The sequence below is a fragment of the Neomonachus schauinslandi genome, chromosome 16 (genome assembly GCF_002201575.2).
Source record: "Neomonachus schauinslandi chromosome 16, ASM220157v2, whole genome shotgun sequence".
Lineage (NCBI taxonomy): Eukaryota > Metazoa > Chordata > Mammalia > Carnivora > Phocidae > Neomonachus > Neomonachus schauinslandi.
The window spans coordinates 1,735,878-1,791,803 of NC_058418.1; the positions used below are offsets into that span (position 1 = coordinate 1,735,878).

At 44.8% G+C, this 55,926-nt stretch overlaps 2 protein-coding genes across 2 annotated transcripts in view; both read left to right on the forward strand.

Moving 5' to 3' along the window:
* Positions 1–15,851: 15,851 nt before the first annotated feature.
* On the forward strand, positions 15,852–31,717 carry PEG3 (paternally expressed 3). Its single transcript, XM_021682335.1, has 8 exons — positions 15,852–16,160; positions 16,775–16,861; positions 17,897–18,046; positions 18,130–18,239; positions 22,796–22,898; positions 23,696–23,791; positions 23,985–26,108; positions 26,415–31,717. The coding sequence occupies exons 1-8, from the start codon at positions 16,145–16,147 to the stop codon at positions 28,112–28,114; spliced, it is 4,386 nt and encodes a 1,461-aa protein (XP_021538010.1). The 5' UTR covers positions 15,852–16,144; the 3' UTR covers positions 28,115–31,717.
* A 19,954-nt stretch (positions 31,718–51,671) lies between these two features.
* Positions 51,672–55,926, forward strand: part of LOC110573661 (zinc finger protein 479-like) — an 11,406-nt gene continuing 7,151 nt past the window's right edge. The window contains exons 1-2 of the mRNA XM_021682280.1: positions 51,672–51,705; positions 53,992–54,083. Of these exons, the coding sequence (XP_021537955.1) occupies positions 51,672–51,705; positions 53,992–54,083 (126 nt within the window). The remainder of the gene's footprint in view (positions 51,706–53,991; positions 54,084–55,926) is intronic.

A 55,926-nucleotide genomic window follows, 5' to 3' on the forward strand; every position in this document is an offset into this window, starting at 1 on the left:
GAGACTTACTGCGCAGGCGCCATCTTGAGTGACAGTGGGGCTGGCCGTGGAGGGGTGGGGCGGGCCCAAGGGGAGGGGCTGCAGAGCGCGGCTCACTCTAGCACTGTTGGCCGACAGGTGGCACCCGAGACTGCGCAGGCCCCATCTTGAGTGATAGTGGGGCTGGCCACGGGAGGCGGATCCAAGGGGAGGGACTACAGAGCTCGGCTTGCTTCAGCACTGTTGGCCGACAGGTGGCAGCCGAGACTCACTGCGCAGGCGCCATCTTGAGTGACGGTGGGGCTGGCTGCGGGGGCGGGCCCAAGGGGAGGGCCTGTGGAGCCCCACCCACTCGAGTGCTATCTTGATCAACAGGTGATAGCTAAAGCTTACTGCGCAGATGTCGTCATCAGTGATTTTATTGCTGGGAGCACACCTAAGGGAGGGCTTTCATGTTTTGAGTGACTGACGGGAGACTAGACTCCTGTCCATTGGGTGGCTAGGTATGTTGGCCTGGGGTGGCCCCCTGAGGCTTACTGCACAGGCACCATCTTGAATGATGCCAGAGCTGCGGGGGAGGGTGACCTGAGGGAGAGGCTGTCTTGTCCTGAAGGACAGACAGGGTCCGCAGACCCATACCCACCCTAGCGGTAGGTTTGTTGGGCGGCCGGTGGCTGCCGAGGCTTCCTGCGCAGGCACCATGATGATTGCCCATGGAGTTGCAGGGCGGGCCTGAGGGTGGCGTTGCCATGTCTTGAGTGGCTAAGGGCACCTGTGGAGCCCTGCCTACCTTTGCTGGCCAAGAGGAGCCTGAGGGTTGCTGGGCAGGCGCCAGTTTGGCGGGCCCAGAGTGTTTGCCGCAGCGGCCATGCAGCATGGCAGCAGGCTGAGCGTTTCCTTGGAAGGATACCAAAGCCAGCTCTCGGGGGAGTGTGGGGGCAGGGCTCACCTGTACAGCTCTGAGGGTCGGTCTGAAAACCTGGGCTTCAGATTTAGATACTTTCATAGGTTTGGGGAAGGGCAGGGTCTCAAGAAAACGGAGGAGGCGGGCTGTGGACGTACGGCTTGGGTTTGGAGGCTCTGAGGGCACTATGGAGTTTATGCAGAGAAAAAGGTCTAAGAGCCTGTGACCTAGACAGATCAGAGCTACAGACCCTTAGAAGAGGGGCGTGGTATGGGAACTTATGGGGAGGAGGCTCTCTAGGCGAGTCCGGCCTGGTTTGGGGGCGGGGGGCGTTGCAGAGCTGGAAGGGCGGGGCCTACTGCTTGGAGCGGTGAGGTGGCGCTGCGCGTGCGCAGAACTCCTTGTGGCACTGCCACAGCGTCCTCTGGAGGACAGAGATGCTTCCAACACTGAATTAGCTCTCACCATGTTCTTTAAGTATACGCTGGACTGCAGGGAGGCTGCTTCTAGTCCTAGCTCCAACAAAGGAGCTTATAAGTCCCTACCTTTTTTTTTTTTTTTTTTTGAGGTAGTAGGGAAGGTAACACGTTGGATCCTTCCTTCCCAACCAGGTGGTGAGAGAAAATTAAGAATGTACATCCACTGGTGAACAATGTTTTAATATATAGTAGAGCTGTAATCGTGAAGATACTTCCCTCGGGTGCTTCTAATTGACTGAATGCATGCTCTGAGGCACAGTGGGACTTGAAATAGGAAGTATTAATCCACTGGGAGCATGTTGATAATTTCTAAAATGTTATATAAGGTTAAGGAATGATGTTACTACTTAATAATAGTAGTACTAAAGTCCAAATATAAGTTAGTCTTTTCATATTACTTAAATTTACAGTGGAGTTAAATTTCTGGCCCTGCATCACTGGCTACTAAATGGAAAAACTGGAGTTTTGGTTTTGTTTTTTTTTAAGATTTTATTTATTTATTTGACAGAGAGACACAGCGAGAGAGGGAACACAAGCAGGGGGAGTGGGAGAGGGAGAAGCAGGCTTTCCGCCGAGCAGGGAGCCCGACGTGGGGCTCGATCCCAGGACCCTGGGATCATGACCTGAGCCGAAGGCAGACGCTTAACGACTGAGCCACCCAGGCGCCCCGGAAAAACTGGAGTTTTAATTCACTTTTCTAAGGGGTACATATTGTTGCTACTCCATGTGTTCTTCATGGAAAATGTCAGTAATGTTCTGTTTTTCAAAATGACATTACAATGATCTATAATAGTCTGCCATGAGGTCTGAGATTGAGTTCTCTGAACATCTGCTTTTCTGTAAAGTGGGAACTAGAAAATTAATAGTGTTGTGAGGAGTGACAGAGACAATAAAAGTAAGATGTTAAGCACTATATGGGGCATGTAATTAGTAAATAATGGTACTACTTTATAGCTATTTTTTCCTCCCAGTTTTTGCCTACAACATGCATCCTTTGCTCTTAGAAGGACAGCCAATGTCCCATAGCTAATAAGTGGGAAGTTGGATTCTTGAATTGATTTCTTAATCCAAAGCCCCGTGTCTTTACTATTTTGCTCTGCTTGTTAGAAAGGGTTCTGAGATAGTCAGAAATTGACTTACACACCCACTGACGTAACCTCATTGGGAAAAGGCTGTGATTACAGTCCAGGGTACAACAGGTGCCTCAGGGAGCAATGCCCATGGGCCCCTCCATCCTGGCGGGGAGAGCTCTTCTTCCTGGGCTGGTTTGACCTCTGTCACTGGGGGAAGTGGAGATGCACCTGTTATGTAGTCGTTTTCAGCCTGAGGAATGTATATACAAAGTAAGTTTGGTGTCTCATGTTTTCTTTTCCTTCTCCAGCTTTGCCTTCTCGAGCTTCTACCCTTCTCAGAGGGAGCTGGCAAGACGAAGAGGGACTAGGTCCAAACACTAGGTGGCCAGGTCCAGGTGAGCTGAATTCCCTTCTCACAGTGCCACACTTATCCTTGGAGTGAACACATTCTTCCTCATCCTGACACTTTTCTATTGCATATGTGTTCCATATAGCCATGCAAGTGCCGTTTGTGCTCTGAAAACTCACTCTTCTGGTGAATTGTGTGTTCGCCAGAAATTCTCCTTGGCCTCATGCTATCCTTTTCAGTTTCCTAATTCTTTTTCCAACACTCAGCTGCACCTTCAGGCCTGCTCTTTCTCTCTTGTTGGGTGATTAAAGAAACATGAGAGATTCATCGGTTCATCTATCAGACATGGCCCTGAGTGGGAAAGGAAGTGTTTTCCTGGAGCTCATAGTCTATTGGGTAATGAAAACGTTGAAAAAAATAATTGTATCATTCATGTTTTTGACAGAGAATATTCACTATGAACAACAGTTAACCTGAAAAAGGCCACATAGGGCCTTCCTGAGAAGGTCATTGAGGTTAAGGCTGAGTTCTGAAGAAAGGAGGATGGTAGTGTGTTTTGGGAAGAGTAGTCTTAAGCAGAGGGGACAGGGGCATTCCTGAGGGATCCAGAGATAAGAGCCAAAAGCCTAGGATACCTGGAGCAAAGGAAAGAATTGAGTGGCATTTGAGCAAGGTGGGGATTTTAAAGGTCAATTGGAGCTGTGTTGTGAAAGGCCTTGCAGTTAGTGGTAAGTATATGGGCTTGATATGAAGCATAGTGGGGGAAACCATTGAGATGTTTTAGTCATGAAAGTAACATGGGAGTCAGATTTGTGTTTTAAACATACCATCTGGTTGTGGGGCTCAGAAGGGGAGGGTGGAAACTGGTTGCAGGGAGACCACCTCAGGTCTGGGTGAGAGATGATGGCTTGGATTCGGGTCAGAGCAGGGGCATACGTGAAGTGGATGGATTTGAGAGAGGTACTAAGAGACTCAGTAAGACCTGTACTCTTCTTTCATGGCTTGCTGACTGTTTCAGATAAGGTGCAGCGAGTCACATTATGTGAGGAAGTGAGAAAAATAGCAAAAGTTATTCATTCCATCAGCAAACATGGACAGTATGCCCAATCTGGGACAGGACCATGCTAGACTTTGTGTCTCTGGAAATGGGTAGCATAATCACTGGCTTCAGTATCTGCTAAATGAGAACTCAAGATAGGTGGCTATGCTGACGGTGTATTATCATCCGGAGAAGGGCTCACATGCTGTCCCAGGTGGGCCCCTGGGAATGCACTGGTTTATTCGTGGCCTCAGTGAATGCTCCAAGTATCCAGTGTCTGGTGCTGAAGCCTGTGGAGACTCAGAAACCTTATTTCAGCTAAGGACTCATGTTAGTAGGTACGCATGACTGAAGCTCAGGAGACTTAGAGAAACCCTACTGACGTATTAGTTTATGTTGAAAAATAGTGTGACTAAAGTACAGTATTCCTGTTTTCTCAATTTTGGTTTATCAGTTTTTGGTGGGAGATAACTACAGCAGGGGCCCAAATACTCAAAAGTTTGTATGATCAGCAGATTCTCTCCCTGTAGGCAGACCTACATGGGAAACGAAACCGTAATGGGAAGGTTGCTTGGTGAGTATGGAATCAAAATGAGAGGATACAGAAAAGGTTTAATAGCACTAGCCTCTACGGTAGCTTTTGGTTGCAGTGAAGCTCTTAGTAGGATTACTAGGGCACCAGAAGCCCCCGTCTACACTCCCCGTCCTCCCCAATTTCCATTCAAATTAGGTCTGACTAGAGTAGCCCCTTCCTGTACATGGTTAGATGAACCATGCTTTGTGGCCTGCCTTTCCATGTCCTTCCTCTTTTGGGGGAAAAAAATCTGATCAGCTAATTATTGACATTAAAATATGGTCAGATAAGTCATACTGGCTCAGAAGACATTCTCTTTAAAGTAGCTTTATTCATCTTCAACTATTTGGGATCTGATCATTAAACTAAACTCTTAGATACTGCTTCCTCTCCTGAAATTTTTGGGGAAACCCCACAAGAATGGACAACAGCAAGGAAATTTGGCGGCAGTGTGGTAAGTGCTGAGCTTATGTGAGAGAGTAATCCCAGGGTGATGTGGAGATTACCTGAGAGGAGCCATGGAAAAGACCAGAGGGTGGAGATCGCAGCCAGTGTGGTAGGGAGAGTAGTCATTTACTCTTTGCTGGTATTCCCATGTAAAATTGGTCCCCCAGCAGCCCCTGTTGTCCGTATGCTCCTGTTCATGGTCAATTGGACAAGACCGGACACCTAAGCCTAGAGCAGTGGTTCTCAAGGTATAGCTCCTGGAGTGCTTATTTGAATGCCTCTTTCCTGGAGAACCACAGACCTCCTAAATCATCACACCTGGAAAAGCAGGTACATATTTCAAAAGTACCTCAGATGGTTTTTGGCACCCCCAAGTTTGAGAACCACCATCCTAGAAGAACTTGAGCCGTGGTGTGCACTTGCAGATTCGGAGAGCTTGGGTTGCTTAGTCTTTCGGCACTGGGCACTTCACTGGGAGGTGAGGTAGGACGGGGACGGGGGCAGCATTTACCCATGTGCATGCTGAAGTAGAGAATGTCGGTCTGCAGAAAGAGGCAGGAGAATGGAGCAAACGAGAAGAGAGAGGAGATCGCACACCATGCTGTCCCTGAGAAATGAAGAAAGTAACTTCCTCGCGTCCTGACTTTAAAGTTCTCAATTCCAGCCCCCTTGGATGAGGTAGGTAGAATGAGTGAGGGGGCTGAATCTAGGTGCACCGTGATGAGGGACCAAAGTAAGTAAGTAGAGATGGGGTTGAAGAAGCTCTCATGGAGCTTCTGTCTCAACTGATGGGATGTGGGGAGCCTGAGGTCGAACAGTGGGGTCACAGGATTTCTTTATCTCTCCTTACACGTCCCACTCACGTTTCCAAGCCTCTGATATATGTTCTTTAATTGAGTTCTTCCCAGTTCAGTTGAACACTTGACCCATTCATCCTTTGATTGAGGCCAAAGACACCACACTTACAGCAGGGATTCCTGATGAATTCCATCTTTGTTTCAGTTACATTAACTGTGAGACCCATATTTTTGTTTTCTGTTCATGAAATGGAGAAGTAAAGTGCTTTAAAACATTTAAAGAATAGCACTAAAACTTCTGTATAAACCACAAGGGCAACACTGTTGTCCCGGCAGCACCGCTGTCCTGTGGTTTTAGGTGGTCAAACTCATGTCTGAAATTTACTCCACGTGAAATCCTTACAATGCATGTAACATTTCATGGTTAGATGTCCGGTGTGTGTAAGAACAGATATTTGGAGGTTAAAGAACAGCTAGAAATCCATAAACCCTTCCGCCCAGGGTGGAGAGTGAGACTGGTTTCCATCATTTGTCTCCTCTCTTTGCCTCCTCTTGGAATTAGTGGTCTCCCTTGGCCCCTAGGACCAGAGTCAGGCCTGGTCCCTTTGTGTCTCCACCTTTGCCCCTGTCTGCCAAATGTGGTCAGACCTTTTAAGACCCTGCCCTTGGCTACTGCTTAACCCACGTACTACTTCAGAGAGCAGAGGGAATTGCAGAAGCTTCAGTAACTAGGGCTGTGCGAGGGTCCTCCTCCAGGTCAGAAAATGAAGGTGACGGGTGTGCCATGTGGCCAGAATTTAGTTTGAACTGTAGGACAGAGGGGAGGGCATGCATGTGGAGTGCCATCAAGTGGTGCACAGGCTTGAGGGTGATATACAGGTAGTGAGTAGAGGACTCCATGGGAGCAATGTGAGGTGGCCTGAGGGGGAAATGAAGTGTCAGAGTAAGCAGGGGCCATGTCCTGAGGACAACCACAGCAAAGGGAGTGCTGATAAACGGTAACAAGCAGAAACGAAAAGGCAAGACAAACAGCAATTGAATTTACTTCCAAATTTTATATTCAAAAATTTTTTTTCAATTGTGAACTTAGGATAACATTTAAACTAAAATACAAAAAGAAATGGAAGTATCTTTTACTACTATTTTTATTTTCCCCAGTTAATGAAATCTTTATATAAGTTTTATATGGAAGTTTTCTTCTGGTTTAATTTATACATACTTCCATATGTTTAAATATCCATGTAGATGTTTGTTTTAGTGTGTGCTTTTATTTTAACACAAGTGAGATCATTCCCAGTTGATTAAGGTTTCAAACTCAAGCTACAAGAGTGCAGTCCGTAGGATGTGAGACGGTGGTTGGGGGGAGAGCTCATAGGATGTGTCCGCCACTTTGAGTCTCCACTTACATGGGTGTGTTTCTTTGTGTGTATGCGGGTACTACTCTGTGGCTGTTTAACAGTGTCTACGGGACTTTCCATATCAATACATTTCCACCTGTAGCTTTGCTGTCTAAAAACTGCATTATATTCCTTTGTGTGGACATTTTCATCGTTTGTTTTACGTACATATAAATGCCACGTGTGCTGTACAGTTTTATACCTTATTATTTTAATTTAATGCTTCAAAAGTTTTTTTACGTTAGTGGTTTCCATCAAGTGTAAATAAACCACTGTGTCTGTAGAATGGAATACTATGTGGCCTTTAGAAAGAATGATGTAGATCTGTATGTACTAGTATAGAAAGATAACCATCATGATCTAGTAGGTTTTACCGTGCACACATAAGGGGCACCTGGCTGGCTCAGTGGGTAGAGCATGCGACTTTTGATCTCGGGGTTGTGAATTCGAGCCCCACATTGGGCAGAAAGTTTACTTAAAAAAATAAAAATAAAAAATAAAAAGCATACGCAGAACTCCTAATGTGATCTCATTTGGGTAAAAATGAGATGCTACTCTATATATGGATGTTAGAAGGTTTAGTATAGCAACAAATTTGATCAATAGGTATGGCTTGTAGTTTCTACATTAAATACTCTGTAATTGAACATTGTACTGTCTTCTGTTTGTAATCAGAAAATAAAATGATAGAACTTTTTGAAAACATGACTTAATGGCTACATAACATTCTGTTAAAGATTTTATCTGTTTTCATTCCTTCCTGTTTGAAAATTTTGGAGGAATGTTGTGTTTTGAGTGCACTGATTTATTTTGGTGTGAACAAAGTATGTTTGTTATTGGCCTTAGTGGCCTTAGCCTTCCAGCGATGTGTTGAAATACAGAATTTGTCAGGAGGCCAGACAACAACACTGGTTTTATTATTCTTTCTTAATGTCAAAGGTTGTCTCCAACCTTCTTGGAAAGCATACTTGAATAACTGGTCAGAAATTAAAGTGTTGGCCATCTCCTCTTACCACTTTTGTTAAAATTATTTTACTACTTAGTCCTCAGAAAGTTCGTAGTTTGTATTTAAACAGTTTATGCTTTTCTTGACTGAAAGACCTTTATTTATTATAAACTAAATCTCACATGTGTATATACTTCGATGCAAGTCAGTTTTTGGTCTGCATTAGCTCTGTTAGTCTATTTGTCCTAACACTCGCATCATTGTGTTGGAAAGAATACTTTGTTTTCATATGTTTGGGTCATTTTACAGACAACCCCCTGCTCCCACCACACACATACGTTATTCAAAATTCTCCTGATATTTTTGTACATTTATTCACCTAGAAAAATTGGATTCTCATTTCATCAAAGCTCCCCACCCTGTTATTGGATTTTAATTTATGTTCAAGGAAGGATTGACAACAATTTCCACATTCCCATCTGAAAGCATATGTTTTCATTTATTTGGGACTTGTTTTATGTTCTCCTGTACATTTAAAAATTTTTATTTGGACTTGCATATACTTTGTTGAATTTATTTATGGGAATTAATTTTGTTATTAATGGGATTCTTTTCTTGTATTTATTGACAAGGTTTTTCAGCTCAAAATAATGCTTTTTCCACATGATGCCTTTCATTTCTTTTTTTTCAGTTGTGTTTGCTAGGTTTTTTGCAGAATAGTGTTGAATGGTAGTTGTGATGGAGGACTTCCCTTCCTTGTCCCCATCTTTAGTTGGAATAGTTTTAGTGTTTAATGTGCTTCCTTGCATTTATTTGAGATAAATCTTTATTCTTAAATGGTCTCCTAGTTTTACTTTTGCTAAGAATGTATAAGGAGAGGCTGTTGAAACTTGCAAATGCTTTCCAACATACAACAATGCTCACGGGGCCCCCTCCCTTCCCCCTTTAATCGATCATATAGAACAGTCCACTGGAATAGGGGTACCTTCCTTGTATTCCTGGAATAGGCTTTCATGGTCATGGGCTGTTTAGACTTTTCTAGATTGGATTTATTAAACATTTTTGCGTATAAGTGCAAACAAATGTTTATTGAACACCTTCTTGGTGCCAGTCCTGTGAAGATAAAATACGATGATGGAAAAGGCAACAGAGGCCTTGCCCTCAGGGACTTTGGGTATAAGTGCGGGCACTCTCATTTCTACTGGGTTCATGCATCTTCAAGCACATCTCTCATTATATGGGTAAATTGTTATTGTTGGCCTTTCTGGGCTGTCCTTGGAGGGGTTCCCCCCCGGCCTCAACATTTCATGTGATCGTATCAGGCAAACCTTTAGCCGACACCTTTTTGATGCTTTCATCTCAGCCACCTCCAAACCTGTATCTTCTGTTTTCTTCAACGGTAGGCGTGGCTGTTGCCATGGAGGCAGAAGCTGGACTGGGGAAGTGGGGGTGAAGTGGGTAGAGCAGTTATGCTTTTGATTGGCCAGAGGCGCTGTCACAGGACGAGTTCACCTGGGATCGGGGTCTTCCTGAGGGTAAGGTGAGTATGGGGCCCTGGCAGGTACTAACTCAGCATATCTGGCCCCACTCTTAGTTGCCCTTTGGACTGCAAATGGAGGATAGAGTGAGTCAGGGGTAAGGGTTGGGTTACCGGGCCAGCAGGGCACCTAACCTCATCTCACAGGGCTCACCTGCCATCAGGTACCCCTGTAGGAGGACGTTGACCCGTGTTTCCTTTTCCTGAGTTTGATTCTTGGTGACTCTGGTAGGACTGCAGTTCTACAGTAACACCTTGACAACGTAATACTTCTCTGATATGTGCTAGTCCCTTCCCGTGGCTCCATGTGTAAAATGGTGTCACCTGCCGTCATTTACTCCAGCAGCTTTTTAGCGCTGCAGGTGTTGGCTTTTATAAACTGGAAATTAGATATACATATAAGGACTTAATTGTAGTGGGCAGCCAACTTTTTAGCTCTTATTTTTTTCTTACTAATATTTTATTTACTTGACTGTCCTTAGATGGAGACTTGCTGGTTCAAAAGGAATGGGCATTTTTAATGTTTTTAAACCGTATGCTAATACGGCATCCAGAAACATGGTTCATGTCTGCACCAGTCAGCTTCTCACCAACATCAGTTTTTCTTTTTCATTTTTATTTTTGAAATATTTGCCCATTTGATAGGCCAAAAAAATGTTCACTGTAATATTTCACATTTCTTTGATTTCTGATGTAACTGTTGGATCTTATCACTGACTTTATGAACTGTGTATTTTTATTTTCGTGTTGAGACATTTATCTTTTTTTTACTGCTTTCTAAGAGCTTTTCATGTTTCAAATATTAACTATCATCTATGTTGCAAAATATTTTTTCCCCTCCTCTTCTTGTTTGTCTTTATTTTGGTTGCTTTTTCTAGTGCTGCAGAAAATTTGTTACCCATTTTTATTTTCACGTCTGCTGAGTAGTGGTCTTTCAGTGGTCTCTGCCGTTGGAATTCTGCTTGAGCATTCTCCTCCCTGTACCCGTTCTTTGCTGTTGTAAACAGTGCCTCTGTGAACACACTTGAGAACTGTATCTTTGTGCACATGGACAGATAGGTCTATCAGTTGGGTTTCAGAGGCAGAATCCCTAGGATAGGGGATGGCATTGCATTTATGTACAAATAATTGCTGGAGACCTGAGGAGTATATTTAGCTTATAGCTGCAATTTCCATATGTCATTCTTGGGTATCAGAAGTTCCAAAGTTGATTCCTTGGGGTTTTTCTAAATTGACTGCCATCTGATTTAGGGTGTGACCTTGGACTCCAGCAGGGTGGGATGGACAGGGGAAGGGAGAAGACCCCCTCAGTGTTAAGGTGTCAGTGTTGTGTGCACTCACTCAGTGGGCAACACAGTCTCTAAGGCCTCTACTAGTGCTTTTGTTTATTGTTTTAACTTTGAATTTATTTTTTTGACTAGGTAATACATGCTCATGGTAAAAATAAATAAATAAAAACAAAAAACAAAAGGAGAATATACAGTGAAAAAGTAAGTTTCCATTCTCTCCCTGGCCCCCAGTTCCCTTCCCCAGAGGCAATCACTATTAATCACTATTAATAGTCTCATATATATCCATACAGAAAATGTCTGTTTAAGCAAATGCATCTGTTTTTATAGTTTTTCAGAATGCTATGCACATTGTTGTGTCCCATTTTGCACTTAACTACCTTAGAGATCATCTCATATCTCTTTATTTACAAATGCCTCATTATTTTAAAAGGTTTCATAATCATTACATGAATATGCACCACATTTTGTGCATTGTCAGCAATGCTTCAATGAATATATTTTGCACATATGTCATTACATATCTCTGGGATAAATTCATGGAAATAGAATTTATAGGACTAAGGGTATGTACATTTAAAATTTTGATAAGTTATCCAAATTGCCCTCCATAGAATCTACACTGCCACAGCACTATGTGAGTATGCCAGCTTCTTCGTACAGACCTATTTATAGTCCATCTTTATGATTACTCTGTTCTCAGGGCCTTTTTTACTCTCAGATCTCAAATGAATTTCCTCTGCCATTGTGGGAAGGAGTTGTTAGTGTCTGATTCTTTCCTTAAGGTTTTCCTGTTAAAAATTTAAAAAATTTTTTTAATGCTCTCGCCGACCAAGGGCTGTTTTGTTGCCCTGGTTAGAAAAATCTGTGAGCACGTTTAATGAAGATCGTATTTGTTTACTCTAGTCCTGAATTTCTTGAGAAAAGAAATGAGTGAATTTTTGGTGTAGAACTTGGCATCTACTTTGTGATAGGATTCTTAAGGGCATTTAAATGGTCATATTATTAATGAATAGAAAGTCCTCCATCTCTTTTCTGTGTTCTGGAAAGGTTTTTATAACATGGTAAATTCATTGCTCATGGAAATTTTATGGGAGGTTGCTCCTTAAATCAGTTTATCTTTTTAAATTTCTTCCCTAGATTTTCCTCTGCTTTCTGATCAGGTTTGCCTATTTATATGTTCTCAGGAAAATTGTTGATTCCCTATCAAACTTTTTAACCCTACAGTTCTTATATATACAGTTTTTACGTATTGGTGCTTTATGTTTCAAATACGTGCCTACTGGGAAGAAAAGTTAACATAGTAAAAAAGTACATATATGAAGTCAAAGTTATCCTTTATATCTCCTGATTTTATTGTCAGGTTCAAAGAGCCCTTCCCTGTTCCATGATTCTAAAAAGTAATCTTTTATTTATTTTATTTTGATTGTAGTTTTAGCATTTTTATATATAGTATGACCTTTTCCCCTAAGTGAATGATGGGTAGTTTTCCTGTATACCATTCACCAAAGTAATTCCTACATTCCTTACTAGTTTGTAAATGCCACTTTTCATGCCACTACTGGATACTCGACTATATATGGTCAATTGAGACTAAGATTCCTAAATGAATCCATTTTTTTTTTTTGTCATAAGTTACAAGTGTATCTTTTTTGTTGTTCTATTTCTTTGGCTTTGATGGTATAAACGAAACCATCATTTGTTATTTTTATGTAGTCTTTCTGTCTTCAGGCATATTATAAAAGAACTTTCTTACCTGAGATTATGTTAAAATATTTTTAAATGTTGTGTATGGTTTGTTGGCCTTCTGATATATGAATTTTTAAAATATTGATCCAGGTCAACTTTAGAATCATCACCAAGTTCCCCAACGTTAATATTCTTTGAAGTTCCATATAGTATAGATTAATTTGGGGGAGGTTTTAGAACTTTGATACACCAGATCCATACAGCTCCCACGATTATATTGTGTCTCTCCAGTTATTGTCTTTTATTATTATAATATAATTTGTAATTCTATTCACATGGTTGCTATTGTCTTTTATTAAGTCTTTTTTATCTTTGTAATGGGAGTTCTCTTCCCATTTTTTAAAATTTATAATTGCTGATACATTTTTAGGGAGTCTGTTATAAGTGATTTCCTTATTAAATTATTGTAAGGTCTCTTTGCATTGATTCACAGTATCTGAGTGGGTAGTCTTATATAAGTGAAGATTTTTCTTGCCTTGTTGTAACTGGCTAGAACTCTGTAGAATCATGTTCTACAGTGACAGTGTTAAAGACTTTGTGTCTGCTTTTATAACTGAGTTTGGTCTGTGGTTTGTTAGTGCTAGCTTTGTCTTGGGTTTTGAATTATTCTGGTTTCATAAGACAATTTGTAAGCTCTCTATTTCTCTTTGGTTGGTTTATATGACATGGGAATTGGCCTTTTTTTGAATATGATATATAAAGGCCTCACCTCTAATGCAATCTGAATTCACAGCCATTTGGAGAATTAATTCTCTGACACTCTTTTTACATTTCTTCAATGTTTATTTGTCCATGTATTTTTTTTTTCCTTAAAATGTCTGCAGGTCCCTGGCATTTTGACTCTGTTCCTGTGGATAGCTGCTTGTTCTGAAGTTCAGGAAGGATCCTATTCCCAAACAGGTATCCTGTTGCCTCTGAGGAGTTGGACTAGTGTTTTCTAGGGGACTGGAGCTTTCTCTGGAATCTGGATGCCAAAGAGCAGACTTGGGCTTTCTGCCCTTTCGTCTTTGCCATTCAGGCATGCTGCTTTTTGAGAACTCTGCTCTTGTCAGAGGCAGTCCCTCTTAGCCAAGTCCTGGATAAAATGAACTGTTCTTTCATCCAGAGTATCACACCAGTTCCCCAGAGCCTGGACACTTGCCCTTTTCCTTTCCCTGCTTTGGAAGTCTTCTGTCCAGAGGGGTATTAATTACCTAGAGCCTTCCTCTCTGTTGCTGCCTGTCCTCTTCAAGGAGGGCAGGGCAGTCAGGGAGGCAGTGCTTCATTCACGAGGGTCTTCATGATGGATGTGTGTTTGTGAGGGTTGGTGCTCCCAAGGACAGTGGTGGGAGAGGGCATGGGAGGGAAGTTTGTGCATGAGTAGAGTGCAAGCCCATCACTGCCAGGGGAACCCAGCACGGCAGAGTTTGCTACATTTATTCCCAAATAATAAACACCTTGTTTTCTCTTTAGACATTTAAAAAAAACCTTAATTTTAAACATACTGATTTCCTTTTAAAACAAAAGCAGAGAATTTTTGCTGCATGTGGTTTTGTTCTTCTCTGGAAGTAAAGCCAGAAGTACAAAACTATCAGGTGAGTTAATTGACCCACCCAAACCTAGATTTTGTTCCCACAGTGCCTATTTCCTTGTACCGTTTGTGGCTGTCCACAAGGAGAAGTGTGTAGCCTTAATTGGTTACATTAGAAAAAAGATGAACGTCAGCTTTTATACTCAGTCTAGAGGGTTTTTCTGAAAAGAGGGGGCAGATAATAAAAGAAAAATAAAGACAACTAGGGAAATAAATGAAACAGTACAGAAGTTTATCAAAGATGGTTCTTTTGAGACAAACTTTGGCAAGATTGATCAAGGCAAAAGAATGTGAAAACAATGTGTAATAGCATGAAGAAGCCTGATGGCGACTTTATCATATTCTTACTGTTTATGTGAATAATGTATGTTTATCACCTGTATAGGGTTTCTGTGGCTTCACCAATATTGCGTTTAATTTCCCCCCAGTGTACTAGGCAGCATGGTAAGAGAGCTTCACATATACCCACCAGGGTTTCCCACCCAGTTGTCTGGGTATACTGAGAAGGGGCTGGTAGAAAAGTGGGCAGGTGAGGGGCATGACACACCAGAATGCTCTTTCGGAAGCACTGGCATACAGGTTAACCCAGGATGTTCTCTCTCCCTAGAAACTTCGCTGTGCTTCTGCAGGCATGTAGTAACACATGCATGTGTCTAAAATCAATTCTAAGATGGATTTGTGTACATTATTTTCAATACATTATTTCACTGTTGATACCTGACTTTGTGTCAGGCAGGCACTAGAGGATAAGGGATAGAAAAGTTAATCTCTGATCCATTTAATAGATTTTACGGTTGGCTGTGGGAAGAGGAGCACAAAAATTCCAGTATTTAAAAATAAATGTGACAAGTACTTGCAACACCTAAGAGATAAAATACAGTTCAGGAAACCTACCTGAAGAAGTGCTGTTAGCAGAGCCTGAGGCTGGGTTCTGGGACAGGCACTCATCAGAAGCATGTGCAGTGCGGAGGGAAGGGGTCCTGAGCATACCTGCAAACTCTGCCACTCTGGCCAGGAGAACCTTCGGCAATGATGTGGAGATGTTCAGAAATAATCAGAAATGGCAGGTTTGGTCCTCATTCCCTTGTGCCCCCTTTTCCATTTTTGCTGAGAAAAAAATTGACCTCCAGTGACAGTAATGGCTAGCACCTTGAGCATTTCCCACGTGTGGACATTGGATGGTTAGGCCTTTAGGAATATTAACTTATTTAATCTCACAGTTTTAAAAGGGCTGAGGGCTTTTGTTCCCCTTGTGTAGATAAGGGGACAGACTCCACTCCAGGACATTGAATAGTTGCCCACGGTCACAAAACCAGTTAGTAGCAGAGCTAACTCTCAAACAGGTCTTAGTGGTGCCCAGAGGTCATGCTTGTAGCTCCCGTGTGAGGCCAACTTTGTGTGCTATGTGTATGTGTGTGTATTGTGGGTTTATGCATCTCTGCCTCCTTGGCCTATTCATAAAGCATTGTTGATGCCCCATGTAGGGCAGCCCCACACTGCTGCCTGATCCTCAACTTCTGGGACATGTGTATATCTCCTTACGATCTACAGGTCCCTGAGTACTGACTGTCACAGGCTGCTGCGTCTTTCCTGTTGACTCATGTTTGGTTCCTCCAGTGAAAATTTTACTTAGAAAAATGCTGCCTCCAAAGTACTTGTCTGCCACCAAACCCAAGAAGTCTTGGGCCCCAGATCTGTATGAGCTAGACAGTGACTTGAATAAGGAGCCGGATGCCACCATAAGAGAAGGTGCAACTGACCCTGAATTCTTTCATCAGAGGTTTCGGAATTTCCTCTACGTGGAATTTGTTGGGCCTCGGAAGACGCTGTTCAAACTCCGAAACCTCTGCCTCGATTGGTTGCAGCCGGAGACTCGCACCAAGGAGGAGATTATCGAGCTCTTGGTCCTTGAGCAGTACCTGACCATCCTTCCAGAAAAGATAAAGCCTTGGGTGCGGGCAAAAAAGCCAGAGAACTGTGAGAAGCTAGTTACTCTGCTGGAAAATTACAAGGGGATGTATGAGCCAGGAGGTGAGACTTTGTAGAAGCATGGTGAAGGCCGTCGGGGAGCTGTGAGCTCCCTGGGGTTCATGGCCTCAGCATTGTTGGTGTTCGAGGCTGGATCGTTCTTTCGTGGGGGGCGGCTGTCTTGTTGTGGGACATTCAGTGACACTTCTGGTCCCTCTCTACCACAGGATACCAGTTGCACTCCCTCCCCAGCTGTGACAGCCACAACATGATGTTGACAAATGTCGCCTGGGGAGTAGAATGCCCTGGTTAAGGACCACCACCCTAGGGTGGTGGGGGAAGGAAAAGCAACACTTCATTGAGGGCCTCCGTGAGGAACTGGTGAGCCTCTGTGGGCCTCACAACCCTGGTCCAGGCTCCCTTTTGTGAAACAGGGTGTATTACCCCAGGAAGCTGTCGGTGGCCGCTGTTTAGGGGTGAGGTGGGGCAGCAGTCGCAGCCGCTTGCTGGCCCAGGAGCAGGAGGAGGCTGAGGAATGAGAGGATCTGGTCACTCCAGCTTCCTGTTGAGGTGCAGGTAGTGCAGTAGGGGCAAGGGCAGACTCCACTGGGGGAGCTGTTTCGAGAACACAGGCAAGACGTGATAAAGCATTAAGTCAGTGTCTGGTGTCCTCTCAGACGACAACAGTGACCTCCGCAGCGAAGACAGCATGAGCCGGAAGGGAGCAGAGTCCCCGCCACCACGCTCCGCCTCTTCTTTCTGCAGTGAGTAGTAACCCTGTCCGGTTATGCCCCCCCGTCGGGGCATGCTTCCAGACTTCAGCCTGGCTTCCCCTCTCACCAAGCCTGCCACATGGCATAAACGTGCACGGTGGGCATGAAGCCTTCAGTGAAGACAGCAGCACCTTCCCCAGGGCAACTGCTGCTACTCACAGATCTGAGGGAAAGTAAATTAATTGATATAATGAGACATTTTTAGTATCAAAAAAGATACCAGTATATGGCATGAAATACAATTTTCTTTCTTTTTTTTTTTTTTTAAGATTTTATTCATTTATCTGAGAGAGTGAGTGAGAGGAGAGAGAGGGAGAAACACTTACCTGCTGAGCAGGGAGCCCAATGCGGGACTCGATCCCAGGATCCTGGGATCACGACCTGAGCCAAAAGCAGTCGCTCAACCGACTGAGCCACCCAGGCGCCCCTACAATTTTCTTTTTAAATAATGAGGTAGTATTTAAAGCTGTTGGAAATTTGCAGCAGGCTGTTTGAAGATATGCCCACAGCCTCCCCAAGAGGGGCAAAGTTCATTACTACTTTGTCTCTAAAAGTTATTTTATTTGTTAAGGTTCTTCAGTGAACTTTTTAAAAGGTTTGCTTTGGGGGAGGGCATGTGTTTTGTTTCTTGGGAGTAGCATCATGTATCCATTAAGATTGTCAGGCGTAAGCCCAATGGTAGAGGGTCTGAAGTCATTGTCCTGAATGTGGGCTTGACTATGTAGGAACTGGAGAACCAACAGAAGTGTTAGAAGGGAAGCCAACCTCTAACCTCTAAACCAACCTTTGGAACTTGCTTTGCAGTATGCCCCACTTAAGCAAAGCCTTCAGAAATGGTGTTCCAGGTCTAGGGTAATAGGAAGAGCCCAGATCATGCTTAGGAGTCTGGGGACCTCAGTGTGGGATCCATTTCCTCAAGGGAGGAGCAAGACTAGTGTTCCTTTCCCAAGTGGTATGTGTACACATGAAGGGAGAACACATGTGTCAGAGCATTTTGTTAACTCCTTGAATGTCTGGCTTTCTCAGGTGACCGGGACCGGGAATGGGACCAGGACTGGGACCGGGACCGGAATCGGGATTGGGAGCTAGATTGGGACCGGGAGCGGGAGCGGAGAGGCAGAAGCAGAGACCTGGAGTCTCGAGACCGCTGGCCATACACCAGGAATCCCAGAAACAGTAAGTCACAAGCTCTGACGTCCCTGATGAGCGTGCAGGGTTAGATGGGCCTCGTTCCTTCAAGATGCCTTTTCTCTTCCCAGGACTTCCTCAACGGGATCTTTCCCTTCCTCTGATGGAGAAAACAACTTTTGCGATGGAAAGAGAGCGCAAGCGTAGGGACTCCGTGATGGATTATGAGTCAAGATCCCAGGTATGCTTAGGTCTCCTCTCTTTCTGGGAAGGCCATCTTCTTTTCATGGCAGAGATGCCTTTCTTTCCCAAGAGGGTGTGTTCATCTCCCTAGAATCCCAGCTGGGTGTAGGGAGGGGGCAGTTACTCTCTGCAAGGAGCCCAGGCCTGTCCCCAGAGGTGGCAAGTGGCTGGGGTGACTCCTGCCTATTTTCTCATTTATCCACGTGGAGGGTTTTCCACTCAGCATCTGGGTCGTGCTTTGGTCACGTCGGTTGTTCCTTATTGGGCCAGGGAAACAGAACTATTCTGGAGATCTTTCTGGCCGACCCACTGTGGGGAGCCAGGGAAGTGGCAAAGCCATACAGTAGACTGGCAAGTGAGAGCAGAAGCTCTGGAGCCAACGAGAGCTGGGTTTGAAGCCCAGCTCTGCCACCTGTTGGGTGTGCAGCCTTGGACCGTTTACTTAAGCAAGCTGAACCTCAGTTTCCTCATCTGCAGGATGGATGTGGCGATTGGCTCAGCAGGGCTGCTGGGAGGAGTGAGTGCGATATGCATATGTGAAGTGCTTAACGTGACGCCGGGCATGTGGTAGGCACAGCCGACCTTTCAGCTGTTAATGGCAGTCATTTTAAGAGGCAGTGTGCTGGGGAAATTGGTGACAGGAGAGAGACTTGGCATTTGAGCTGACCTTTAAGGAGAAGGGTCACTTAAAACATGGCATTGTGAAGGGGGGCCACAGCATGGAAAAGGCTTGAGAGGAAGGGGGGTAGCTGAGTGCATGGAGCCTGCATCTCCTTTTACTATTAAGGACGTTCCCCCCAGGTCAGGGAGTACAGTAGTGACTGAGATAATTAAGGCCCCTGGATGCCCTGGAAACTTTGAGCCTTACAACAGAGAAGGGCATTCAACAATCCCACAAATAAAATTCCATATAAATACCATATGTAACTGCTTCTTATACAGAGTGCCGTTAAGGAAAAATTGGGAGTTATAACAAGAAATTGTCATGGGGGTCTTGGTTTGGATAGGAGATACCTTGAAGGCAGTAACATTTGACAGCTGAAGGGCAGGAACAGTTGGTTAAGTGAAGTGTCAGGGTCAGGAGATCCCAGGTGAAGGCCCCAAGGCAGGAACCGAACAAAGGCCAGGTTGGCCAGAACACAGAGGGCAAGAGACGCAAGACAGCCTGAGGCGTGGGTAGGCCTGGTCACCGGTGTCCTGTAGCCAAGCAGAGAGCTCAGGTCTACCCCAGTGCACTGAGATATATTAGTAATGGTGCCTGCAGTGAGATTTATGAGTTGGGATCTGCTGACGGAGGGCTTTGTATCCTACCCTGAGAGGTCTGTCATTTGTCCTCTGTCCTGAAGGCAAGCAAGGATCCACAAGTATGTATGAGAAGGAAGGATGGGTAGTGTCCAGATCTTGAAAGCAGAGCTCCTGCAGCAGCTGAAGGGATGTGGAAGAAGGTGGGTGGGGTCAGAAGCGACTCATTTCCTCCAGCCCAAATGTCCTTGTGCCAGGGAAACAATCTAAGTTTGTGACACATTTAGTTTGTCACTAATTTTGATGCCTTAGTTGAAGAAACCAAAGTGACCAAAATTGTAGGGATCTAGGCAAAATACTAAATCATAGACTCTTTCTTAAGCTTGATTTTGGAAAAAAAGAAAAGTCTCACTGATCTGCATTTGCCACCCACGAAGGTGGTCTGCGATGGATATCAGTGGCTCCCAAGCACTGCTGTGCCAGACGGTAACTAAGTTTTCACTGATATGTGGGGAAATGAAAAATTTCAGTGTCCTTATTTTGGGGGTGTTAGGATACTCTTATGAAATGAAGATGATAGGAGATTTGTAATTGGCTTTTGCCTTATTTTGCTTTTTAAATGCCCTTCCTTGAGGGGCGCCTGGATGGCACAGTTGGTGAAGAGCCCCACTCTTTTTTTTTTTTTTTAAAGATTTTTTATTTATTTATTTAAGAGAGAGAATGAGATAGAGAGCATGAGAGGGGGGAGGGTCAGAGGGAGAAGCAGACTCCCTGCCGAGCAGGGAGCCCGATGCGGGACTCGATCCCGGGACTCCAGGATCATGACCTGAGCCGAAGGCAGTCGCTCAACCAACTGAGCCACCCAGGTGCCCCATGATTTTATTTATTTAAGAGAGAGAGAGCATGAGAAGGGGGAGGGTCAGAGGGAGAAGCAGACTCCCTGCTGAGCAGGGAGCCCGACGTGGGACTCGATCCCGGGACTCCAGGATCATGACCTGAGCCGAAGGCAGTCACTCAACCAACTGAGCCACCCAGGCGCCCCGAAGAGCCCCACTCTTGATATCAGCTCAGGGCTTGATCTCAGGGTCTTAAGTTCAGTCCCCGAGTTGGGCTCCATGCTGGGTGTGGAGCCTCCTTTAAAAAAAAATGCCCTTCCTTGACACTGAGAAGAGTTGGCTCCATGTCTGTGACGTCTAAAAGTTTAGAAGCCACTGATTGCTATAACTCAGTGTGGTAGGAATAGCAGCTGCAGCAGATGTAAATTGTATCTTGAGGGTATACACAACAGAAAATCCTCATCATCTTTTAGCATTGTGTGTAAATCTCTGAATCACTTACGCGTGTGGGTCCTGCCGTGAAAGTGAAGTGGTGCCACGATGCTCTCTGGGTGGCACCCATTCGAGTGGAACTTGATTGCAGCTTGTGCAAATTTAGATGCCATTTTGGTTACAGATACAAAGTGACCAACTGCTTTAGAGAAGCCCACTTACATAGATTAACTTCATTTGAAATCACAGCATCATTTTTCTTTCATAGGAACAATGTAGTTCAAAATTTAACATGCATTTATTTTACTCAGGCAAATGGAGAGAAGAATATGAAAAACAGTCATTCCTTTTTGCCATTGTCCTTGGGGGTCTGTCAACACCAGGGGTGGTGACCCTTCTGACTCCCTGTGCCCCCCAAGTTCTTAACTGCATCTGTTTCTCTCCTAATCCCCCAAGTTAGGAGCCCTGGTTTCCTTCCTCTTACCAGAAATGCATCTTTGTTCCCACCCATACTTTCCTTCGTAGTATAATAAACCGGTGCTGGGACTTAGGAAGCACTGTCACAAAGCTGAGCATAGCACGGCTTTTGCTCTTGAACTTGCTGTCGGACAGGAGATTGGCACCCAGCAAAAACAATGCAAGTTAGCTTTATGGGGTGGCAGTTGTACCGAGTTTGCAGTGCTAGTTCGTTGTTCTAGGAATTCTCAGCCTGGACCTAGAAAGAGTTTCATTTTTGAAACTCTGCTTAGTTTTGGTTGTGGTTTTTGCTTTTTATCACTGGATGTTGGCAGTTGCATAAATGAGCGTCCCTCTTAATTCCCAGTGTATTTGCCTATTTATCTTTCTCCATAGGAGATACATCTAATTCACTTTTTTTTTTGCTACATTTCATATGGCTATAATGCCACTTCCCAGAAAGGAAGTGTAATAAATTTAATATCAAAATATCTTTACATAGTAATTTAGTGATTTACACTTTCTTTATGTAGTTTTTCTTGATGTTTAAACAACACATCACTTTGCAGAAAATCCTCACCCACAATATTGCAAGGCAGGTTGATGCCTAACTCTCCATTTTACAGATGAAGAACTTGAGGCTCAGAAAGATTTCTGTTCCCAAGGTTGCATGGCTCATAAATGGTACAGTTTTCCTTTGACCCTTGAGTTTTCTCTGGCTCCAAAACCTGCGGGCTTCCCATGGTGCTGTGTCCATCCTTAAGTCTGTCTCCAGGCCTTGGTGTGGTACTCCCTGGGACCACACTTCCCTGAAACCAGTGACATTCTAGTGCACAGTAAGAAAAGGTCCTGTAAGATCCTGCATAAAAGACTCTTCTGAGTAATTCAGGGAATTTTAAAATTATTTTTAGAGACATAGCCATTAAAGTGGAAGAGGCTTAAAAAATGGAGGCATTCGGTACTTAAAGTTACATCTGGGTTATTTGGAACTTGTCCACACCTAGAAGAGCCCACCATGTATCCATGTTGTACAGTGAAGGTGAGCACAGGACACAGTGGGACTGTGGAGGGAGGTTTAAGTCACAGTTCCTGACCAGATGTCTGCTGAAACACATTTTCCTTCTGTCCTTGCATATGCCACGCATAATTGGTGTTTGGCCTGTTGAAGCTCTCCCACCAATCCCTTTTCTCTGTGTCAGAGTCTTACCACTTAAGGTCCCACCCAAGTCCTTCTACAAAACCCTGAGCTGTCCCTCTACCAAACCTATTTAGCACTGATTATCTGTACCCCACTTTATTGTTTATTGTTCTCTAATTGTTTCATGAGTCTTTTCTCTCCAACCAAATTATAAGCTGCATGAGGGCAAGGAATATGTGTCATACGTCTTTTGGATCTTCCTCAGAGTATAGCGCCAAGGTAGGTACAAAGTAGGTCCGTAGTAAAACTTGCCTTGGATCACTCAGAACCCCAAACACTGTGAGCACTTTCTACGTATTTTTGTGTGTGTAGCGCCCATGTTGCCAGAATTCTTCTTTCTTGGATGCCCGCGGAAAGACTCTATTGAGAGGTCTGTGTTTGGTATTTTAGGATGCAGTGTCATACCAGGACGTTGTGAACCTGACTGAGGACAGGAAACCTCAGAACCCGATTCAGGACAACATGGAGAACTATAGGAAGCTGCTCTCTCTGGGTAAGCAGCTGCTTCTGTCAGTTACTCCAAACCTAGTCATTGAAGCTTTTTGTCACCTTATTTTTAAAGCTGTGTGGGATATTAGAGTTGATGTTAATATGTTTGGGCTTTAAGGGTAATAAGAAGCCTTTGAAATATTTCAAGGAGAGAAGTAAATGATGAGATTTCTATTATTGAGAAATCATTCTGGCTTTGGGTGAAGAATGTATTGTACAAGGTGGAAAAGAATGGGGAGATGTGTCTTGCCACAAGAGTTGGTACTTTTTTCTAGAGAGGTGGCAGTGAAGATTTTCAAATACACATGTAGAATGGGATCCTGAGTTCCCATTTGGACTGTCCTCGAAGTCATCTAGCTCCATTCATAGCAGGCAGTTGGCTATGCAGGTCTGATGCTGAGGAGAGAGACTGTGCAAGGCAGTGGAGTTCAGAGAACAGCTGGAGAAAAGAGTCAAGGAAGAAGAGAACCATGGAAGCCAGTGAAAAAGAGGGTGTCAGGATTTAAAAGGTGGTTACAGAAGGCTGAAGACTAAAAAGGATGCATTGGATTTAAGGACACAGGTGGTTTCTGTACAGACTTCTAGGTGGAGTCAGGAGAATTAATTAAAATTCAGGCTAGAATGGGCTGAGAAGTGGACAGTAAGGATGTGGGACTGCACATAGAAGACGTTCAAGGAGTTGGGTATGGGCTACCTCCTGCTTAGTGGATTGTAGGAAGGTAGGCACCATCTTATGGTGATGAGTCTTGTACCTAACTTGACTGTAGCTATATAAGTGATAAATCATATTCTTGTGAACAGGGGTTCAGCTTGCCGAAGACGATGGCCACTCCCACATGACACAAGGCCATTCATCGAGGTCAAAGAGAAGTAGTGCCTACCCGAGCACCAGTCGAGGTAAGCACTAGGCAGATCACAGCTAGTGGCCACTTTAGGTAGTGAGATGGGAGCTATACTAGGTAGTGAGATGGGAGCCATACGTACATATTGGTAAATCTCTTACATTTTATATTCACACCATCATCTCAGAAGTCCCACTCTTACTTCGCACAGGGACTAGGGAGTATTTACATTTGGGGTTTCTTTTAAGGTCTGAAAACCATGCCTGAAACCAAAAAGTCAACCCATCGGCGGGGAATTTGTGAAGATGAATCTTCCCACGGGGTGATAATGGAAAAATTCATCAAGGATGTTTCACGCAACTCCAAATCGGGACGGGCCAGGGAATCTAATGATCGGTCACAGAGGTTCCCCAGAAGACCAGACAATGATTGGAAAGAAGTTTCATTCAACAAGAGGGAGTCGGTGATTCAGGAGAGGGGCTATGAAGGGAATGCCTTTGCGGGAAGCTATAATTTTAACTCGAGTCTTGTTTCCAAAAAGAGAGTTCTTGAAAGAAAAAGGCGCTATCAGTTTGACACAGATGGGAAGGGCTCCGTTCATGAGCAGAAAGGCTATGCAAGGAAGAGACCTTTTGAATGTAGTGAAATGAGAAAAGCCATGAGCATGAGCAGCCTTAGCGCCCCCTCCTTCACTGAGTCACACCCACTTGATTTTGGGGCAATGCCTTATGTGTGTGATGAGTGTGGGAGGTCTTTCAGTGTGATTTCAGAATTTGTCGAACATCAGATCATGCATACTAGAGAGAATCTCTATGAGTATGGTGAATCGTTTATTCATAGTGTGGCTGTCAGTGAGGTTCAGAAAAGTCAGGCTGGGGGGAAACGCTTTGAATGTAAAGAGTGTGGGGAAACCTTCAATAAGAGTGCCGCTCTTGCCGAACATCGGAAAATTCATTCTAGAGAGCATCTTGCAGAATGTAATGATGAGGAGTATGAGGAGCCCTTCATGCCTAGCCCAACCTTCAGTGAGCTTCAGAAAATATATGGAAAGGATAAATTCTATGAATGTAAGGTGTGTAAGGAAACCTTCCTTCATAGTTCTGCCCTGATTGACCACCAGAAAACCCATGGTAGAGATGACAAAGATAATGAGCGTGGGGAAGCCTTTAAACCCAGCCCACCCCTTAATGAGGTTCAGAAAATGTATGGTAAAGAGAAAATGTATGAATGTAAGGTGTGCGGGGAGACCTTCCATCATAGCTCATCCCTGAAAGAACATCAGAAGATCCATACTAGAGGAAACCTATTTGAAAATAAGGGTAAAATGTGTGAGGAAACCTTTATTCCTGGTCAGTCCCTTAAAAGGCGTCAGAAATCTTACTCAAAAGAGAAGCTCTATGACTTTAAAGATGGTGGGGATGCCTTTAGGCAAAGCTCAGACCTCAGTGAGCATCAGAAAATTCATTCTCGAAAGAACCACTATGAAGGCAGAGGTACGTACGAGAAGTCTGTCATTCATAGCGTGCCCTTCACTGAATCTCAGAAGAGTCATACTATAACAAGACCACCTGAAAACGAGGACGAGAAGGCGTTCACCATCAGCTCTAACCCTGATGACAACCAGAAGATTCCTACTAAAGAAAATGTGTGTGAGAGGAAACCATATGAGAGGTCTGTTATTCATAGCTTAGCCTTTGCTAAAGCTCAGAAAAGTCACAGTGCAGTGGGGCCCAGTAAATCACAAGTGATTGCAGAGTCTACCCAGACCTCAAGTGTTATCGAACATCAGAAAGTCCATGCCGGAGAGAATTCCGAAGGAAAGAAATATGAGAGGTCTGTTATCCATAGCTTAGCTGCTTTCAAACCTCCCAAAAATTACAATGGAAATGAAGTCGTTGCATGTGATGAAAAGGGAGAATCCTCTACTTACATCTCAGACCTTCGTGATAAGCAACAGAAAACTCCTGCCAGAGAGAACCCTTATGAAGGGGCCAAGAGTAACAACTACAAGGACTCCGTTATACAAAGTGTATCCCGTATCGAACCTCAGAAAAGTCTTACTAGTGCCGGGTCCAGTGAATCGTCTGTTCCCAGCTCAAATGTCCGCGAACATCAGAAGGCTCGTGCTAAGAAAAAAAACATTGAGCGTAGGAACTATGAGACCTCTGTAATTCACTCCCTACGTTTTGGCGAACCTCATACATTTCGCCCTAGAGAGAAATTCTATGAATGTCCAGAGTGTGGAGAATCCTTTGTTCGTAGCTCCGACCTCACTGAGCATCAGAAGATTCACGATAGAAAGAAGCCCTCTGGAAGTAAAAACTATGAAAGATCTGTAATTCGCAGCTTAGCCTCTACTGACCCTCAGACAAGTTACGCTGAACAAGCACAGACAAGTTATGCTGAACACCCAGGGCAGATGAGATACTCTGAACAGCCAGCACAGACAAGTTACGCTAAACAACCAGCACAGGCGAGTTATACTAAACAAGCAGTGCAGGCGAGTTATGCTAAACAACCAGCGCAGACAAATTACATTGCACACCCAGTGCAGATAAGTTACTCTGAACACCCAATGCAGATGAGTTATACTAAACAACCACCACAGATGAGTTACACTAAACAACCAGTACAGATGAGTTACGCTAAACAACCATCACTGATGAGTTACGCCGAAGAGCAAGCACAGACGAGTTATGCTCAACAGCAAGTGCGCAATAAATGTAAAGAGTGTGGGGAATGCTTTGCCACCATTGAAGAGCTTGGTGCACATCAGAAAATCTATGCCCGAGAAGAATTCCATGGTCGGAAGCTCTTTGGAAACTCTGTTATTCAGGGCACAGGCCTTAATGGGCCTCGGCAGGTAGAGCCTCGGCAGGAAGAGCCTCGGCAGGATGAGCCAGATGAACAGGACGAGCAGGATGAGCAGGATGAGCCTGAAGACACAATCTATGGATGTAAGGATTGTGGGCTGGGCTTTGCAGATCGTGCAGACCTTAAGGATCATCAGAAGGTTCATGGCAGAGAGTATCTCATCGACAGTCGTGAGTACACACATTCTGTAATCCATACCCATTCTGTCAGTGAATATCAGAAAGATTATATTGGAGAGCAGCTCTATGAATGCCCTGCATGTGGGGAATCTTTTGTTCATAGCTCATTCCTTTTTGAGCATCAGAAAATCCATGAGCAAGATCAATTCTTTGGCCATAGAAGGTATGAGGAGCCTTTTATGCAACCCTTGGTCATTAACCCACGGAGGCCTCGTGCCCCACAGAAGAATCCTCCTGCAGGAACATCCCTTCAATGCCACGTGTGTGGACAAGACTTCATTCATGGCTCTGTCCTTAGTGAACATATGAGAATTCATACTGGAGAGGATTTACCGGAGCAGGGCCAGGGAAGTGAAGATGCAGTCAGTCCAGGCTTAGCCCTTACTGAGTTTCAGAGAAGTCAAACCGAAGAGAAACACTATGAATGTAAAACATGTGGAGAATCCTTCCTCAATCAGTCAGACCTTAGGGAGCACATGAGAATTCATGAGAAAGATGAGCCCTATGATTATGGGGCCTCCTTCGTTCACACCTCATTTCTTACTGAGCCCCCTAAAAGAGATTCACCATTCTATGAATGCAAGGACTGTGGGAAGTCCTTCATTCATAACACAGTTCTCACTAAACATCAGAAGCTTCATCTTGAAGAGGAAGAAGAAGAAGGAGCCCAGGAGGTTGAAGCCAATGTGCTTGTTCCACGAGAAGTTCTTCGGATCCAGGGATCAAACGTAGAAGCTGCTGAGCCAGAGGTGGAGGCTGCTGAGCCAGAGGTGGAGGCTGCTGAGCCTAATGTGGAGGCTGCTGAGCCCAATGGAGAGGCCGAAGGGCCAGATGGGGAGGCTGCGGAGCCAAATGGGGAGGCTGAACAGCCCAACGGCGAGGCTGAACAGCCCAATGGAGATGCTGATGAACCAGATGGTGCAGGGATAGAAGACCCAGAAGAAAGAGTTGAAGAGCCAGAGGGAAAGGCTGAAGAGCCAGAGGGAGATGCTGATGAGCCAGATGGGGCAGGGATCGAAGACCCAGAAGAAGAAGGTGAAGATCAAGAGATTCAGGTTGAAGAACCATACTATGACTGTAGGGAATGTGGAGAAACCTTCACTTCCAACTCAGCTTATGGTGAGCACCTGAAAACCCATGCCAGGGTGATAATATTTGAGCCTGGAAATGTCTATGGGGAAAGCTCACGCTACACTGAACATGCCAGCACCAGCACTAGTGGCAATGATAGGGCTGATGACAAGTACTTCAAATGTGATGTCTGTGGGCAGCTTTTCAGTGATCGCCTTTCCCTTGCTAGACACCAGAATACTCATACCGGCTGAGAACACGAGTATAAAGTTTAGAAAACCTTCATTTAGAACTTGACCCCTACTAAACCAGAGACTTCAACCCATAATAATGTCAGAAGAAAACTTAACTTGGCATGTACGCACCTGACTTTTAATATCAGACAACTCAGACTAAAAGGAGACCGAAGGTGGAAACTCCTTTGGTTTTAGCTCTCCTCCATCACACATCAGTGTATGCATGTGGGAAAGCTATAGCACATACCTTTCATCTGAGTAATCTATTGAGGGAAAATCCCAGAAGTTTTTGAGATTGCAGAAATTGCCCAGTCAAATGTAAATGACACTTCTATAACCTATATATAATGTTCCCTGCAATGTATATAAAATAGCATATCATAGCAAAACAGTAATCACATATATTTGGATTTGATATGATATACAGTTACAGTTTACTGTGCAGAAGTACCTTACCTGGTACTCTGATTTTTTTTTTTTTTTCTTTTTTGGAGGAGGAAGAGAGCAACAAATTAGAATATATTTCTAAGTATCTTAGATTCTGAGAAAGACTTATTGTGCATTATTTGAACCCCATCAGTATCGTTTTGAGTAATTGTGTATTGTTCCTTACCCTTAAGTATTCCTGTAAAAGTGTAAGCATGAAAGGTAAAATGTCTTTTATTCTTTGCTGTTTGAAAAGAGAAGTACTTGGAACTTCCTTTTCAGCCTTTTTGTCTACACCAACACTTTGGAACCTAATGCTGTGTAAGCCTTTACAATATGTGGATTGGCCTTTTGTGACCCAAAGTGGTCGGTTGCCACATTGTACCTTGCAGTGATTCTCATGCAAAAATATTACAAGTTTTTTTTTTTTTTAACCAACTTGATGTGTGTTTGATAGTGAATTTATAAAAGCTGAAGCTTTTCCCTATAAATCTTATGCTTTTGCCTTTAAAGAGTGGGTTGTAACCATCACTAGATCACAGTAGTGCCTACTGATGATTGAGAACCAGAGGGAGAGGCTTTCATGTTGTAAATAAGGATGCAGGCTTACAATTTCCATCACTTCCTTTGTGCGCTTCCTGCCTTAAGTGACAAGTAGCAGCGTGGCTTCATTAGTATTAAACGGCCACAAATCAGTTTGCACCCTGGGTGCCCAGGAGCTAGTATCCTTAGAGCTTTCTATCACTTAATTCTCGTCTTCACCTGTCTGACCCTCCACCCCATGTCTAACTTGCATTTTAAAAATTTTAAAAAAGCTTTCTTTACAGTCAACTTAAGCTTAACATGGACTCAGGTTCCCCAGCAGCCTTAATTTGTTTCCTTACCATCTGTTCCTCCCTCTTTCAGCCCTTCTAAGTATTTCCGAGCTATCCATTAGTGTCACGTTTGTCCGATCACCTCAGTTTTCCACTTAATCACAAATTGACCTCATAGCTTGAGGTTTCCTGTGTCCTGTTCTGTGGACCACCTGTGTTCCTTTTGCTTCCCCTCCTCTTGCATAACGACTATTAAATTTTTTGGCTTTGAGTTGGCTGGAAAAAAAAAATTAAAAAAAAAATTTAAAGTGGATCTGTAGATTAAGTGAGCAAAAGATAACAGCAGATAATTTGAGCAAGCAAAATTAATATACCTGCTGGGGGAATGTGTCTAAATCTCACTCTCCTAGATCCGCATGGTTGGGGCTTGGAGAGTGTATGTCAGAGCTGCAGGGAATGCCAAAGTCGAGGGAGGTTGTACTGTTGAAAGCATGAAGCAGAAATGAGGAAGCCAAAGAAGGGAGTCCTAATATATCACCAGATCTAGGAGGCTAGGAAGCAGACAGAAGGAAATATGGGAAGCAAGGCTTAGAAGACCAGGTTGGTAGGAATGAATTGAGCAGGAAGTCCTGGGCAGTTAAGAAGGGGCCTTTTCGGTGTAGGTGAGGGCCAGCTGCATAGAAAGACCTGAGGTTGGAATGAACATTCAAGGAGCATTGAGGCCCCACATCACAGGAGGACCTTTTAGATGGGAACCAGCATTGATGTTATTGGGGTGAATTTGGGTTTATCACTGTTGGCAGTATTAAACAACTTGCCAAACCCATTGCCAAGGTGCCCATTCCAACCTTATGTTAGTGAAAAATTAGGAACAACGTAAATGCCAAACAGTACGAGAATGATTACATGAAGGTATCCATGGACTGTCATGCAGCTGTTTAAAAATGATAATCATGAAGAGTTATGTAGCAACATGGAAATATATTTACGGAATATTGAGTGGAAAAAGCAGGACACAGAATTATATTTATATTACAGTTATAACTGATTAAAAATGTATGCTTATAGTCAAAAGCTGTTGTGTTGTTGTTGTTGTAGGCTTATAGTTGAGCATTATTTTCTTAAATTCTTTGAATGTTCTTTATGGTAGTGTTACTAAAAAGTTTATAATCACATTTCCATTGTGAACATAATTTGAACTCATTATCAGACACTTGGAAAATACAGAAAAGTGGAGGAAAAAAATCCATATTCCAACCATCCAAAGACAGATATACTCTTCAACATCTTGTTTATTGTTTCTGTGCACAGGTTTATGATTATAACTGTGTCAAAATGTGTATTCAAAATAGCTGTTATGTTATCTTTGTGGAATAATGGTTAAATACTTTCATCTTAATGTCTTCAAATGTTCCTTATAATAGTGTTCTGCTAACAAAGTTTATTATGTTTTTTTACATTACAAGCATAATACATACCCAGAGGAAAAATTGGAAAATACACTAAATTAGAAAAGAGAAGAAAGTCACCCATATTCCCAACACACAACAACTACTGTTAACATCTTGATCTGTTTCCTCCATCTTGTTTTAGTGCACAAGCCTGTGATTATAATGGTGTTAAATATGTATGCATAAAGTCTAAAATGAAAAAAAATATGGAAAATAATTAAAATAGTGTTGTCATTGTGGGATTATGGTTAAATATATTGTCTCAAATTCCTTGAATGACCTTTGGTGTTTTGGTATTAAATATTATGTATGTATTTCTCCATTACAAATATAATACATACTCATAGCAAACTTTGGAAAATTCAGTAAACTAGAAGAAAAGAAATTCACCCATACTCCCAACACCCAGCAACAATTGCTGTTAACATCTTGATCTGTGCACCAGTCTATGATAATTAGGGTGTTAATGATTAAGTATATATAGAGTCAAAGATGGGAAGAAATATGGAAGACAGTTAAATAGTTGTGTGGTTGTTGTGGGATTATGGTTAAATATTTTGGTTTCCTCGAATGGTCTTTATCATAGTGTTTGGTAATCCACCTTTATCGCATATATTTCCATTATAAACACTGTATGTGTTCTTTATAGAAACTTTGAAGTTGCAGAAATGTAGAAGAGAAACTCGCCCATATTTTCACCATCCAAAGACTGTGGTTAACATCTTGATATATTTTCTTCATCTTGTTTCTGTGCACAGGTTTTTGGTTTGATAATATGGTTGTGGTTGTTCTATCTATCTGTAATAGTGTCAACAATAAAAATAAAGTTAAAAATAAGATATTTGTCAGTCTCTTCTTTTGTCCATTTTAAGTGTTTGGGGTTGGTAAATGCAGTTTTTTGTTACAACTAGAAAGCCAAAAGCTTAGTGCCTCCTTAGGCCTTTAAGTTTGGCTTATGAGTCTTAGTACATTTTTAAGTATTTATTTCAACAATTCCTTCTAAGAGATATCTTAATACTATAGGATTCCACATTTTTAACTGCACTGCTATATATTCCAATAGTGTTTTTAAACTTGATAATAAACAGAAGTATATTTCAGTTACTTGAGTCAGCATTTTAATTTTTAATCTCAAATATGAGATTCTCTCAAGCAAAAAAACTACAAACAAGAGTGATCCCTTAACATAAAAATGTTAGTACTATGGTTTAGAATCTCTTTATTATTATTATTTTTTAAGATTTTATCTGACAGAGAGCGCACAAGCAGGGGAAGCAGCAGGCATAGGCAGAGGGAGAAAGAAGCAGGCTCCCCACTGAGCAGGGAGCCCCATGTGGGGCTCGATCCCAGGACCTTGAGTTAATGACCTGAGCCGAAGGCAGATGCTTAACTGACTGAACCACCCAGGTGCCCCTAGAATCTCTTTAAAGTGTCTATTCCTAACTCTTTCTTGAGGTTAAAAGTTTTCAGGGGAGTAATTTCCCTTATTTTAACCTGACTTTACCACCCGAAACATCTCATGCAATTTGGTAGGTTACCATCCCAGGTAAATTGGGAGGTAATTTTCAAACATGCCTGTAATTCCATTATGATCAGAGATTTTTGGCCAGGTTGCTAACTGGATCACTATTGGCTACAACTGTGGTTTGCATCATACCCAATTTGGAATTGCTGTGTCCTTGACTCCATGACACAAAGGAGGTGGTTAGATACTTGACCCCTTCTAATCTGCATGTCACACGATTGGATTCTACTCCTTAGGATCTAAAAATGTGGTTTTCATTTAATTCTAACTACTCTGGAATTTGACAGTGGCAGAGTCCTGGGTTCTTTTATTAACTTATTTATATTAAAATGAAAGCCTATTGAATTATGGTTATCTCTTGGTCACAGCTTTGATGGCCCTTCTATGGTAAGGGGTATCAGCATAGTTCAGGGTGAGAGGGTCAGTTCTTTTAAGATTGATTTCCTGAAGAGTATATTACAAAAGGAAATACAGAAAGGGAATTAAGTGAAGGTCATTTGGGGTTGCCTGACCAGCACTTTCACTCTTCAGGAATTCCTCCACTGTGTGTTAGTTGTAGAGGTAACCATGCCCCAGCCACCATGTTTATTCCATGAAATTTGACTCCCCCCACCCCCCTGGTCTCCGCTGATTGGCGCTCTTGGGCTCCCAGTGTGCAGTCAGACTCAGACTAAGGGCTGCGTGAGACATCATAGGTTGAGGCTGGGTGTGCTGATGAACAAACAGGTCTGGAATAAGGCCATATAGCTGGAAGGAAGCTTGGGTCCTGGCACTTCACCCCAGTACCTTGTGGGTCCTGGCTGAACTGCTCACTTTGGGGTTTCCTAAGAACTCCTGTATCTTTAACCTTCCTTTCACATGAGCTGGCTTTGTTATTGAGGGAGTTTTTGCTGTTCCATTGAGGCAAAAAACCTCTTTTACCAGGCAAAAAATCTCTTCCCCTTTCTGGAGACTACTGGGTTTTATGGGAATGCCATGGTGCCCTGCCCGAACCTCAACCAAAGGCTGAGCCTGGTGCCTCTTGGGCTCCCTGAGCAGAAGGACACACAGAAGTCATTCCAGTGGTAGCACTGACTGTTAATAGTTCCTGTACAGATAGAGCTGTTCTGGTAACTGTCCTTCTTGAGAACTGTTTAGTTTGTCCTTTGATTCTCTGGGCTACCCATTATCCTTCCAGTCTATTCATTATTTTCTTTACTTGGCCAGTGTTAGTTATTTGCAACCCAAAAGAGCCCTAACTGATAGAGAAGTTGATACCAGAGAATGGGTTGGAGATAATAAACCTGAGGGAAATGTGAATACTTTGAATTCAAATTTGGGCCTTGGGGTGGAAAATTAGAAGACCAAGGCATGTGGTAGTAAAATATCTAAATATTGCTTGTGGTTGGCCTTCTGGAGTCACCTGCTTCCTGGGGTGAAGGGCTTTATAATAGCTGTCATGATAGACAAATTCAGAAACTATGAGTGTCAAGATCAGAGGTGTAGAAGGGTTTCTACAAACACCTTGATCCTGCAGGTCACTGACTTATTCAGCTAAATTGATAGCCTTGCTCTATTTGTAACATGAAAAGTTTGGGTGGCCCTAGAGAAACAGGATCCTGGCAGTTGAAATGATGGTATGTAGGAGACTTGGAAAGATTTAGACAACTGAAGTTCCAACCCCTTTGAAACACTTCTCATTTTATCACTTCCCTCCCACACAAGAGAAAGTTGATGGGGTGCCTGTGGGAGGGGCAGCAGTTGAAACGCTCTATGATCTCCATGGTGATGGGAGGAACCTGAGTGTTGAAAAGGGGGCCACTTCTCATAGCAGACATGGCTGGTGTAATGCAAACCTAGGGGGAGTGGACACAGAAACTTGGGTGTGATACCCCCCGAATTATTTATATGACAAAATAAGCTAAAATGTAGGTTAAAAAGAGGTGGATGAGGACCACCCTACTGGAGTCACAACCTCCTTGAGTCCAGAGACCTTTGAGGAAGGACTCTGCTATGTCTGACACTTCTGCCTTCCACCTAGCAAAGGGACCTGTAACCTTTTACATAGGTAGTCCATTTGTGGACAAAGAAAACTTCCAAGGACTAGTGGATGTTGCACCTAAACAAACATTATTGGGAGATCAGAACATTGGTGACTTGAAGAGCAATTAAAAATACAATATGTTGTCTGTGGGCAAGCCAGCTGCTGAGAACTGGGTTCTGCACATCTTAGTTACACCTTCCAAATTCTTCACTTGATTTAAGTCACTCCTCCCCTAGGAAAGCATGAATGAGAAAGAAGCCAAGACTGGTTCTATATCCACCCCACACCAGCCAGAAATCTGGGGGCAGGTGCATCACACCGAGCCCCTTTTATCATTGAGAGGGCAATGTTTTATCCTCAATGGAACAGAAACTTGTTCTGGATTTAGACTTTTCTTTCTCTGCCCACACACCTCTTCTCAACATTTGTGGGCTTGCTGCATGCTTCATACACCACTTTTGTACTATATGTAGCAGTCATCAATCGCAATAATGCTGCATAACGACCAACCATGAAACCTGAATAACACACAATAAATATTTGTTTCTCATACATCTAGGATCAGCTCAGGATTGGCTAGGAGGCTCTAGTTATCTTAGCTGGGCTTGTTCTCTTGCCTGGGGGTTGGCTAGCTGTCAGCTAATGTAGGCTAATTATAGTTAGGGGTGGGAGGCTCTTAGCTACAAGTCTCTTATTCTCCCAAGACAAGTGGACTACCTCCTTACGGTGATAGCAGAAGTAATCATCTTTAAAAAGCTAAGTGAGTTAGGGGTGCTGGCTGACTCAGTTGGAGGAGTGCGAGACTCTTGATCTCTGGGTCGTGTGTTCGAGCCCTACGTTGGGGATAGAGACTACATAGAAAAATAAAAACATAAAATCTTAGGGGCACCCAGGTAGCTCAGTTAAGCGTCTGCCTTTGATTCAGGTCATGATCCCAGGGTCCTGGGATCAAGCCCCATGTCGGTCCCTCTGCTTAGCAGAGAGCCCGCTTCTCCCTCTCCTTCTGCCTACCACTTCATCTGCTTGTGCTCTCTCTCTCTTCTCTCTGTCAAATAAATAAATAAAATCATTTATATATATATAAAAGTTCAGTGAGAAGAGAACATGGATAGACAGCTCAATGAAATCAGGAAAATGATACAACAAACAATATCAGCAAAGACACAGAAACAAACAAAACCCAAACACTGAATTTGAAGAATACAAAAACAGAACTGAAAAATACATGAGTGGGGGGGGCGCCTGGGTGCCTCAGTCATTAAGCATCTGCCTTCGGCTCAGGTCGTGATCCCAGGGTCCAGGGATCGAGCCCTGCATCGGGCTCCCTGCTCGGCAGGAAGCCTGCTTCTCTCTCTCCCACCCCCCCTACTTGTGTTCCTGCTCTCGCTATCTCTCTGTCAAATAAATAAATAAAGTCTTAAAAAAAAAAAAATACACGAGTGAGGTTCAAAAGCAGACTTGACCAAACAGAAGAAAAAAATGAGTAAACCTGAAGACAAAGTCATTCAAAATGATTCAGAGGAACAAAAAGAATGAAAAATAGTGAAGACAGACTAAAGGACTTACAGGACTTCAAAAATGAACAAAAATATACATAATGTGAATCCCGGGAAGGGAAGGAAAGGGAAGGGGAGAGGGAGAGAAGCAGAAAACCATTTTAAGGAAATAATGGCTGAAAATTTCCCAATTCTGGGGAAGCAAATTAATATCCAGACTCATGAAGCTCAAAGAATTCCAAATAGATTGAATTTTTTTTTTTAAAGATTTTATTTATTTATTTGAGACAGAGAATGAGAGACAGAGAGCATGAGAGGGGGGAGGGTCAGAGGGAGACGTAGACTCCCTGCTGAGCAGGGAGCCCGATGCGGGACTCGATCCCGGGACTCCAGGATCATGACCTGAGCCGAAGGCAGTCACTTAACCAACTGAGCCACCCAGGCGCCCCCAAATAGATTGAATTTTAAAAGACCTACACCAAGACACAAAATAATCAAGTTCTCCAAAACCAAAGAAGAGACTTGCCACAAACTAGATGGCCCCAGATTTCTCTGTAGAAGCCTTGCAGGCCAGAAGTAAATGGGATGACAGAGTCAAAGTGCTGAAAGGAAAAAACTGCCAGTCAAGAATACTATACCTGACAAAGCTGTCCTTCAGAAATGAAGGAAGATAAGGCTTTCCCAGATAAGGCTTTCATCACTACTAGACCTGCCTTACAAGAAATGCCAAAGACAGTTCTTCAAGCTGAAATGAAAAAAGACACTAATTAGCAGCATGAAAATAGATGGATATAAAATTCACTGATAAAGGTAAGTATATAGTTAAATACACAATACTCTAATACTGTGTTATGGTGGTGCATAAATCACTTTCAATTTTTGTATAAAAGTTAAAAGACATAAGCATTAAGAAATAATTATAATGACAATAACTTAGGTAGTCCATATAAAAAGATGTGAATGATGATATCAATCACAAAATGCATGGGGAAGAGTGAAAGTACAGAGTTTTTCTGTGCAATCGAAGTCAAGTCTGGAGGAAATGGATGCATTCCTAGAGACATATAAACTACCAAAACTGAACCAGGAAGAAATAGAAAATCTGAACAGATCCACAACCAGTAAGGAAATTGAAGCAGTCATCAAAAATCTCCCAACAAACAAGAGCCCAGGGCCGGATGGCTTCCCAGGGGAATTCTACCAAACATTTAAAGAAGAATTAATACCTATTCTTCTGAAGCTGTTTCAAAAAATCGGAATGGAAGGGAAACTTCCAAACTCTTTCCATGAGGCCAGCATTACCTTGATCCCAAAACCAGACAAAGACCCCACCAAAAAGGGGAATTACAGACCAATATCCCTGGTGAACATGGATGCCAAAATTGTCACCAAAATACTAGCCAATAGAATCCAACAGTACATTAAAAGGATTATTCACCACGACCAGGTGGGATTTATCCCTGGGCTGCAAGGGTGGTTCAACATCCACAAATCAATCAATGTGATACACTGCATAAATAAAAGAAAGGAAAAGAACCATATGGTCCTCTCAATAGATGCAGAAAAAGCATTTGACAAAGTACAGCATCCTTTCTTGATTAAAACTCTTCACAGTGTAGGGATAGAGAGTAAATACCTCAATATCATAAAAGCCATCTATGAAAAACCCACAGCGAATATCATTCTCAATGGGGAAAAGCTGAGAGCTTTCCCCCTAAGGTCAGGAACACGCCAGGGATGCCCACTATCACCACTGCTGTTCAACATAGTACTAGAAGTCTTAGCCTCAGCAATCAGACAACAAAAATAAAAGGCATCCGAACAGGCAAAGAAGAAGTCAAACTGTCACTCTTTGCAGATGACATGATACTCTATGTGGAAAACCCAAAAGACTCCACCCCCAAATTGCTAGAACTCATACAGGAATTCAGTAAAGTGGCAGGATATAAAATCAATGCACAGAAATCAGTGGCATTCCTAACTAACAATGAGACAGAGGAAAGAGAAATTAAGGAGTTGATCCCATTTACAATTGCACCCAAAACCATAAGATACCTAGGAATAAACCTAACCAAAGAGGCAAAGGAACTGTATTCAGAAAACTATACAACATTCATGAAGGAAAGTGAGGAAGACACAAAGAAATGGAAAAACGTTCCATGCTCATGGATTGGAAGAATAAATATTGTTAAAATGTCTATGCTACCTAGAGCAATATACACATTTAATGCAATCCCTATCAAAATACCATCAACTTTTTTCACTGAGCTGGAGCAAATAATTTTAAAATTTGTATGGAACCAGAAAAGACCCCAAATAGCCAAAGTAATGATGAAAAAGAAAACCAAAGCCTGGTGGCATCACAATTCTGGACTTCAAGCTCTATTACAAAGCTGTCATCATCAAGACAGTATGGTACTGGCACAAAAACAGACACATAGATGTCTGTGTTTGACACGTAGATCAAAGGAACAGAATAGAGAGCCCAGAAACGGACCCTCAACTCTAGGGTCAGCTAATCTTTGACAAAGCAGGAAAGAATGGAAAAAAGACAGTCTCTTCAACAAATGGTGTTAGAAAATTGGACAGCCACATGCAGAAGAATGAAACTGGACCATTTCCTTACACCACACACAAAAATAGACTCAAAATGGATGAAAGCCCTAAATGTGAGACAGGAATCCATCAAAATCCTAGAGGAGAACACAAGCAGCAACCTCTGTGACCTCGGCCGCAGCAATTTCTGGCTAGACACGTCTCCAAAGGCAAGGGAAACAAAAGCAGAAATGAACTATTGGGACTTCATCACGATAAAAAGCTTTTGCCCAGCAAAGGAAACAGTCAACAAAACCAAAAGACAACTGACAGAATGGGAGGAGATACTTGCAAATGACATATCAGATAAAGGGCTAGTATCCAAAATCTATAAAGAACTTAACAAACTCGGGTGGGGGGTGAAATGGGTGATGAAAATTAAAGAGTACACTTATCATGATGTGCACTGAGTAATGTATAGAATTACTGAATCACTCTATTGCACCTAAAAGTAATATAACACTGTATGCTAACTATACCGGAATTAAAATTTAAAAACAATTAAATTGGGGTGACTAGGTGGCTCAAAAAAAAAAAAAAAAAGAGAGAAAAAGAACTTAATCAAATTCAACATCCAAGGAACAAATAATCCAATCAAGAAATGGGCGGAAGACATGACCAGACATTTCTCCAAAGAAGACATATAAATGGCCAACAGACAGATGAAAAAGTGCTCAACATCACTTGGCATCAGGGAAATACAAACCAAACCCACAATGAGATATCACCTCACACCAGTCAGAATGGCTAAAATTAACAAGTCAGGAAAGGACAGATGTTGGCGAGGATGCAGAGAAAGGGGAACCCTCTTATACTGTTGGTGGGAATGCAAGCTGGCGCAGCCACTCTGGAAAACAGTATGGAGGTTCCTCAAAAGGTTGAAAATAGAGCTACCCTATGACCCAGCAATTGCACTACTGAGTATTTACCCCAAAGATGCAAATGTAGTTATCCGAAGGGACACCTGCACCCCATTGTTTAATAGCAGCAATTTCCACAATAGCCAAACTATGGAAAGAGCCTAGATGTCCATAAACAAATGAATGGATAAAGAAGATGTGGTATATACATACAATGGAATACTACACAGCCATCAAAATATTGAAATCTTGCCATTTGCAACGATGTGGATGGAACTAGAGCAAAATTAAGTCAATCAGAGAAAGACAATTATCATATGATCTCACTGATATGTGTAACTTAAACAAAGCAGAGAGGAAAAAATGAAACAAGATGAAATCAGAGAGGGAGACAAGCCGTAAGAGACTCTTAAACATAGGAAAGAAACTGAGGGTTACTAGAGGGGAGGGGGGTGAAGCGATGGGGTAACTGGGTGATGGACATTGGGGAGGGTATGTGTTGTAATGAGCACTGGGTATTATATAAGACTGATGAATCACAGACCTGTACCCCTGAAAGAAAGAATACATTATATGTTAATTAATTAAATTTAAATAAAAACAAAAAGCAAAGCAAAGATCATATGACTTTCTAACAACAACTCCACAAAACCCAAAGTTATTAAATACAGATAAATATTTATGTAAAAAAGTATGCATTAAAATTATTGATGATAGAATAGAAATGGACTAATATCAAACTGTCCAATAATAGATGAATAGTTGAGGACATTTGGATATTCACATGTGCTGTGAAAATATGTAGTTATTTTTTTTTAAGATTTTATTTATTTATTTGACAGAGAGATCACAAGTAGGCAGAGAGGCAGGCAGAGAGAGAGGGGGAAGCAGGCTCCCTGCTGCAGAGAGCCCGATGTGGGGCTCAATCCCAGGACCCTGAGATCATGACCTGAGCTGAAGGCAGACTCTCCACCGACTGAGCCACCCAGGTACCCCAAAATATGTAGTTATTAAAAAGATTTATAAGGCATCAATGATAACAGTGGAGAATGCTAAGTGTAAAAAGGAAGATACAAAATTAAAAAAATGAAATGTGACATTAAAATTTTTTTAATTAAAAAATTAAAATAAAAAGTCAGAAAACAGTTAACAAAATGGCAATTATATGTCCTAACCTATCAGTAAGTACTTTATTTTTTTTTAAGATTTTATTTATTTATTAGAGAGAGAGCATGAGTAGGGGGAGCGGCAGAGGGAGAAGGAGAAGCAGACTCTCTGCTGAGTAGGGAGCCCAATTCGGGGCTTGATCCCAGGACCCTGGATCATGACCTGAGCCAAACGCAGCCGCTTAACCAACTGAGCCACCCAGGCGCCCCTCAGTAAGTGCTTTCAGTGTAAATCAAAAGACTATAGAATAGCTGAGCAGGTAAAAAACAAAAGCAAAACAAAACAAAAAAACATAATCCAAATATATGCTGCTTACAAAAGACATGTTTTAGCTTTAAGGACACACATAAGCTGAAAGTGAAGGGTTGGAAAAAGATTTCATGTAAACAAAATGGTAAACTAAAGAGAATAGCTGTGGCTATTTGTATATCAGACAAATTACACCTTAGGTCAAAAACTGTTACAAGAGTCCAAGATAGTCATTATATAATGGTAAAGGGATCAATTCACCAAAAGAATATAATAATTATATATGCACCCAACATCAGAGTCCCTAAACACACAAAGCAAATATTAACAGAAATGAAAGAAGAGACAGCAATACAATAAAAGTAGGGGACTTTAGTGCTTCACTTTCAACAATGGATAGATCAGACTGAAAATAAAGAAACAGCAGATTGGATCAACACTATCCAAATGGACCTACAGATGTACAGATCATTCCATCAACAGTAGCAGAATATACTTTTTTCTCAAATGCACACAAAACATTCCCTCAGATACATGATATGTTAGACCACAAAAGAAGGCTTAACTAATTTAAGAATATGGAAACCACATCAACTATCTTTTTCAAACACAGTACAAAACAATAGAAAAGATCAATGAAACAAAGAGCTGACTTTTAAAAATATAAACCAAATTGACAAAACTTTAGCTAGACTAAGGGGGAAAAGTGTAAAACTACAAGTGAAATAAAACTACAAATGAAAAAGGAGACATTACAACTGATAAGTTGGACACCCTAGAAGAAACTGATACATTTTTAGAAATGCACAATCTACCAAGACTGTATCATGAAGAAACAGAAAATTTGAACAGGCCAATAATGAATAAGGAGATTAAATCAGTAATCAAAGACTTCCCAACAAAGAAAAGCCCAGGACCAGATGGCTTCATTGGTGATTCTACCAAATATTTAAAGAAGGATTAACACTGATCCTTTTCAAACTCCCCCCCCCCGACCCCCCCCCAAAAAGAACTAGAAGATACCCTTCCAAACTCATTTTACAAGGTCAGCACTACCCCAGTACCAAAGCCAAATAAGGACACCACAAGAAAAGAAAGCTACAGGCCGGTATCCCTGATGAACATAGATGCAAAAATCCTTAACAAAATACTAGCAAACTCAATTCAACAGCACATTAAAAGGATTATACGCCATGATCAAATGGGATTCATCCCTGGAGTACAGGGATAATTCAATGTCAAAATAATAAAGGCCACATGTGACAAGCCCACAGCTCACATCATACTTAATAATAAAAAAGCTGAAAGCTTTCCCTTTAAGATCAGGAAAAGACAAGGATGACCACTCTCACTCACCACTTCTATTCAACGTAGTACTGGAAGACCTAGACAGAGCAATCGAGCAAGAAAAAGAAATAAAAGGAATCCAAATTGGAAAGGAAGAAGAAAAATTTCTCGTGTGTGCGTGTGTTTGCCATTACAGAAGATAATATACAGATTCTGGTAATTAGGACGTGGACATCTTTCATCTTTGGGGAGCCGTTATCCTACTTAAAATTTTCTCCCTTAGTTTGGAAAAGAAGGAAAGGACAAGGGTGTTGCCTGCTTTGTTTTTTTTTTGGAGTGAGAAGGGGAGAAGCTTTCCTTCTACTAAGAAGGTTTACTAAGGGTCTACTAAGGTCAGATGTTGCCTAGACCCGTGGTTAAGAGCACCCACCCTTGAGTGAAGCTGACTCTGGCTTCAAATCCCAGCTCCCCATTTCCTAGTTGCTTCTTTTAACAGCTCTGTGCTTTCATTTCTTATAAAAACAGAAATAATATCCATCCAGGATAGGATATGTAATTTGGGGGGCCTATTGCAAAATTAAAATGTGGGAGCCCATGTTAAAAAATTATTAAGAATTTCAGGCATACACAGCAGAGCATTAAACTTACCTAGGGATACATTTCCAATCCCACCTCCAACACCCAGGAAGGGGGTGTTCTGTGTCTTGGCCATGGTTGGAGGTGCTGGTGACACAGTGAGCCCTGGGTGTAGGTCTTCCTCTCTCCCCCACTGTCTCAGCCAGGGGCAGGGAGTCCCAGTGGTCGGCAACTATCATTCAACCAACCTGTGAGAGAGGGAACAGGAATCCTTCCCTGCCCCTACTCTGGGCAGAGTCCTGGGGGAGAGCAACAAACTTTTCCAGGCAGTGATTTTGGACATAAGGGATACCCACCTCCACCCAGTCCCTCAGATCTGGAATGAGGGGTGGAGGGGTCCTCCCAAACCAAATCCCCAACAGGCCTCCTAGGGTCAGCTGTTTTCTGCCCTGGGGTCCAGCCACTGTCTTCCTCACTACTCTTCAAACACACTACACATGTACCCATCTCTGGGTACAAAGCTGCTCCCTTTGCTCGGAACATATCTCCTCCAGATATCAAAGATCTTGTTTCCTGGGCTCCTTCAGAGCTTTGTTCAAATGCCATCTTTTTCGGGATACTTTCCTTGGCCACCCTGAAATTGCAGCACTTCCCAAACACATGTCCCACCCACCACATATCCCCTGTTTAATTTTTCTCTATAATATTACTTTCCACCATCTGACTCACTACTTACCTTACTTTTTAATTGTCTCTTTTGCATTAGCAAGGAAATGCCACAAATTCAGGGATCTATGTCTACCTGGTTCTCTACTGTATTCTCAGCACCTGGATTAGTGCCTGGCATACATAAGAGATACTCAGTAAATGTGAGTTAAATGAGCAGACAGGTACTTGGGCTCTGGATCCGTTCTTCCTGGGATCAGATCCCCACTTTGTCACTGGCCCACTATGTTACCATGGGCATGTATTTTAAACCTTTTGACCTTAATTTCCTCATTTGTAAAATGGGGTTATTTTCATGGTTCAAAGAAGAAATACATGTAGCCCAGCTACTCTTCCATAAATGGCAGTTACTTTTGCTCTTCCTACCACTGCTGCACAGTGCCCCCCAGATACCCACTGTGTGTTCCCTTTCTGTTTGTTTCCAGCTTTAAAGAGAGATGATTGACAAATAAAAAGTATATATATTATTTTAAGGTGTACAACATGATGTTTTGATATTCATATATGGGGTGAAATTATTACCACAATCAAGATAAATAACATATCCATCACCTCACATGGGTACCATTTTATTTTGCAGTGCGAACACTTAAGATCTACTCTCTTAGTGTATTTCAAGTATACAATACCATATTACTAACTGTAGTCACCATGCTATACATTAGAACTCCAGAACTTATTCATCCTGCATAACTGAAAATGTGTACCCTTTGCCTAACATCTCATTTCCCCTACCCCCCAGCCACTGGCAACCACCATTCTATTCTCTACCTCAGAGTTTGACTTAGAGTCCACAGATAAGTGAGATCATGCAATGTTGAACTCCATTCTATTTTCCATAGTGGCTATATTAGTTTGTATTCCCACCAACAGTGTAAAAGAGTTTCCTTCCTCCACATCCTTGTTATCTTTTGTCTTTTTGATAATAGCCATCCTAACAGGTATGAGGCGATATCTCATTGAGGTTTTGATTTGCATTTTCCCAATATTTAATGATGTTGAGCACCTTTCCATATACCTGCTGACCATGTGTATGTCTTCGTTTGAGAAAGCTGTATTCGGATCTTCTCATTTTTAAATTGGTTATTTTTTCACCATTGAGTTGTATGAGTTCCTTGTATATTTTGCATATTAGCCCTTTGTCAGATGTTTGGTTTACAGATATTTTTTCCCATTCCATAGGTTCTCTTCACTCTGCTGATTGTTTACTTTCTATGCAGTTTTTTAGTTTGATGCAATCCCACTTATTTATTTTTGCTTTTGTTGCCTGTGTTTTTGGTGTCATATCCAAAAAAACCATTGCCAAGACCAATGTCAAGGAGATTTTCTCCTGTTTTCTTTTTATTTATTTATTTTTTTGAGAGAGAGTGCACATGCAAGCAGGGGGAAGAGCAGAGGGGGAGAAAGAGGGAGGAAAAAGAAACTCAAGCAGATTCCACACTGAGTGCAGAGCCCCACTGGGAACCCGACAGAGGCCTCGATCTCAGGACCCAAGATCATGACCTGAGCCTAAACCAAGAGTCAGACACTTAACTGGCTGAGCCACCCAGGTGCCCCATCTCTTGTTTTCTTCTAATAATTTTATGGTGTCAGATCTTATGTTTAAGTCTTTAATCCATTTTGAGTTGATTTTTGTACATGGTATGAGATAAGGGTCCAATTTCATTCTTTTTCATTTGGATATCCAGTTATCCTAGCACCATTTACTGAAGAGCTTATCCATATCCCATTGTGTATTCTTGGCACTTTTATTGGAGATCAGTTGACCAAAGATGCATAGATTTATTTCTGGCTCTCTATTCTGTTCCATTGGTCTATATGTCTGTTTTTATGCCATATGCCATATGACAATATCATACTGATTTTATTACTGTAGATTTGTAATATATTGCTAAATCAGGAAGTGTCATGCTTTCACCATTGTTTTTCTTGCTAAAAAGTGTGTGAGTTTTTTGGGTCTTTTTTGGTATCATATGAATTTTAGGATTTTTTTTCTATTTCTGTGAAAATGCCATTGGAATTTTTATAGGGGTTGCGTTGAATCTGAGGATTGCTTTGGCTGGATGGACATTTAACAATATTAATTCTTCCAACCTATGAACATGGGATATCTTTCCATTTATGTGTATCTTCAATTCCTTTCATTAGTGTTTTATAGTCTCAGTGTATAGATCTTTTGCCTCTTTTGTTAAACTTATTTCTCAGTATTTTATTGTTTTTGATTATATTGTATATGGAATTATTTCTTCACTTTTTTTATTGGATAGTACCTTATTAGTATATGGAAATGCTACTGATTTTTTGCATGCTGATTTTATATTGTACAACTTTATTAAATTTGTGTATTAGTTCTAACAGGTTTTTTTTTGGTGGAGTCCTTAGTATTTTCTATATATGATTGTATCATCTGCAAAGAGACAATTTTACATCTTTCTGTCTGATTTGGATGCTTTTTGTTATTTTGTTCTTATTTAATTGCTCTGGCTAGTGCTTCCAATACTGTATTGAATAGGAGTGGTAAGAGAGGACATCCATGTCTCCATCCTGATCTTAGAGGGAAAGCTTTCAACCTCTCGTGGTTGAGTATGATGTTAGCTATGGGCTTACTGCATACGTCCTTTATTGTATTGTGGTATGGTCCTTCTATACCCAGGTTTTAAGAGTTTTTATCATGAAAGCGTACTGAATTTTGTCAAATGCTTTTTCTGCACCTATTGAGATGATCATGTGGTTTTTATCTTTCAGCCTATTAATGTTGTGTATCACATTTATTGATTTCTGTATGTTAAACTGTCCTTGTGTCCCAGTATGTATCTGTCAAAGATAAATACTGAAAAAATAAATCTTGCAAATACCACTATTAGACCTAAAATAATTTTTTAAATTTTTTAAAGATTTTATTTATTTATTTATTTATTCATTCATTCATTCATTCATTCATTCATTCATCAGAGAGAGAGAGAGGCAGAGGGAGAAACAGGCTCCCAAGGAGCAGGGACCCCGATGCGGGACTCAATTCCAGGACCCTGGGATCATGACCTGAGCGGAAGGCAGACGCTTAACCATCTGAGCCACCCAGGAGCCCAAATTTTTTAAATTTTTAAAAAAATATTTAGTTGAGAGAGAGAGAGCGCGGTTGCGCGCACAAATGGGGGGAGGGGCAAAGGGAGAGAATCTTCAAGCAGACTCCTTGCTGAGCTGGGAGCCCCAGGTGGGCTCCATCTCAGGACCCTGAGATCAAAACCTGAGCTGAAACCAAGAATCTGATGCTTAGCCTATTAAGCCACGCAGGCACCAGAAAATAATTTCCTAATGTCACCAAATACCCAGTGCTCAAATTTCTCCAATAGAAACAAGAAACTGGTTTTAAAAGTTTGTTCCTCTGATATAAAAGCTGCAAAAACTTGAGATCTTGTTGAATGTAGGGGTTTTTTGTTTGTTTGATTTCCTTTTCATTGAGTGCACGTTAATCTTGCCTCCCCGGCTGGGGAGGGATGCTGTAAATTTTGAGGTGGGGTCGCTAGGGACCCTTCCGCACCTCCGCCGCCAGGTAAGGGCTGGGGCGGGGGTGCTGCGGAGCGTGAAGTCCACTCCTCCTCCAAAGCTCCTTCCCTCTGCGGGAACCCAGATCTTCCCCTCTGCCGGGTGGGAGGAACGGGACATCCTGCCACCTCCCCGCTGCCCCCGCCCCTGAAGCGCGGTCTTGGGACGCCTCCATCGGTCTTGGGACGCCTCCATCGGTCTTGGGACTACATTTCCCAGCGGTCCTCGCGCGCCCCCCTGGCTTGGGCTCCTTAGCGGACACGAAGCGGCGGGGGCGACGGGCGCGGGGGCTTCTGGGACTGGTAGTTTGGCGGGCGGTGCTCGCGCGCACTTGGGACGGGGTTTGAATTCCGCTCAGCCTCATTCAGCTCCCGGAGACCGCGGGCTGTGCGCTGAGCGGTGAGTTTGCGGCGGCAGAGGGTGGGGGAGCTAGGGGAAGCGAGGGAGTGTGTGTGTGTGCTGGGGGGGGTCCGTATCTGCCAGAGGAAGCGGGGTGGCTGGGCTGCGCGCTAAGGAGGCAAGGAGCCGTCCGGTCCGCGCCACCCGCATTCCCGTCCTGCGGGACCTGGGACGCCGGCGGGTCTGGGGGTGGTGGCCCCGAGTCAGTGATTGGCCCGCCAGCAGGTGAGTGTGCGAGGGAGGGAGCATGGCTGGGGGGGTGCCCGGGCGCGAGGGACTGACCCGGGGCGGGGGGCCACGTGTGGAGCCGCGTCCGTCCCAGCGCGGGAGCTCCCGTGGGATCCCACACACCGCGGCTTCCGACCTGGCGCGGCTGGGCTTCGCTCTGCCTGCGTGAGTGGGCACCTCTCTGACCGCGGGCTTGCGCGCCGTGCCCACCGCCGAAGTGCTGCTGGTCTGCGAGTCGGTGGGTGTGCGAGTGGGTCCGACTGCAGCTGCGCCTCATGGGGGGTCTGAGTTGGGGTGGCTGGCGTCTTATCTGTGTGAGGCTGCGAGTTTGTGTCACACCGAGTCTGCCAGCGGGTGTAGCCGAATGCGTGTGGTTGTGTGTCTGTGAATCTTGGTGGGTCGTGACTTTTTGTCCGGCTGTGTGGCCACGGTATTACTGGGTGTGAGTTTGTGTCTGACTTTTGGGTGTGGCTGGGTTTGGTTGTGCGCCTCACTGTGTGTTACATGATTGTGTGTGTGAGGTTGTGTGTATCTTAGGATGTGTCTGATGCGCCTGCATCCGTGTGACTGTGTGAACTTGTGTGGCTGAAGACACAGCTGAAGACTGTGTGGAAGTTTGGGTGCAGCTGTGGAAGTTTGGGTGCAGCTGTGGGCGTCTGTGTAGTTGAGTGAGTTTGTGTCTGTAGGAGTTTGTGTGCGTCGGACCCTGTGTGGTGGGTGAGTGTGTGTGTATTTCAGTGTGTGTCTTAGTGTTTGTTTAAATATGGGGGTGTGTGTGAGTGTGAGTTTGTCTATATCTGTGTGACTGTATGCGTGTGTTTGTGACTGTGCGAGTTTGTACTCAAAGGTGAGTTTGTGTGTTTCTGTTTGATCACGTAAGTTTGTTCATTCCCACGCTCTTTCGCCAGGGCCGTCCCTGGGCATCTCTGGAGCCTGACCCGTGCGGGCTCCAAGGAAACCCTCGGGGCAAGCGTACCAAACCCGTGCCCGGTGGGCTGGCTGCCATGGAGGGGAAGCCCTCGCTGATTTAGACCGCCGGCATAGAGGGCAGTCCCGTGGCTGCTGGTTCCTCGTGGCAGCCGTGCTCAGTGCTGAAGCGCTGAGGGAGACCCTGTCACCCTGGGTCTGGGAGGAGGCGCCCAGCAGGGTACGCACTGGCACTGAGCAACCCAGTCTGAGAGACACAGGGGACTCTGATGCCCAAACCCTCCACTGGTGTGGCCGGCGTGCCTCAGGGTCAAGCTGAGGACCAGGTACTAGCCCCGAGGGCCACTGGCATTCTCAGGTCTTTCTGAGCCCCTGGGTCTCAAAGATTTCTGCTGTCACTGCTGGGGAGAAAAATGAAGCGGAAGAGGATGCTGGAACTGCTCCTATGGGGACTCTCTCCAGGACCAGCTGGGGAGCACGGGTCCGTGTGGGAGGCAGGATGGTCAGACTTGAGGCATGCTAGTTTGATGGGGGAGGCAGAGACATCAGGTCAGCCCCGGGGTGCTAGAGAGGTCAGATGGGGGTCAGCAGGATATGTTAGTGACTTGGCCGGCTGCAGCATGGAAAAACTGGGGGGCAGTCCTGAGGGGACTTTGGGACAAGTGGAGCAGTGGGGAGCCCCAAGGAGGCATTTGGGGATGTCCGGGAGGACGCTTCTGAAGGTTTGCGGAGAAGGGCACCAGCAAACCAGCCTTGGAACCTCCAGTGAGTCTGCATGAGCGCGCCCTGCCTGGCGTGGGGGCTGGGAGAGAGCTCAGTGTGCACAGCCAGGAAGGTGCACCCGGGGGTGGGAGGGGTGGAGTGTGGTGGGGAGGCGGATGGGCCCTGGGTGAGAGCCCGCGGGCCCTGGGTGTCAGGGAGAGAGGGCAGGGCGTCTGCGTGTCCTGGAGGGGGACCTGGAGATTCGGGGTGGGCGTCCGCAGACGCGCGTGTCTCTGTGTGTGTGTGTGAGCCTGTGTGCGCCAGGGGGCTGCCGAGCATGTGTGTGTGCACTTGCCAGCATGTGAACGTGGTTCCAGGTAGGCCTCCCAGGCCTAGGGAGTGGGTCGGAGTTTTGGAAAGTAGCCAGGGGAGTAGAAGTGAGTGTGTGCGTGCATGTGTGTGTTACGTGGTGTATGTGTGTGTGCATGCGCCAGTCCGTTAGGGGATCAGCTGGCGCCTGGGGGTCATGGTGCATCTGATGCACGTAAGTTTGTTCATTCCCGCGCCCTTCCGCCAGGGCCGTCCCTGGGCATCTCCGGAGCCTGACCCATGCGGGCTCCAAGGAGACACTCCGGGCAAGCGTACCGAGCCCATGCCCAGTGGGCCGGCTGCCATGGAGGGGAAACCCTCGCTGACTTAGACCCCCAGCATAGAGGGCAGTCCCGTGGCTGCTGCCTATGCCCGGCCCCCATAGCCCAGCCACCCCTGATCCCCGGAGCCAGGTGCCAGTGCCCCTGCTGCTCCTGAGCGTGACGTCTGTGGCCCGCGGATCTCCCCTAGCACTGAGCTTGGCCTTTCCCTGGAAGAGGAAGATTGGTCCCGGAGGGCTATGTGGTGAGACAGGATCGAGACCCAGCTGGAAAACCACAGCAGCAGGGACAGTGAGGCAGGGAAGGTGGAGATGGGAGAATGGGGGGCTGAGGCCTCACCCCTAAGAACAAGTACATTGTAACCAGCACAGAAACCGCCTGCACTCTGGCTAAGGCGCTGCCATCATCACTGGACAATAGCGTTCTCGTGTACAATCATTTAATGGCCTCATTTTTATGGTGGGCAAAACTGAAGCAAAGAGGCTAAAAACCCCCAAATTGTGTGTTGCCAATTTAAAATATAGGGCACTCCTAAAAACTATAGGACACCCACTTAAATTTGAATTTCAGATAGTGAATTACGTTTTAGTATAAATATGTTCCAACTATTGCATGGAACTTGCCGTATTATACTTAAAAATAATTGACTAAGGGGGCGCCTGGGTGGCTCAGTTCCTTGAGCCTGCAACTCTTTTTTTTTTTTTAAGATTTTATTTATTTATTTGACAGAGAGAGACACAGCGAGAGAGGGAACACAAGCAGGGGGAGTGGGAGAGGGAGAAGCAGGCTTCCCGCTGAGCAGGGAGCCCGATGCGGGGCTCCATCCCAGGACCCTGGGATCATGACCTGAGCCAAAGGCAGATGCTTAACGACTGAGCCACCGTATTATACTTAAAAATAATTGACTCAGGGGGCGCCTGGGTGGCTCAGTTTCTTGAGCCTGCAACTCTTGATCTCAGAGGCCGAAGCCCCACGTTGGGCATGGAGCTTACATTTTTAAAAAAAGAAAAAAGAATTTATCCAAATAAGTAAAAAAAAAAAAAAAAAAAAAAAAAATTTTTTTTAATATAGACGTGTCCCATGCAGCGTTTGGGACATACTTACACTATAAATTATTCGTTTATCTCAAATCCGAGTTTCGGGTTGCTGTGTGCTTGTTGTGATTAACTACAGCCATCCTGACCCTGCAGCTCTCACAGCTGGTGCCTGGCGGGCCGGGACCCCCTCTCCACCCCCCAGACAGACTGGCCCACGGCCCTGCCTCACTGCTGGGCCCTCCTTCCCAGGTCAGGCCAGGGTCCCTGATCCCAGGGCTGGTCCTCCCCAGCAGCACCGTGGCAGCGCGGGCCTCCCCCCTCGGGCTGTGGTGAGGGGTCCTGCAACCGGCGGCCTCGTCCCCACCACAGTCCCGCAAAGGAGGAGGCGGCCAGACGAGGTCCAGCTCAGAGGCGCCTTGTCAGGCTGCCGTACGGCTTCAGAACAGGCCAGAAAACCAGGAGCACCAGTACTGGCCAAGACCCACACGTATGGAGTGCCTGCCGTGATGCCAGGCACCGGAGGCCCCCCTGATGCCTGGGTAACCCAGCTTCACCATCAGGGCCCCAGCACTTCGTATCACGAGCCCCAGGCCCCACGAGCCCCTGCCTCGGCCTTGCCGGGCGCCATGCCACACTCCCCGTAAAGCATCCAGTTGGCCTTGAAGGCGATCTGCGAGGGAGGTGTAGCTAACACCTCTCCTCCACAGTTGAGGACACAAAACGGTGGGGGGGTGACGTCACCTGCCCAGGACCACCCGGCTTCCCCAGAGCTGGGACTAGAACCCGGGCCCTCCATCGCTGCGGCCCACCCCTAACTGCTCTGGTCTCTGCCCCTAGGAGAGGCCTGTGCCGTACGGGATACTGCACCTCGGCATCGCAGAGCGCGGGGCGCTATGGAGGTGAAGACCCAGCCGCCTGGCAAAGGAGGTAAGAGAAACACAGGATGGAAAACTGGGCAGGTGGGAGGGGGCAGGCCTCTAGGGCCTGGTGATGGCGGGAGGATTTACTCTGGAGACCGGCCCCCAGCCCCACACACCACCCACTGGCTTCTCCTGGGGTGGGAGGGTGCAGAGGGGCCCCCGGGATGGACTGTCCCCGACACAACATCATGTCAGTGGATCCTGGGCACTCCTCTGCTTGGAGCCTGCAGGGGTGTCTTCGGGGAGCCAGAAGCAACCTGGGCTCCTCATTGTGACCCTGCAATCAGTTGCCCATTCAGGGGGCCACAGAGTCACCTAGGTGGGAGATGATGGAGGTCCAACCCACGGAGATGGTGGAGGGAATGGGCAGGAGTGGGCCAGTTTGGGGTCCTGCTGGCGGCCTGGCTGGATGAGGGAGGGCTGTTGGTTTGCCGGGATGCTTCCTGTTTTAAGCCTTTTTATGTGTAGGGCGCCTGGGTAAGCGTCTGCCTTCAGCTCAGGTCATGATCCCAGGCTCCTGGGATGGAGCCCCGCATTGGGCTCTCTGCTCAGCGAGGAGCCTGCTTCTCCCTCTGCCTGCCACTCCCCCAGCTTGTAATCTCTCTCTCTCTCTCTCTCTCTCTCTCTCTCACACTCTGTCTCTCAAATAAATAAAGTCTTTTTAAAAAACCACTTTTGATGTGGAAATAATTTATATTCACTGGAAGTTGCCATAATAGTAGAGAGGTCCCATGGACCTTCATCCCATTTCCCCAAATGGTCATGTCTTAAGCAGTGATAGTACAATGCTGAACGAGGAAATACATCTTGACCCAATGCATGTGTATTTCTTAGGGTCAGGTTCTCACATTTGTCGCTGAGTGTGACCATCACCCCAATCAACATACAGAACTGTTCTGTCACCACAGAGATCTCCCTGGAGCTGCCCCCTTCACTGTCCCTCCCCCTCCCCCATGTGGCTGTGACAAATCCTCTCCATCTCTGTGATTCTGTCATTTTGGGAACCCTGTATCAACAGAACCATGCAGCTGGTGACCTTCTGAGATTCACTTTTCCCCCCTCGGCACAGTGCCCCGGAAAGCCATCCGGGCTGCTGTGGGCACCCTCACTTCATCCCTCTTTATTGCTCAGTGGGGTTCCGTGACGTAGCTATCCCCTGAAGGGACACCAGGGTTGTTTCCAGTTGCTGGCTATTGCGACTAGAGGTTTTTGTGTGAATGTGTGTTTTCATTTTGCTGGCAGAAATGCTCAGGCGTGCGATCGTTCACCAACAGATCAGCCAGACAAACAAGATGTGTTGGGATGTTGTGTTTTAAAATCTAAGAAACCACTTTCCCTCATATCCTCAGGAAATTACCCACAAACACTGATCCAGGAAGAAACGTGGCCCAAACCACTGTTGCTCTGTGGCAAGTGGTATCCTGTCTTCCACTCCTGCCTCCACCAAACTGTTCCCCGTTGAGCAGGCCAAGGAATCTTATAAAAATGAGGATCAGGTCCTGTCAGACCTCTTAAGCTGGAGAATGATACAAACTCTGTATAGGGGCCCCGGTGGCCCCGAGGGACGGGACCCTGCTGGCCTGCCTTCATCATACCCATCTCTCTCCCTCCAATTCAACAGACTCCGGTCACCCTGGCCTCCTAGCTTTGCCTTTAACATCCCACCTCAGGGCCTTTGCACGTGCTGTTTCCCTGCCCAAGAATGTTCTCCCATCATATGCTCACTTGGCCATCTCCTTCTCAAAATGAAAGTCAAAACAAAGTCATCAGCATCCAGGGATTTGCCTTCATTCCAACCTAGTTTATTTTTGTCACTGTGTCTGTCACTCTCTGGTATTTTCTAGTGTACTGATTTGGTTTTGGTCTCTCTGCCTCTCTCAAATGTGAGTATTTGAGATCCTGGGAGTTCTAGTCTACCACAGACTCCAGTGCCCCCATTGTCTTACCCCAACCCCTTCACTCACTGACATTTCCTGCCAACACATGTTCCCTTTTGACCTTTGGGATGCAGTTTAACACATGTCTTAGGGCACCCCTGTGCAACCTTGAGCAAATATCTTAACCTCTCTGTGCCCAGGTTCTCATCTGTAAAGTGGGATGATGATGGTAGCCATCTTGTAGCGTTATTATGAAAAACCAAATAAGGTGATACCTGTGTAGTATTTAGAAGACAGCCTGGCACACAACAAGTCTTGATCCATGTTAGCTCTTGTGGGTTTCATTATTGGGATTTTATTGAGTTTCCCTACCCACAGAGGGCAGAATGACCTCATTACTCCTTCTTCCTTCCCAGTCCTGCCTTCTCAGAGCCCTGCTCCTACTTCAGAGAAGCTCTCCAAAAAGAAGGGAAGAATGCCAGTCAGATTCCTGCCGGCCTGGAGCACGGTAAGCCTTCTCCCTTTGACCAGAGGGCCCCTCAGTTCTGAGAGGTCAGGCGCATCTGCCACCCTCTCTGCCCGGCAGACACCCTCGGGTGGCAGGGCCCCCCTTGCACCCCCACAAAAGGCTATGGCCCCATCCCATGGGGGATGGTTTTCCTGGGCCTCTTTCCTGCCTTCTCTTCCCTAATTTCTACCTCCGCTGGAATGTCACCTCCTCCAGGAAGCCTCCCTGCTCACTTCCTCCTCATCACTCCGTAACGCCTTGCCTTGCTTAATTTTCTTCAGAGTAGTTATTGCTGTGTGACGCAACCACGAGAACAGAAGGCTGGGACAAGACAGTGACACTGGCAGTGGCTGAAACCGTGTTTGGGTGTCAGCCCCGGAGGGGTGGGTGGAGGCCAGCATCCTGCAATCCACAGCAAACAATGATCTGGCCCCCGGATGATCTCACCGGTGCAGAGCCGAGAAAGCCCGGAATAGGGATGGGCTGCTTCTGCAAAGAAAGGGGCATTAAGTGCAGGCACCACCCTCGTGGCCCTTCTGTGCCTCACAGCTGTGAACGGCAGCCTGGCGCAGCGGAGGGCGAAAACTCGGAGTCTGACTGCAGGGTCACATCCCCCCTCAGCCACTCACAGTTGTGGGACCTGGGACTAGTTCCGGAACAACTCCGGGCCCACTGCAGTTTGCTCATCTGTAAAATGGGGCTACAAGGTTTACCATGGTCCAGGGGTTATTCTGAAGAGTGAATGAACTCGCGTCTGTGCTGTTTTTAGAAAGCGCCTGGCCTGTAAGGGTTTGTAACATGAATGGTGGCAGATTCCTGTCCCCCGAGAAGGGTATGTTGGCATCTCTACTTGACACCCCCATATCCCCCCAACTCTGTGTCTCATCATAACGAGCGGGGCAAGTTACTGGTGCTTTCTGGCCCCGTTTCCTCGTCTGTAGAATGCAGAAAGCACGGAGGCTACCTCCTGAGGACGAAATGGGACAATGACCGGTCAGGCCGGCAGGGGAGGAAAGTGCTAGAGGTCACAGCCCTACCAGAAACCGCTACAGCTGTGCACACCGAGGAGGGCTGTTTCCTGTTGGAAAAGCAGCGTTTACATTTGTATGAAAGCAGATAGTTTTAAGAAACCGGCTGAGGCAAGAGTTGTAGCGGCTGAGGTTCCGGCCCTTACTAAAGCGCCGTGTGCTGTCACGGATTCTGTTTTTGGACTGTCCTGTTGAACGCTCACACTCCCCCGCCAGGAGGCAGCACTACTCTTTATCCTGACCATTTTACAGATGCGGAGACTGAGGCGCCAGAAGGCAAGTCCCCAGCCGGCGCACCGCCAGGCAGGAGGCAGAGCCCTCTGTCCGGCCCCCACGCTGAGGGGCGCGGATCCCACTCCGGGAGCGAACACTGTCCCCTGTCTGCTCTGCTCTCTCCCCTTCCAGCTGCTCCCCTTGCTTCAGCTCCTCCTTGCACACTGTGGAATGCTCTGCAGGGCCTTCCCCTCCCAGCCTTTCCCAGCGTTTTGGGAAATGCACGCGGGTGCGCATCCCCCGTGCCTTCGGGGTGTTCTCTGCGGCCACGGCCCCTGCACCCCTCTTCACCTGTGGCCCTCCGCACCTGTGCCCCTGTACTCCTGTGCCACTCTACACCTGCGCCCCTCTGCACCTGTGCCCCTCTGCACCTGCGGCCCTCTGCACCTGCGGCCCTCTGCACCTGCGGCCCTCTGCACCTGCAGCCCTCCACACCTGCGCCCCTCTGCGCCCGTGCTCCTGTGCCCCTCTGCACCTGTGCCCCTCTGCACCTGCGCCCCTCTGCACCTGTGCCCCTCTGCACCTGCGCCCCTCTGCACCTG

Coding starts and splice junctions, on each gene's coding strand:
- PEG3 (XM_021682335.1), top strand. Junction 18,047..18,129: donor CACCAGGAATCCCAGAAACA/GTAAGTCACAAG, acceptor TTCTCTTCCCAG/GACTTCCTCAACGGGATCTT. Junction 23,792..23,984: donor CTACCCGAGCACCAGTCGAG/GTAAGCACTAGG, acceptor GTTTCTTTTAAG/GTCTGAAAACCATGCCTGAA.